The sequence below is a fragment of the Lygodium microphyllum genome, chromosome 15 (assembly GCF_053477565.2).
Source record: "Lygodium microphyllum isolate KBCC chromosome 15, Lygodium_microphyllum_v1.1.10, whole genome shotgun sequence".
In the NCBI taxonomy this organism is placed as follows: domain Eukaryota; kingdom Viridiplantae; phylum Streptophyta; class Polypodiopsida; order Schizaeales; family Lygodiaceae; genus Lygodium; species Lygodium microphyllum.
Window position 1 is genome coordinate 137,147,685 of NC_141149.1, and position 72,089 is coordinate 137,219,773.

The window sequence follows — 72,089 nt, forward strand, 5'->3', positions numbered from 1 at the left end:
AAGCTTTTATTATCTCTCCTATATACAAATCATGTTGCATGGTATCTATTGGTTGATATAGGATTGGCAATGCTGAATCTCATCTAAATGCTTTGAAACCTTTTTGCAAGCTTGCTTTAATGCTACTTAGCTTAATCTTACTTGACTTGCATCCCCAACTACCAAGGATAACTCAAGTGATATCATGGATGTGTGCTTTCTTTTCGTTAAACAAGTTCCGCCTTGCATACATGTAGTGTTCTTGTAAGATATCACAATCGTGTTTCTGCTATATTGAAGGATATGACAATGCTCTTGCCCTGCGATTCCATGATCGACTTGCTAGAGATCAGTTTGTAATGATAGTTGTATTGAGGCAGTATTGATATTGTGTGATTGATTAGCAATTCTAGGACTACGACTAAATTGATAAAATGCATTACTAGTTCTTGTAATAGTTAGTGGTCAATAGGGAGATGGTCTTATCATAGTACAATACACTTCTACCTCAGTCTACTTCAATACTTTCAACTTCTTTCTAACTCTATCCATATACAAACTTACTTACCTTACTAATTATTGGGGGTAAAGGCATATGTACCAACATTTCCCTATATTTACTTAATATACAGTGACTGCACACTTGTATACTGCAGTGGTAGATGCCCATCATTGTAATTTTATTCTTTATTGTTCCAGTGACTATTGAATAAATGAAGGCCGGTCACATATTGTGACTGTTGGAGTTCCAATATATATATATATATATATATACATATATATATATATATATATACATATATATATATATATATACATATATATATATATATATATATACATCTTTCATAGCTTGCATCTCTCTTACTTTTGCTCACTCGTGCTTCTACTCAAGCTTCTCCCTTAAATTGGTATCAAAGCTTGGATTAGGGAGCTTCCCCAGCTTTGTTTAGCCCAGTTTCTTGAAAGCTTGAGCACTTCATCTATGGCGGCCATGGCTTCAGCTTGACAAGGTATGCTTTATATTTTCATTACTTCCCGATATTCTCAAGCTTGTTCCAAGGATTAAAAAGGCACCATTGCACCTTGGTTGAGGCCTATTGTGGCCTATTCAGCTTTAGCAATCCTTGTTGGCACAATCTATGTGGCTTTTTTACTGTGCTATTCTAGATTGACAAGTCACTTCTACTACCTTATGTGGCCTTTGGTACTTGAAAAACAACCTTGTGGCAATCATCTTGAAGCATCTCGACACTTAGATCTTGTGGTTGGGTACCTAATGGAGTGGCAAAAACTATGTCATTTGTTGTATATTGTAGTAGACTTACTATAACATAGGTTTATGAAGGGTTTTCATCAAAGTTTGAAGCTTGTCCATGCTTCTCTTCGTGCCTATTGGAGGTCATATCATTGGTAAATTCTTGAGAAATGTCTTGAGATGATTTGTGGCTTATATTGAGCTCATTTAGTTCAGATTTTAGAGGTTATTTCATTGTTGTAATAAATAGGGCAACAAGCATTTGTCTGGGAAAAGATTATGCTTAATGCTCTTTGATGCTAAACAGGTATACCACTTGGATGCATTGATACTTAGTGGTAATCATGTATGCACTTGGCTATACTCATGAAATGCTTTGAGAATTGATTTGAGCTTGATTACATGTATTGGAGCTTTGGCTACATGCTTTGGTTGCTTTAGTGTTTGTCAATTATACGGGCTTGATGAATTATTATTAGGATTAATATGCTCTTTGACATACTCTTGATGTATCTTGGATTCTAGATGGTCAAGTACTTGATGCATTGAGCTTGCACCATTCATTTAGGATTCAGATTTTCTTTAATGGAAGTTACTTTGAGCTACTTGCTACATGCATTTGAGCTTTGGGTTTTATGGAGTTGAGCTTGATCTCTTGAGACTGTGGGACCTGTGATGTATGTCATGTTTATGTTATACTAGCTGGATGTAGTTACCCTCCTAGTGGTGGAAAAATTTGATTGCATTGCTTGGACACCAGAAATTATCTCTGTCAATATGATGTTAGTGATGTATACATGCTTCTTGGCTATGTATTGAGCTAAATTATATTTTTCTCAATTGGTTGTGCATTTGGCAGTTCTCTTCTGTTACCCCCTTGAGACCTACTACATGCATGAAGTATATGTCTATTGGATATATGGCTAATACATTGTGGTTGTGATACATCTTGGTACCAGTTGTATGCATATTCATTGTTGGCTTCTTTTACATATTTTGGTTGTCCTCGAATATTCTTGGCAATGGGAGCTTGGCTTTCCTTGATCAATTGCCCATAGTTTATTGTTACCATATTGTTGCATTTATAACTGCAGTATTGTAATTATAATTTTCAATAGTATTTATGAGAGTAGATACTTGGATTTGAATATTTGTTACTTGTAGTTAGTGGACAACTTTCTATTTTGATTATTCCTCCTATTTTGCCTTGGCTTTGGCTGAGTTTTGGGGATGTTTCATAATCATTTATAGTAGCTTATACTCTTGATTTTTGCATTAGCATATTGTCATTATGAATGGTTCTTTGAATGATAGTGCTAATTTCAATATTGAAAAGCTTGATGGCACTGATTTCACCTATTAGAAAACACATATATGGTATGTATTGGTTCAAAAGAAGCAGGTTCGGCCTTTAAAAACCAAGAGTGTAAAGTTCAAAGGCATTGATTAGGATACCTAGGATGACTTGGATGAGCTATATAAATTCACTTTTATATTGTCACTGTAAAAACATGTCTATTTCAATGTTGTGGCACTTGAGGATAATGCTTGTTAGTTATGGGAAAAGATGTGTAATCTTTTTGACAAGCAAAGTCCTCTTCATAGATGTATTGGTTGAAACAACTCATGCATCTTCGCGTGAAGGAATGTACTAGTGTATCTACACGTTTGAATGAATTTCATTTGATTTTGAACCAATTGACTTTGCAAGGCATTGAGTTTAAGGATAATCTTCCTCTCCTGTTCTTGCTTGTAATACTTCTTGAGTCATGAGATACTTTTCATGTACAGTGGTTTGTGCCAATATACCTAAGGTTAGATTGAAACTTAAAAATATTAAGGGTGCCTTACTCATAGAGAGGAGATAAACCAAAAGAATGACCTCTCTAAGAATGACAATAATTACTATGGCAGAGACTCATAGAGGTCTCAATCTCATTTGGTAATCTTGCAATAAGTCCCATGGTCTCTTACTTATCATTATTGTGGGAAGCACGGTCATATCAAATACAATGCCATATGATGCGCAATGATAATTGCAAAGAGAAAGGCAAGGGCACAGTGCAGGAATCCCTACTAAGTCTAGTGTAAAGATTGAAGAGATAAATGTAGTGTAGCTTGAGTTGAATGATGAGTACATCTTGGCAGCTTCTTCTCTTGATGTTACTTAGTAGGCTGATGCCATGTCCACTTTTTTTAGTGTTGGCTACTTGATTCAGGGGCTTCTTTCCATGTTACCCCACATGGGGATTGGTTTCACTCTGATTGTAGCATACCATGTTTTGTTAGATTGAAAAATGGCAACAGTAGATATCAAGATACCATAGGCATTTGGAATGTATGGTGACAATTTGCTTCAACTAGTACTTTTGTTTTGCATGATGTAAACCATGTTCCAGCTTTGATCAAAATCCTCTTCTCTACTAGAAAATTGGATGATACATGCTATTCTTTTGGTGATTCTATATGAAAGATTTCTTGTGGGAATCTTGGATTTTCTCAAGGTGCTAAGGTTATTAGCCTCTATTACTTGCTTGTATCTGGGCCTATAGACCATATTTTGGCTATAGCTAACATACGAAATGTATCTTTTTGACATGTACAACCTTGGGCACATGTTATTAAAGGAAATGAAAATGCTTACTCATTTGCAGTATCTTCCACCTCTTGATTACAAATGTTTTGATTCTTATGACCATTGTCTTTATGGTAGGCAGATACGTTGTTCTCATAAGAAGTCTAACATTATGTGCATGGTGAGCCTTTCGCTCTTATTCATTCTAGTATATGTGGTTCCATGCCCTATCAATCCCTAAGTAGCGTGAAGTATTTTGCGATTTTTATTGATGATTACTCACATAAAGTGTGGGATATCCTATTAAGTAAAAATCGAAAGTCTTATCTACCTTTCAACATTGGCTTGCTCTTGTTTTGAGAACCACTCTTGATATAGGTTGACGTGCCTACAATTTGATCATGGGAGTGAATATGTTTATAAGGTATATAAGCAATTTTATGATGAGAGGGATATTAAGCATGAGTTTATTACTCCCTATACCCCACACAAGAATGGTATTGCAGAGTACATGAATAGGACAATTCAGGAGAGAGTCTATAGTATGCTTAGCCAAATAGGCCTATTGCAACATTTTTAGACTAAGGCCGTTACTCTACTATTGTACACTTAATAAATAGATTCCTATGCACTTCTATTCATTGTCTGGTTGTTGTAGGGGAGGTATGGTCTAGAAAACCTTCATCACATACTCATTTGTGTATCTTTGGATGTAAGGGTTTTTGCCATGTTCCCAAAGGACAAACACAATAAGTTGAATCTTAACTTAGTAAAATGTATCTTTTTTTATTATTGCGATGTAGATGAGATAGACTATCGTCTAATATGGGATCTATAGGCTTGGAAGGTCATCTACATCCATGATGTTATCTTTCATGAGGAGAAGATGTATAAGCAACTTGAGCATGTAGTTGACGTTTTTAGGGCGATCTTTCAAGAGAAGCCTTCTATTATTGTACAGCCAGTTAGACACCCTATAGTTGATGCTTTAATGGCCCATGACCATGATGTTAGATAGGATATATAGCCTTCGTAGCCTATTTTGCAATGCTCTACTAGAGATTGGTCAGTTTGTGCTTTCCATGGACTATATTATTATGACAAATTCCATTGAGTCTCTTACTTATGATGAGGCTATGCACAGAGGTGATAGTCACTCTTGGAAGACGGACATGTAGTTAGAGTTTGATCTCTTACTTATGATGAGGCTATGCACAGAGGTGATAGTCACTCTTGGAAGAGGGCCATGTAGTTAGAGTTTGATTCACTGTAGAAAAGCTATATATGGGATTTGGTTCCTTTTTCGAGTGGAAAATATGCACTACCATGAAAGTGGGTGTACAAGTTAAATAGTACCCCTAGATGCCCCAAGCTAGCATATAAGACCATATTAGTTGCTAAGGATTTTAAGTAAGGGCATGGTATTGACTTTGATAAAAGCCTATCTTCTATAATCAAGGTGATTACTCCACAATTGGTTTTGGCCTTGGTTGTGCAATTAGATCTGGACCTTTATCAAATGGATGATGCAAAAATGGCTTTCTACCACTACAAGATATAGGCCTTATACTGATGTTAAAAGCGACGAAAATGTAACTAACAAAATTTGCCCCCGTCGTCGCAAAAAGTGTCGCTATTGGCGACGCCATAGAACAGTCAGTATTAGCGTCGGTATAAATATCATTATTGGCATCGGTATCACCAATAACGACTCTGATACCGACGCCAATAACGACGCGAGCAGTAAATTTGCGATGCTAATAGCGACCATAACAGGGAAAAATAAATTTTTGTGGTAGGGCAGCAAGCTGCCTTGCCACATATAGCACTGTGTGCTTTACTTGGGCCATACAAAATAGTTTCTGCACTGTGTACAATGCTTGTGTAAACAAAAACAAAGTATATTGAAATCATAACACTAATACATGAAATAAATACATGATCGCATAATGAAAGAAACTGGTACAATCATGACAAGATATCACTACTACATAGAAAATGTCTACATAGATCAGGCGGCCAAAAAAGAAAGGTGTGTAAGCTCCAGGGATCCAAGGGCGAGCTACATATCCTCGCCATCCGAAAGCTCGTCCCGCCGCAAAGGAGCATGGAATGGACTCTGCAAAAAAAGAAACAACAACACATCAGTTCACCATACAATAATGTATTCTAATTAAACATGGTAACTACGGACAAGAAAGATGAGTGACTTACAGGGCCGCCACGTCTATACAATCGGTCGATCAATGCAATGAGATTGTGCATCTCTGCATATCGAGTCTCAAGGCCGGTCGGATCGCGATTTATAATGGAGTGCTGCAAAGAAAACAAAATACTAACTGTTAGAAACATGATTGTCAGTACAAAGGATATTGCAAAAAAATAAACAAGCAAAACAAAAGAAAAACTTACAAAGTCTTCTAGATATGTCCTGTGGCCGCCAATCCCCAGATGATGGACCACTCCGGCCTCTAGTCGTGCCCTTGCCGCCTCGCACTGTTGACTCCAACGTCTTGGAGAATCTGTAGCCTCCTCCCTTAGTCAGCACCAGTCATCTGCGTCTAGCCACTCGGGCTTTGCAGCCCCACTCAGGCTTTGCAGCCCCACTCTTGAGTGCCTTGCATGCGTCCGATCGTCTGTGTGACATATATGTACGCATGCAGTCCATCATTCAGCCCATAGAAAATCTATCTATTGAGGCTGGAACCAAAAACTCCTCATGCAAGGATATTACTATGTAGTCCTTGCTCCCCTCCAGTATGTTCTTCCAATGATCTAAGACGTTGTGCTAAAAAACTTGTTGGCACAACTCTCTCATGCAAGCCATCACCCTCCTCCCCTGATCATTTATGATGATGGCTCCTGGCCTATCATCGACTAGATAGGCATATCCCCCTGGGGTATGCCTAAGATGGGTCCTCTCCCATCTGCATCCACTCTCCTGGGCATATCCAGGAGACCCCTGTGCATCCGGTGTACCAATCGGGGTAATATTTGACCGAGTGGTACCCATAGGGGTGCCACTTGCAGATGGCTAAGCAAAAGCTAGAGTAACTGGAGTACACGTCCCCATAGGTGTGACAAATCCTGGAGGTGACGCAACTCCAGCAGAACGACGAGACGGAGATACCGCGTTCGTGCCTCCACATCATCCACCTGAGCTTGAGCCACACTCTCTAGAACCGCCACAAGAGCAAGGAGTCGCACCTGTATCCCGTGCCGACCGCGGGCTCACTGCCTCTGTATCTCTGCAGTATCCCCCCGACCCTAGAGCACTCCGTCCCTTTGGCCCAAGTCTGGAGCGTCGATCTTGTCTACTTGAAGCTGAAGCATCCGATCGCGCCAAAGTAGATCTAGCAGAGCGGCTTGACGATGTCCGAGATAGCTCCTGGTTTGCCATGTCTCTGAATCTCGCAATCTGATTTGGAAACATACTTGAAGATATCCTGCAACTCCTCATCGCTCATTCCTCGACTCATCCTGAAAATGTCACCTGCACAGACAAAAAATGATGTTAGCATAGTCAATTTAAATCATACAAAGCACGGTAATATAAATCCTTAAAAAATAATCTCGCTTAAAATGCATATCTTATGTACCCTTATAAGCGATTAGTCAACAAATTGCGTAAGTGGATGCTCCAAGTATGAAGTATCCTATGGTTCCATGTCAATCTCCTGACACAACTCCGCATACACTGGAAGGTCGATAGACATGTCACCACAAAAGGATGAGTCCACCTCAATTCTCAAAGAATTCTTGGACTCCTGTATTTCCATCATTATTAGCCGATGTTGGCTCCAAGCTTTCGTGGCCTCCACCCCTTGCAATATCGACCCCTCTATTTCCATATTGTCCTCATCTATGCTCGGAACATTGCTTTGATAATATACTCTTGCACTTTGGGGAGCTGAAGGTATAACATACCACCATCGAGGTTTTCAGGGGTTTGGATAGAAGATTACCTATTCACAAACACGTACAAGAGAGTTTAAACTATTGTGACATATACCATGTCGTAATACAATTAACAAACAAATGAGTTCATGCACTTGTTCACAATGGGCCGACAACATAAAGGTGTCGCGCAAATCCGTCCTTTTTAAAAAAAAATCTATTTCGAGAAATCCAGATGCACCTCGTCGAACTATTGCTCCAGCTCCTTCAAGTACCACTTTGAACCACTGCACATCAAATAGTATCATGGAGAAGCTACGGTAATCCACCGTAACAATACTTTGCAAGTTTCCAAAATACTCCATCTTATCTATAACCATGTTTGGATCTGTTGCTCATCGCCGACTCTCCTGCTCGAACCTTGTCATGATACCATAGTCCATTGTGGAGTGCATTTTGTCAATACGCTCCACGCGAAAATGGCGTTCGCATGACCACGCTGCACTATATATTTTGTACTATACATTGAAACACTCAAATTAGTTGTCACATATAAAATATAGATACGAAAAATCCTAAACACATCATCACCTTTGGACTACATCCCCTCAAGAATTCCCACTCCTCCATTGAGATCTCTGCCCCTTCGCGAGACGCTGCGGTCAAAGCTCCATGCAACCATCACATCGATATGAACCACGGCATCTCCTCCATGTCCTCGGGATATCGAATCGGTCGATGACGCGTACTACGTCGAAATTTAGATTACACTTCATCTCGATCTTGCCTAGCGATCTGGTACTTGGTGAGCCACGTCTCCATAGAGGCATGGTGCAACATACAAAAGCAATTCACCTTCTCCTCCATTGCAACATCCATTCTTTTTTCTACCCCATTTCCAACCACTACATCTCCAGTCAGTCTATCATCATCCTTCAGCAACCATAGCATTTTGTTGTCTGGATCCACCGTTGGTAGCCATTGTGAAATATGCACTAGCGCCTCAGACACCAACCAACCTTCAGCCATGCTACCTTCTGGCCGCGCTCCAAGAAGAACATCCATCGCATATGGACATGTCCAGCAATCTCCACTTCATCTACAAGATGCACAAGAAGGTGGATTTGTATCGTGAGCATGCTGATAGGCAGGTATTTATCAAAGAGACAGACCGTCTCCACTGTTCCCTGCCTCGCGGATTCAATAGAGGACATATTAATCTCCTTCTGTGAGATCCATTGCACCAAAGTCGACAACCTGTAAATGGCCCCGTGTATTTCTGGAGTAAGGCATCCTGCGATCGCACAATGGATATGCATGATAACCTGAGGTAACCAAACCTGTTCCAACACCACGACCCAGTGAATACAAGCTTGAACAAAATTAAATATAGATATTACCAATGAGAATGGAAGCCTATTTACATGAGCACTCTTCGAATCCCGGAAAGTCATGCATCATCCACATGAGAATGGCTCAAATATTGGTAGACCGTCGACCACCATCGCGCTTGCTCATATCTTGCACGGTGACCCCCTCCTCCCACAAAATCTTAAGCTCATCGACTAATGGATGAAGATACATGTCCATATTTTTGACTTTGTAGCGGTCGGGGACGAGTAAGCTAAGGATGAGATGTCCTTTCTTCGTAGAAAGCCATGGAGGGATATTGTAGTTGACAAGGACTATAGGCCACACACTGTAAGAAGTTGAGCGCAGAACGAATGGGTTCGCGCCATCCATTACAAGACCGAGCCGAAGATTCCTTGGCTGTCGAGCAAAGCCTGGGAATGTAGAGTCAATGTGGCTCCATGCGTGTGAATCCACTGATATTCGTTGAACTCCATCCATGGACCTATTCTATGCATGCCACGTTGTCAAGCTCGCCATGCCGGATGTAGAAAACATGCAGTTTATGCGGGGGATAAGCGAAAAGTGTCTGAGAACTTTTTGAGGGATGGTTTGCCCTTGCAAGTCCTGTCAATAGCTGTGAGCACCACACTTTGGACATGTCTCCATAGTCTCATATTCTCCTCAAAACAGTATGCAATCGTTGATACATGCATGGATGTTGTTGTAGTCCATGCCAAGCTTTCATAAAACATGTCGTGCATCATCACGAGACTTAGGCATGGTATTTGCACGTGGTAATATATGATATTTCAATAACCTGAAAAAAATCCTAAAACACCTTGGAAAAGCACAAATGTTTTTAATAATAGTGCCGAAAAGAAATCAACGAAGCGTATGTACAAGGTACATAAACAACTCAGTCACACTCGCATCGTTCCACCGTTATTTTGCTTGCACACTTAAGAGTACAAGCAGTGTCTTCAGGCGAGATACTCAGCACCCATCATATAATGGTATGGATGCTTCCTCTCTAAGCGGATCAGAAGTCTCGACATCCATGGGAATCAATGCATCGATCATTGCTTCCATCTCAGGCTCCAAGATTGTAGGTAGGTCTGGAAGACTGCATGTCTCCTCTAGCATTGACGGTATAGATTGGCCTTGTAAGTGGTGGATTGGCTTATGCACTCCATCCATCGCACGCCCACGAACTCTTCTAATTGGACGCAAAGGGTGCACTCCTCCTTGGGACGAGACGTCACCTCCCTGGATAGAAAATTTGCTAGCCAAACCCAATCTTATTGTATATGGTATTCAATTAGCTTGCGAGTACAATGCATGATTGATATTAACTTTTCTTACCATTTGTTGAAAATATGCAATCGTTTGATCAATGATCTTAGATTTAAACTCGCCAAATCATCGTACGTGTTCTATAGACAATCGACGTTTTTCTAATTGCCAACTTGCATTGAGAGCAAGGACATGGGACACACTGATTAAGATACGCCTCGCAATCTTGAACAACAGGACCTTCATCGTTTTCCATTTTGTCTACGTTATGACAAACAATTTGTTTTTGTTATCATTCTTTTTTTATTTCTTAAATTGTTCTCCTCTCCTTTCATCTCTCTCTTTTATTTTCTTTCTTAAATTGTTATCCTCTCCTTCCATCTCTCTCTCTTTTTCTACGTTATGACTACAACTACAACCATGACCACGACTACGACTACGACCACGATCACGACCACGACCATGACCACGACTACGACCACGACCACGATCACGACCACAACTACAACCACGACTACGACCACGACCACCACGACCATGATGACCACGACTACGACTACGACCACGACCATGACCACGATACGACCACTACGACGACTACGACTACGACTACGACTATGACTATGACTACAACTACGACTACGACTACGACCATAACCACGACCACAACCACGACTATGACCACGACTACGATGACCACAACCATGACCCACGACCACGACCACGACTACGATGACCACGACCACGACTATGACCATGACCACAACCACGACCACGACCACGACCATGACCATGACCACAACCACGACCACGACCACCACGACCATGACTATGACTACGACCATGACCATGACTACGACTACAACTATGACCACAATCACTACCATGACTACAACTACAACTACGACGACCATGACCATGACCATGACCACGACCACGACCACGACCACGACCACGACCACGACCACGACCACGACCACGACTACGACCATGACCACGACCACGACCATGACCACCACGACCATGACCACGACCACCATGACCACCACGACTGCGACCACGACTATGACTACAACCACGACTATGACTACGACCATGACTACGACTACGACTACGACTACTTATATAGAGATGAAGAGAGAGACAAGAGTTAGGGAGAGAGTAAAGTTAGAGAAGAAGAGGAGAGAAGTGAGAGAGGTAGAAATAGAAAGAGAGATAGAGAGAGAAGAGATAGGGGGAGATAGAAGGATTTAGGGAGAGTATAGGAAGAGAGAAAGAGGGAAGATTGAGGGAGAGAGAAGGGTTGAGAGAAGAGAGAGGAGAAAGAGACAGAGATCCGACTAGAGCATTTAACACCCATAGTCAACACACCGTGGAAAACACAAGCATAAATTGACATTGAATTATAGCATCAAAATCCACCATAAAACAATAGTTATAATACTTGAGGTAGGATTTCAAAGTCTTATTGATTTCAATCAGTCATGGATGCCATACCATGGGTAGGTTGCACTCACTAAGAATAGAATTGGCGATTCACCTCATCTTTTCTCCATCATTAATAGAATTCTCCTTTACCATTTACAACTCACCCATCTTCTCTCCACACTATTGCACACTACAATCTCTATGAGGGCATGAGATTGGGATCTCCACAGATACCAAAGCATGATCTCTAGCTTGATGGTTGCATATATACTACTACTACTCATGGAATAAACCTTAAAATAGTTATTATGCTCAAATGTATGCTTGTTAGAGCAGAAATTTATTCCTAAGACTATTCTAAGAAAGAAAGAGGATTAATGATAAAAGAGTGTCCTTCCTTGCAAGTGATTTTATATTATATTTTTTAATTAAAATTGATAGTTGAAGATGAGTTTCCTAAGAGATCTTGTGGTGATGCTGTTTTAGTTTTGCGAAGCATATGAATGATGCTGTTTTAGTTTTTTGTATTGTCTTTTTAAGAAGAGATTGATTTTTATGGAATATCCAAAGTTATTTTTGGATTTATGTTATGAAAAATGAATGTTTTTCTAATTGATAGGCTAATTGCCTTTGTTGTATACTTGCGTGGTGGAGGCTAAGACAAGCCCCATGTATGAGAGGTCTCTTTGCAGGAAGAACATTATGCTAGGAGGCACAAGTGTGCTAGGGTTCTCTAGCCATATATCCCTTCGGTTTGTTGAGGATCGGCCTAACCCCTATGAGCCTAGGATGAGCTTATTGTAAGGTCTTATTTTGTAATAGTCCTGTGTTTTCTCCCCCATAGGAACACCCCCCTTTTTAATTTCAAAAAAAATTATTACCAATAGTTCAAAAATTTTTAACCCCCTCTCTCTCCCCGCCGACAGCATGTCCGGGAGAGAGAGAGAGAGGGAGTGGTGGTGATGGGGGGTATGCAGCCCCCAGGTGGGAGGGGTGGCCATGCCACCCATCTCCTCGCCCTCCTATAAGAGGCAGCCTCCCCCTCCCTCATCAAGACAAATGGAGACTGCGCCCCCCTTCCTTGCATTGTCACCTCCTTCCTCCGGCAGTTGCAGCAGCCCCTGCGGCTCCGTCAGTCGACTCTTCCTCCCTCCTCGCTCGTGTGGAGCTGCGCCTTCCCCCTGGTCCTTCTATTTGAGTCTTCACCCCCCCTCCGACCTGCTATGACAGAGCCCTGGGGCCTACGACTAAAGCCAACCCCCCCGGTGACAACAGGCGGCGACACCCTCCTTTGCGTGTGAACTGCGCCACCACCCCAAGCTTGCGACTCAGTCCACTCCCCCCCCTCCCCGTGACAGCAGGTGGCGACACCCTCCTCTACCCGTGAATTGCGCCTTGGACGTGTGAAGGAGAAAAAGAAGGTGAGAAAGTGGGAAGAGAAAGAAGGAGGGAGAGAGAGAAGAGGAGGGAGAGGGAGAGAAGTAGAAGGAGAGAATGAGAAAGAAGGAGGAAGAGAGAGAGGAGGAGGAAGAGGGAGAGAGAAGTGGATCCCCAAGAGGAACACCAAGGAAAAGGGAATTCTCTTGCAAGGAAATCTATCTTGTAACATCAACAAGCTTTTATTTCATTCTTTTGATCATCAAAACAAAGAAAACAGCAATTCTTTACGCAACATCATAGTAGATATCTCCCACAGATTTGATAGAATCAATCATAATCTTTAACATCTTCATAAAATCCTTCAATAGAACAAAGAACACAAAACAATACACCATCTTTGAATGGAAATTAATCACATAATATTCATCTTCAATGTCTTCATAGTTCTCTCTCTCAATCTCTCATATACAGTTACACTATTTTGATAAAATTGACTATCTCTGGCTCTCTCTCTCTATCAATAGTACATCATCTCTCACTACAATACTATCATAATAACTCTCAATAATACTTCTTAGGTCGTGGATGCACCTCCCAAGAGGTATGTCTGATATGAAGAGTCACCAGAGCCACTACAGTGTCTTTTCACAGCTCACTATTATCACTGTCACTCAGTCTTCTCTTCAGTCTTTAGCAACTACTTCTTCCACTTATTTTAGCTCTTTTGAACTTAGATTCATCCTTTCCAAAGGTTAGAAAACTTTTCCAAAGTCACACATACATTCTACAGAACACTTATAGAAGGTCTACAAAACAGCTACAGTATAGCATCGGAGCAGCTACAGTACAATTACAGTACAGAGACAAAGCAGAGACAGAGGCTCTACAGAAGGTCTACAGAGGGTTACAGAAGGTCATCAGAACCTCATAAATCATACTCAAACCATTCCATACTATCAAAAACTATTCAATAAGCTTTCAAAATATCTCAATCTTCATCAATCATCAATCCATGCTTCATACAGAAGAAAACAAGAACAAAACAGAAGCTATACAGAAGGTATACAGAACCTATAAGAACATGATAGAGCTTCATATCTCCACTGAGAATCATCATAATCTTCCAAAACATAATCAATATCATTCAAAACACTCTCAAATACTTCCATTAACAACCATACATCACTCTAAATCCATCAAAAATCTATCATTCAGTCCTAAATAATAACAAAAATCAATCAAAAATTCAGTCTTTTTCCACTCTCAACATATCCCCACACTTAGAAAGGAAGCGTCCTCGCGACCTAAGGAAAAGAAGAATATAAGTTCATTAAAGAGCTCAATTTTATCTTCCGTAGGATCTTCAATAGTCTTTCCAAACCACGACCCCAACTTATTACCTGTATCTGATAGAAAAAACTACTAAAGGAAAACTTCATTATTCATTAACACATCTGATTAATCATTTAAAAAGTCATAACAAATTTGTAAAGGATATAAGAGGTTTTTCTTCATCTTTCCACAATAGGCTGTCCATCCACCATCAATCGTTTAAAAAGAGCTCTCGAACAAGTTATTCCCAATCAACACGAACTCATCACATACAATGATTACAACACACACACAAACACTAACACAACCATCTGAATGACACCTCCAAAAAGAGAGATATATATCATTAAGAATTATCCAAAATACATTGCAAAGGCATCAATGAAGATGATCCCTTTTGAAGGCTTGGTGGTTTCAAAAATGATCCATGGAGAAGGATTCATCTACAAATGTCTTTGGAGGATTTTGAAAGAACTGCATGTAGCACATCCTTTCTAGCAAAACAAGGTATCTGCTAGGTAGACATAGGGCATGAAAATACAGGACATCCAACTGGTGGGAGTCAATGTTCACATTGACATGCATACAAAGCTTTGGAATGGCCTTTTGATCATTATGGGAATGCCTATGCATGTATGCTAGATACCAAGCAAAATGAGCTATCAATCTCACTGAAGGATCTAGAGATTGTGAATATTGGTGAGCAAAATGAAGGTAGTTCTAGTATACTTGACTGGTAGTTGTCCAATCTCCTGGAATTATTGGCCAATTTATCTGAGGTCCCGTAAGAGAATTAGTCGAGTTCCATCCTCTTCTTCTTGGAATCTGCTGATCAAACCCTTCATATTCACTAACCAACTCAGGGGGTTGAGAAATAGAAGTGGCAGGAGATGGAAGTGGAATAAGTAATAGAGGATGAAGAGATGGGTAGGAAAAATCATAAAAGGAGGAATAAGTTAAAGGAGTGGCTGAAAATTTAAGGGAATCAGTTAGGAAAGGTGTTAATTGATAAACAGGAAAAGTAGAAGGTATATGGATAGATGGAGAAGGGAACGCTAATCTGAGGTGACAGCCCTGTCCTACACCTTCCATATGCCATTTTTTCTTTTTATCTCCAATCATTCCGAAGTACGGTTTGTCTGTTATTAATTTTTGCGAGTTTTCATGTCTTTTTGTGAATATTTTTGTTTTTTTTCCATGTGAATCTACCCTATTCTCCTCGCAATTCAATTCTGATGGATAGGCTTGGCCATCCCCCTTCCTACCCATTTCTCCTTTTTCCACTACCCTATTTCGACCTCCGAATTTTTCATTATTAATTTTTATAGGTATTTTTTAGCTTTGTTTTATTGTTTTTCCCATGTGAACGCCTCCTCACCCCATCGGAACTGAGTTCTAATGTGCCAGCCCTAAAGATCGTTTGGGTGTCATGACAATTCTCCTTTTGACTGCCCTCCATTCTGATGGACTAATCACTAACTATTAATTTCTGAATCCCTTTTCGAGTAAGATTGTTGGGTTTTTCCCATGAGAACTCATCTTATCCTGATCGAAATTGTGTTCTGATGTGATAAGATTGTCGGGCACGTTCTTCAGCACATTTCTCATTCTTCCTACACTTCGTTTCGATGCAGGGATTCTTTGATATTAATTCTTGTATGCATTTTTTAGCTCGATTTTCGTTCTTTTTTCCATGTGACCTACCCTGCATTCTCCCTGGACCCCCTGTTGAAATTTTCCACTGTCTTCCTCATGCCTTTTGAATTTTTTTTCGTGTTTTTACGTGTGTACATGCGTCCCTCGTTGCGTGTGAACATTTGCATTTTTCAATTTACACGTCTTCTGATGCATCCGTCGCACCATTCGCCCTTGTGATGGTGTCTTGGCCGTCTACGGGTCCTGCCACTGCAAATTTTTTTACCCCCGCCCCGCACCTGTGCGCGGGATGAGGGGGGGGCCATCTTTGATTTTTCTTTTTCTTTTTTACCCACACCTCACATACATTTTTTTAAAAAAAATTAAAAAACATAATAATCCCTCCCCCCGGCTGACGGTTCCCTCCCCCCTCATTTCCTCCTCTCTCTCCTCCCTCTTCTTCTTTCTTCTCTCCCTCCCTCTCTCTCTCTCTCTCTCTCTCTCTCTCTCTCTCTCCTACATCCCACCTCCCGCTCCCTCCTTTCTACTTCTCTCTCAATTCTCCTCCTTCACCCTTCTCTCCATTCTCCTCCTCCTTCTCCCCCTTCCCGCCTGGCGTTGCGGCCGCCTCCCAGCCAGTGCCTCTCGGACAATGGGCCTCTTCCTCCTACCCCCACTCGTTGTTGCCCCCACCCACTGCATCCCTACGTCGCCCGCTATGGCCCTCGCCACCCCTGTTGCCCCGCCACTTCGCTTCACCCGCCTCGCCTCCACCTTCACTTGCCTTGTTGCCACCACCACCCACTATGCCGGGCCGTCGCCTCCTCCTCTACCTGCACCTCCCCACCCATCCCCCAATCGCACCCAACCGCCACATCCCACACCTCACCCACCCCGTCACCACACCCACCACCCCTTCCTTAGCCCCCTTCACCCCTCCTACCATACCCTCCTCCCCTTTAGTTCCCCCTTTACCCCTCCTACCCTACCCTCCCCCCCTCTTAGCCCTTGTTCTCCTGCGAACCCCTCTATTCCTGTCGACACCCTTGTCGTCGACAACACCTAAATTTATGCACCTCAACGCATCACCCACCACCACCTCGTCCCACCACACCAATTGCGGGTGTTTGTGTGTGTGTGTGTGTGTGTCATTATGCTGTGTTCGAACATTGTTCGTGAGTGTTTCTGCGCAAGGATGTGCATCCGGTCTTGTTCATGCGGTGGTGCAGACGTTAGCAGCCGTTCACGCGTCGTCGCAGTTCCTATGCAGTTCTACACAGTTCATATGTGCTAAGAACTATTCACATGCAACTTTCAAACCCAGACCCATTTTTAAAAATCCATTAAAAACACCAAAAACCATAAAATAATAAAAAATGAAAGCATAAAAAATCTATAAAAATGTAAAAAATCACAAAAAATAGCATAATTTTTTTTTAATCAATTGCTAATTTTTGGAATTATTTTTCTTTACTAAACACATATGAATAAATGACAAAAATTATTATTAAAAAATCAAAATCCTTTCACAATTCATAAATATTCACAAAAAATAAGTAAAAATATGAAAAAAAATCCTTAAAAATCCAAGTTAAAATTCCACACACTTTCACCTATTTTTCAATATTTCATGACCTTACATTGACTATATAAATGCCAAACTCATTTAAAAAACAAATAAACAAACAAACCAACAAAACACCACACAAACAAACAAAAACAAAAACAAAAACCCCAAATCCAATACCTAATTCATTCACACTCATTTTGAAATTTCACACATCACTTGAAAAACAAAATGATCTAAACACAAATCCTTTAATGCCTCCACATATAAACTTTACTTTTTAAAAAATAAACAAACAAACAACAAGCACAAACACACAACCTAAAAACCAATCTTATCTACATGTTTTACCCTTCCACCACCCATCTCCACAATTTAAAAAAAACAAAACATACACACCAAACTAAAACAAAACCAAACACACAACTTTAATGTTAAACAAAACACCCCATCCAAAAGCCTACTAAATGGTTGATAAATCTTAAAATAGACCCATAAATTTTTTCCAATCTCCCTTCCCTAATGATGTGATCATCCACATTGCACACGTCCCCCATCTTTTCTTTCGTGCATCATGGTATTCTTCTTTTGGTTTGTATTTAACAAGAGATAGACTATTCCCTAGTTGCCTTGTTGTTACCACTTGTGGATTTTTTTGGTCTTTTGTGTGGATTGTTTGTCTTTTTGAGTGCTTGATTACGAGGATCAGGGTGCTAGATTGTCATGCATATCACGAAGCTTTCGGTCACACGTGTGCATAGGTCATGTCCAATTTTTTCCATAGGCTGTGGTTTGTTTGGGGAAGTTTGGTCTAGTCCTATTTTTCTTTCTGTTGGGACTTTTCCGTGATATCCTTCTTAACTGTGGTTTTTTTTGGGTTTTGCAAGAATTTTTTGGTTGTGTGTGTGTGTGTGGACATTCTGTATAGTCTAAATGGCATCATCTTCCTCTATTCCTCCACTTGTGATCCAGCATATGCCATTGTCAGTACATGATTATTCTCTCATTCTGGAGGTAGATTGTATTCGCTCCGATAGTCTTCGTCCTTTTGTGGCCCTGAAGTTTGTGCCAATGTATAACAAGCTTTGCTACTCCTTCCTGGTGTCATATAAGAACTAGTTTGACTTGGTTTATAACCATCGCTTCTGCTTATCCATAGCCAACATCAGTGATGTGTTGTGTTTGCTTCTTTCAAATTCTTTTGTCCCTAGTGGAAACCAATTATTGACAGCTAAAGAGATCCTTTCTCTTCTTCAGAAGGAGACGTTTACCCCTTTCGTGTCCAACAAGGTTATTACCAGCTCAGGGATTTCTATTGCTCCTATCGCCTCCCCGATATGGAAGCAACTTTGCCAGTTTCTACAAGATAGATTTATGTCGAGCAAGCCTACGTCTAAATGTCTCTCCAATGAGCTTTTCACTATTTCTGTTCGGATCCTAGAAGGGGCTAAATTCAATTGGTCAGCCTTCATGTTAGCCAAGATGGATCAACATTTCCAAAGAGTCAGAAAAGGTCAGGGTAGTAATGTGTCTTATGGTGCTTTCCTTCAGAAGATTATCACTCTTGCCCCTCCTCCTGGTGGTGTGCCAGTGGGGCTGATCCTGCTCCTCTTCCAAAGCAGCCACCATGTCGTATTCCATCCCCGCCCCCATTAAAAGAAAACTCAGATTCAGAGGATGAGCCCCCTCCAAGATTTTCCCGAATTAAGTGGCGATGTACTAAAGGGACACCTAGTCCCTCTGCAGTATCAACTACATATCCTCTAGTCAAGGATACTACTCCTCATGTTTCTAACAGTTCCCTTCCTGCGTTCCTCTCATGTTCTAACCTATTTGCAGCTCAAAGTGATGGACAGCTAGATCAGCAGATTCATGCTTCCTTACAAACATTGATATAACTGGATTGTTGCTCTCTCAGATAGTTTCTGGTGTCCAGTCTACGTTGGAGACCTCCTTTATATCCTATCTTCGGTCTATTTGTGAGTGTATACTTTCTTGCAAGACAAGGTGGATTCATTGACTAGCCAGTTGAGTAAAGCCTTGGAGGATTTGGCATCAGAAAAAGCTACCATGAGTGACATTGATAAGCAGATGACTGAGGTGATTGTTTTGATGGATAACCAGAAAGCCAAAATTTAGGAGCTGGAAGCTAAAGTAGCTACATTAGAAGCTGAGAATCTATCCTTAATGAATGAAAAAAATGTAGCTCTTGAGATGTTAGAGACATCTTGTAAATTGGGAACTTGTGAAGATCAACTACAGCATTCCCAAGAAATTATTGAGGCCCAAAAGAAGCTTATTGAGGAGCTCAATCAGAAAGTTGCCACTTTTTTTATTCCTCCTCCAGCCTCTGTAGTTTCTTCAGCCGTATCTTCTAGGGAGGATGAGCTTGATCAATTGCAGCATAAAGCTACGCTGTGTGATGGATTTGCTACTAAATTAGAATGCCTCCAATAGTGCATGAATTGTGTGCAGTAAGATTTTATTCGCTACACTGACTTGGTGTCACCACCTCTTTCCTTTTGGGTTAAATATCATCAACACAGATTTGCCTTATACATATCATTAAGCAATGTGGATTTGGAGCCTCCAAAGGATGGATGGGGTCAAATCTCTGGTTTGCAGATTTGTTGAGAGTTGTTTTTTATAGATTCATGGATGAGCTGGTTTCCCATGAAGTTCATTTATTATCTTTTATGTATCTTATAGCCCATTTTCAAATCCCTGATGAGGAAGATCTAAATGTTTATGTGGGGGACGTGATCTTGCAAGCTATTATGTATGTGCATTCAATGGAGCTTTTGCTAGTAGAGAGTCTGAAGACTTATCATGAGCATACATCTTGTTGTAAAGGACATGCTTGGCATCCACCTTTGGAGGATGATGCTTTGGAACCTCACTGTTTACAAAGTTTCTTTTATAAATATGATATCTAGCCTTTACAATCTTAATTATTGAGCTATCTTGTTGATCATCCATTATTTACTTATTCTTTTTTTGGGGATCTTCATTTTTGTTGTTGTTTCTATCCATTGGATCCTGTAGATCTTTTGTCTTATTCCCTTATATCTTATTATTTTCCTTTATATGTTTCTCTTAGTGTATGCCATTCAGACTACCTAGTTTTTTTTCAAGTGTATGTGTATGTGTATGTATTATTTTTCTCTCAAGTGGAGTTGAAGATGAAGATGGACTTGATCATGAAGCTAATTGATGGATGGATGGATAGAAGAAACTTCTTATATCCTTTACCAGTTTGTTTTTTCTACTGATTTTAAGAAGTGTTAATAGATAAAGGGTTTTCATTTCATTGTATTATTTATCAAAGATAAAGGTTATAAGTTGGGGTTGGGGTTGGATGGAGTTTTCGTGAAGATTAATATTGAAGATCAATGATATGAGCTCTTGAATGAACTTGTATTCCTTTTTCTTAAGTCACGGGGATGCTTCCCTTTTTAAGTATGGAGATATGTTGAATGTTGAAATGACTTGATTTTTTGGTTGATTTTTGTTGTTTTTGAAGACTGAATGGTTGATTTTTTATGGATTTTGAGTGATGATTTGTTGTTTTGAAAGTGTTTGAAAGTGTTTTGGATGATATCGATTATGTTTGGGAAGCTCATGATGATTCTCAGTAGAAATATGAGGCTTTGTGATGTTCTGCTAGGTTCTATTGAGATTCTGATTGGTTCTGAAAGCTCATTGAATGGTTTTTGATAGTTTGGAATGGTTTTAGTATGAGTTATGTGGTTCTGTTGACCTTCTATGAAATCTTCTGTTCATCTTCTGTGAGCTTCTATAAACCTTCTATAGAACTTCTGTAAGTGTTCTGTGGAATGTATGTGTGATTTTGGGAAAGTTTTCTAGCCTTCGAAAGAGGTGAATATAAGTCCAAAAGAGCTTGAAGAAGTCAAAGAATTAGCTGCTGAAGACTCAAGAGAAGACTGGAGTGAAGTGACAGTGATGAGCTATGAAGAGTCACTGTAGTGGCTCTGGTGATCTTTCATATCAAACACACCTTTTGGAAGGGACATCCACGACCAAAGAAGGATTATTATGAGTGATTATAGATTATTGTAGTGAGGATATGATGTACTATTGATTAAGAGAGAAAGAGAGAGTCAGAGATAGCCAATTCTATGTAAAACAATGTATCTATCTATGAGAGATTGAGAGAGAAAACTAAGAAGACAATGAAGATGAATACAATGTGATTATTTCAATTCAAAGTGGTGTTTCTCTTGTGTTCTCTTTGTCTATCAATGAAAAATATGAAGAATATGAAGAGAATGATGAATTTTGCTGAAGATAAAACTATGGGAGAATTGTTTTTATGATGCTGCATGATCAGTGCAAGCAGCCACAATAACTAAAGACCTTTATCCTTAGGCCATTTGGCTATGATAAATCTTGACTAATATATTGATGGTGTCTTCAAAACCTCCTAGTGCATTTTCACTTAGCACCAAATATTTTTTCCACTTGTCGTACCCTCTTGTTTCATCAATAGTACTGCTACGAGGAACCAAAATAACTATTGTCTAACTAAGTAATACCTAATGATGCACTCACATTCACATAATATTTGCACCAAAACCTATGCACAATTTGGGTCCTCAAGTGTGGGATAGCATTCTAGGCTTTCTTGGAGTTCAGCCTGTCTCCCAAACCACCAATATAAGTCTTGCGGACACAAAGAAGATTAGCTCTTCCCCCTAGGGAGAGATTCCACATGAGTTTTTTCTTTTTCAATTGTATGTATGAAAGATTCCAAGGATCCATGCACCCTCAAATCTTCTTCAATGCTCCTTCAACCTTCACCCCACCATTAAAACTCACCATGAGCATTCTTAGAATCCCCTAAACTTCAACAACCATGTCACCTACCACCATTACAACAACAACTTACCTTGTACCAAAGCTTTTGTCATCAACAATCTAAAAGACTCCTCTAAGAACAACATAACCAACCCTATTATCCACATCTTTGGTGCAAGTTGGAGCATGCCACATATAACAGTGAGTGCCATGGGACTATCACTTGTCTAGGAGAGGGATAATGTTAACCACAAAAAGCAATGCACAAAGGAGTGTACTATGTTGGCACAAATGGAATGCATTTTTTAGATTGTACCATAATAGTTTAGGGATCATTTTTTGCAATGTGTAAAAAGTAGTTACATTAGTTGTATTAATTTTCCATGTAAATCTGAAGCTGAGCTCAATCCTATGCAATTTGTAATGATAGGCTAGGGCAAAACAAAGAGGTCCTATTTCACCCTAGGAAAAGCATGCAATAGATTACTAGTCATGGGTTCCAAAAAGGGGGTTGGATCCCTAAGGGGGATGGGGAAACCCTAACCCTAAATTTTATATATTAATGGGATGAAAGTGAACAGGACAATGTATTCATGTGTATGCAAACTTTTTATACTTGCTTTCTTGCTCCCCATTGTGAGAGAGTGTGTGTGTGTGAGAGGGAGAGAGTGAGAGATTGAGAAAGTGCATTTGTGAGAATGAGGAACTATTAACAAAGAAGAATCTAAAAAAATATGGCTTGCTTGATCTTCATCTAACCAATAAGAAAGGGAGAAGTGAGAATGAGGTAGTCCTCTACAAGTCATTACATGAAATAGCAAGAACCTATCAAAGATAAGGCCACATAAGCTTTAAGGCTCATTTTGAAAATCATGCCCCCTTCTAAATTTGGGGGTGTAGATAAGATTATCTTCATAGATGGATATCCACGACTTTGTGATGGAAAATATAACATTTCCCTTCACCATGTCAAGAGCTTGTATGTAGCAAGCATCATCTAGAAAAATGGATGATATGAGCTATAGCTTGCATAAGTCCATGCATTTTCCCATGGAAAGTCATTGCAAAGGCAAGAGGGATCTTGTATAGCTTGATAGATGAGGGCAAGAATCAAGATCAATGTATTGCTAATAAACACAAATGACCTATGTGCATGATTTCCATGGTATAAAAATCTCTCTACTTCATCGAGAAAATGAAAAAAGAGAATAGTTTCTCCTTCCAATGCCTTTTCACTTTTTTTTGTCACTAAGTATGATGGCAGTGAAGTGAAATTGGGAAAGAAAAATGCAAGTAACTCAAGGTAATAGGTCTATAGGCTCGCTAGGTATGTCTCACCCTTTATGTACCCTAAGCAAGTGTGAGGGAATGTATTGAGTGAAAGACTAGGGAATTAGGGACAAAACCAACCAATTGAGGCCATCTAACTTTTTTTTCTCTCTCTTTTCTTATTATCTTTTTTTCCCTCTTTTAATGTAAAAATATCATACAATGAAGCTTTCAGGCCTTAGAAGAGGGATTAAATTTTTTTTGGGTTTGGAAGGATAAGAAGATAATATTCTGTAAAAGTGTCAATCCAAAAGCCTCGGTATTAAAGAACCTGTTGTTGATAAAGAACTATAGTTTGAGACATGATTGCAAATTTGGGACAATTATTGTACTTCTTATTAGGATACTAGAGAGCTTGAGGTGATTGTTGAAGTGAGTTTTTCTCAACAAATTTATCTCTTTGATGTTGAATGTCTTTTTACATGCCCTTGAGGTGGATTAAGGATTCATGCATCCTTGTCTTGAGTATTCTAGTTCTTCAAATAGATGTTGACTTATTGTCTCAATAGTGTTGCATTGAGCATACCACTCATCACCTACTTTGCCGACCTTCACTTGATAAAAATTGAGAACACATGTAGTTGAGTTCAAGACAATTTAAATTTTGAAAAATCAAAATTGATCTCAGCTTTTCACAACTTATGGGCTCATAAGTGTAGCATTCAATTATTTCTCCCTTCCTGCACAAAAAATGTTGTAATGCTTTTGAGCATTGTAGAGATACTGATATTGTGGTGTGCATGGATTTTTTTAATAGCTAATTTCTATTATGTACAACAATTGTAATAAAGTAATTATTATGTACAAGTTAGTGAATTATGGTACAATTGTACTCTTCCGAAGGGTGAGCCATTGATAGGAGTCAAGATTATATTGACATGAAGCATAGGTGTCAAGAAGTTGTGGTAACTTTGCTAGTAGGGTTAAGTATCATGCAACATCAAGTACCACACGGTCTACTCAAGACATGGAGCTCATTTTTTGTGAGGATTTTGTAAAGAAATGGGAGGTCTAAGAGTAGTCCAACAAGTTTTGCTCCATATGTAGTAGCAAGTACTCATAAGCAAGTTAGAGTTGCATGTGTTGGGTCAATTTGGGACTTCCATGTGGCTTGTCTTTGCTCTGAAATAGTCAAGACTTCCAATTTTAGTTGTTGTTGCATACTATACCAAACTTTCTCAAATGGGCTATATTCATTATTCAATTTTCATTTTGAGTTGTTTATACTACCATTTCCTTTAAATTTCTAAGCTTCAAGTTAGGTTTCAATTGAGCTCGAGGCTTTGGTCAAGTTGAGCATGACATGAAAGCTGCTAAGTTACTTGGGCTCATTGTTGTAGCACTAGTATCTCACATGAAAGCCACTAAGGTACTTGGGCTCATTGTTGTAGCACTAATATCTCACTTTAATGAAACATTAGGGGCATGCTCCTTGGTGGAGTTGGCGTATTTACTCACAATTGGGAAGTATGACTATTGTGTTTCCACATCTAGATGGGAAGTAGTAACTATCAAGTTAGTGGATTTAATCGTGGTAGCAGTTGTGGAAAAGTACTGGATTGGATCCTAGGTTTGTTTGGAAGTATTCTTGAGCTTTGAAGATTAGTGCATGTTTTGGTTAGTGTCTTTGGTCTCTTGTAGCCGTATATTCAAATGTTTTTTTCCCTTGCTTTTAGAGTCCATTCCACCATGTTTGTTGCTGAGAGATCTTGATTCATGTCCTAAATGCTCGAGCCTATCACTCTTCTCCTCTACATTCTTGTTAGGGGAGGTTTTGCCTTGCATCTTTAGATGATGATTAGGTTTTGTGTCACTCACCTGTGTATTTCCCCTGTGGATTAAACCACTTGAAAAAGTCAGGATTGTACTAAATCAAAGCATAGCTATCAAGAATTTTTGGGGGTAAGGCAAAAACCATAGGCACTAACATCAACTAGTACCATGGTTTCTTATCCTAACTTGCTATATCTCTTCCTCACAAGGATTTTACTGTATATAAGGGATGTTGTTGGGCAAGTGTAGAAAGCTCAACAACGTGGATAGTTGTGATGGCACTCTTAGGGAGGTAGGGGACACATACATGGGATCATGCATTGAAGTATAGAGAGCCTTTCATTGCTTTACAATAGCCATTAGTTAGCTACCAATTTTACTACTCCTAAACTTCAGGTACAATACCATTTTTGCTCAAATATCATTTCTACTTGAACACACTTTGTTCTTTTCCTTTTTGTTCTAGTGCTTCTAGTTTGACCTTGTTTGTCTCACAAAGGTTAGTGTAGAATGAGGGAATTAAGCATATCTCTCTAGATGTAGCTTTTGGCATATCCTTCACGACTTTCTCAACTATGGCTATGTAATTAGAGTAGATATGTTGCTTCTAGTTTTTCCTTGCTTGTCTCACAAAGTTTAGTGTAGAATGAGGTAATTAAGCATATCCTCTAAGTGTAGCTTTGGCATACCCTTCATGAATTTCTCAACTATGGTTGTGTAATGAGAGCATATATGTTGCTACTCATCCCATGTCACTAGCTTTTTCAAGAGCTTTGTATATACTTCAGTCAGGTTTCCCATGTCAATATGTATGCATGCACATATGAGTGATGTCAACTTGTTATCTAACTTTACAAGACACTTCATTTCTCATTCATTAGTTTTATATTCTTGTGCCATATCCATGATAGATTTCTTATTGTGCCTAGGCTTCAAGTTCTCTGGAGGTTGTGGATGTGACAATGACTTTTTGTGAAGCATTGAGCTTATTGTGCTATTAGTTGCATACCTAATATTCACTTCTAGTAGTGAACTAATAAGTGCTTGTTGTTTACCGCAGCACAAAGGAGCGGGAAATGGAAAAAAGGAAATAGCAAAAGGCCAGGACAAAAGGAAGAAAAAGGCACCTTAACCGGTAACCAGACCCTGAAAAAATTAAAAGCACGGGCACGACCCTTAGGAAGTCTTAGAGTCGCCCAAGGAAAGTAAAAGAGTAAAAAGCGCACCATTAAGTGTGAAAGCGCTCCCGAATCCTTGTAAAAGAGCGCTAGGCTCACTCCTGTGCAAATTGTATGCATTAGTTGGGAATATGATAGATTAGAATGGTGGGAAATGAGAAATGGGCCTAGGCTAATGGCCGGCCATGTAAAAAAAGGGGATGACCGCCCATGAAAAGTAGGGCATGTATATAAAGTTCAAAAAGTGAATGAGAAGATCATTCTTGTGTGTGGCCAAAAGTAGCTCTCCTCTTCTTCTTCTTCTTCTTCTTCTTGCTTGCTTGAGCTTATGCTTGAGAGAGGGAGTGTGAGAGTGTGAGGGAGTGAGTGTGTGAGGGTGAGGGGCCGTGGAGGAGAAGCTCTCCATCTTCTCCTCTCTTCTTCTCTTCTCTTCTTTTCTCTTGTCTTGCTCACGGCAATGGAGCTTGGAGCGTGGAGCTTGGGGATGGAGCTTGCTTGAAGCTTGCACTTGGATCGTGGAGCTACCGAAGTGCGCGAGAGAGGAGGTAACTCAATCGGCATGGAGGTAAGCTCACTATACCCGTAGATATGGATGGCGCGTCGGCTATGTGAGAGGTAGCCATTAGTGCTCGGCTTGGAACGCTTGAACAATAAGCGGTCTGTGGATCTTGGAGGTTGAGCGAAAGCTCCCACATTTTGGTTCCATTGCTGGGACCGATGGAATCGAGCTTTGAGCATCGCGTGCATCAAATCGAGCATAGAAGTAGGGTTTGCAGCCTGAACCGGTGCTCGAGATAGCTAGGAGATTTAGGAGGTTTTAATCCGTGAAACAAGTAAGTATTTTGGTTTGTTGGAAGCATTCATGTAGGACTATCATTCTGCATCTCTGTTTTGCATTTTGGATGCACTAGATTAAGGTTAGATTAGGTTAAGAAAAGAGAAAACAGAGGTTTTGGTTGCTGCTGGAAATAGGAAAACAGGAGACCAGATTCAAATTTCTGGGTAAAACAGGGAAAAGGGAACTGGCTTTAAGGTTTTGCAATGCTAGGAAAGGACCTTAAGAGGCTTAGGAGGCCAGGACAAACCTCATTTCATTGGTTAGCCTTGTGTGAGAGAGAGAGAGAGAGAGAGAGAGAGAGCTTCTGGTTACCAGGAAGAGGGAGCGCAATCACGATTTTGGGTGCCATCGATTTGTGCTGCTCCAGATGAGTCTGGTGCTTCTTGGTAGTACCCTAATCAGACCTAGAAAGTCTCTAGTGATTGTGTGTAGCAGGCGTCAAGTGGGATCGAAACGCGTCGGAATCGCGCCTACTGCCAGACGCAGTCGGACCAGGTCTCAGTGGTCTGATTCCCAGAATTGAACCACCCGAGTCCTGGAGTCGGCGCACCATCCGATTCCAAGAATCAGACCATCCGACTACTAGAGTCGGACCAGCCCTGTCCGATTCCCAGAATCGGAGAGTCCCATCGGACGTGCCACGTGGCACTCGGACCGCCCATCATAGTCGGACCCACATCCAACATTCGGATCGGACAACCCTGTCCGACTGCAAGACTCACCTGACTACTAGAGTTGGTTTAGCCCTGTCCGATTCTTAGAATCGGACAGTCCAATTCTAGGAATGGGACCATCCTGCCAGAAGGAAAAATAAGGATCTTTAGTTGACCCTGCCACAGACCTGACCCCCATGACACAACCTTGAACACCCCCAAGACCCAGTTTGACCATTAGAACCTCAGAGACCAATCAAACTTAGAGTAGAATAGAAAAATGCAACACAGACCTTCAGAAAGACCATAGAATAGGCGGGAACCGAGCTTAGAACTCAAATCAGGCTAAGAATGTGGAGAGAAATAGAGTGGAGTTTGCATTAAACGCTTTCTGCATCGGCACTTCACTCTTGTGTTCCTCTAAGTTTGCACTGCAAGAAAAGAGAAAAGCTTGTTTTCGCACCAAGCACCACGAAAGCACTAAGCATAACGTGTGAATAAGGATTGTAGCTGCTTTCAAATAACAAGGAACACATCAAGATATCTAATAACATTAAGGAACCCGCTAGTAGGAGAAGACCCCAAGACTTAGACAGGTGCATGAGTACCCTACTAGTAGGACTTGGAGAAGACACGAAGACACAGAAAGCAACAATATAGAGGATTGGACGCTGCCGGAGCTACTTGGATTTATTGACAACCTCGTGGAGCTGGAAGTAGAAACAATGTCGAGATCAAGAGGTGAACGAGGAGAGGACCAATTAGACTTAGGAGAATTTCCAACCTCAGTCCAGGAACTGGTCCACAACTACGATCTACTCACTAGGACCGTGATCTAGGACAGACCTGTAGAGGAAGTGGTAGCAAACCTGGAAGAAGAGAGAAGAGCAATCAAGAGAGCGCTAGAAGGCATAATTGCCTACAACCATGAGCAAAGGGCTAGAAGGCTACAGCAAGACGTAGATATGTACGAGGCTAGACCTAGCTGGAGCGGCCAAATCTGGGCGTAGATATGTACGAGGCTAGATGTAGATATGTACGAGTGCTAGACCTAGCTGGAGCGGCCAAATCTAGACCAAATGTAGAGAGGGAACGGGCAGCAGAGGCTAACATGACATTGAGTGAACTGGTAGCAAAGTGACTCTTGGACAATACGTTCGTTGAACAGAGCGCTACTTCCCTAGCCACCGCGCTACTATCGGGATTGGGAGTCATGCAAGGGGCTAAAGGGTAGGCTAGAATCCCCATCGTAGCAAAACAACTAGCTAGATACGAACCTAGCAGTGACCTGTACAGCTTCATGGAGCAGTTCGAGCAAGTATGTGAGGCAAACGGTCTTACTGACCCTACACAATGAGCTTAAGCTTTTGGCATGTGCTTAGGTGATAAGGGGAGGACCTGGTATTCTAGTCTAGATGACGCAAAACATACAAACTTTGTTCGCCTTAAGGGCCTCTTCATCAAGAGGTTTTCAGAGGCAGGGTATTCGGATAACCTCATCGTTAGGTTGATGAATATCAGTCAAAGGGAGAAGGAAGACGTTAGGGATTACATCACTCAGGTGCGTAGCCTCTACAAGAGAATCCCTGCCAATGAGCGACCTACTGAGAGGGCAATGTCTACAGTGTTCAAGAACGGGATTCGGAGTGAGGAGCTCTACAAGGCTTTGGCCAGTAACTCCACCTTGCAACGAGACGTGCTAGCTAGAGTTTTCAAGGAGGCAATACGCGTAGATGATCAACTCAGGGAACGCAGCATGAGGACCACCAACCAAGAGAGTTCAAGCCAGAGGGACCCTAAGAGATCAACTACTTCGGGGGAAAAAGCAACTGCTAGTGTGCAGGATAAGGGAAAGAGTGTAGACCACGACCAGGGGATGGCAGAAATGAGAATGGAGATTTCACGATTGCAAGAGCTGGTGAGGAAGCCTATGAGATCGCATGTACAATGTATATACTGCGGCGGCAATCACCTCCCAGTTGAGTGCCAAGATCCTAGATCTCAGCCGTGCTCAAATTGCGGTAGATTCGGGCATGATGCAGTGCATTGCAGAATGCCGAGGAGATTCCCATATGCACAGTAGTACAACCCTCCATACTTAGGTAATAGGCCACCCAATTTCTTTGGGAGGGGAGCCCAGTTAGCTCTCCCAGCACACACCGACTGACTCAAGACCTGCCGTACCTAGGCTGGAGATGAACCCAACTGGTATACCCAGACCACCAGGGCCTTTTGTAACCCACCCATCTAGCGATGCTTTTGTTCACTTTGTGGAGGAGCCTAATGAGGAAGAAACATATGTTAACCCATACATATCCTATGATGAGGAGGGAAACCCAGTCCTGATGGACTATCGGCCGATGCCGGTGATGGCTTTAGGAAGAGCAAGAGGCAGAGGCTTTGGAGGGCCAAGCCAAGATCCAGTCACATGCTGGGACTTGCGGCCACCCAGGCCACATTTCATCACGCTGCCCAGAACGAGAACAAGCTAACAAGGACAAAGCGGATCTCCGATGCACAGAGTGTGGAATCACACATCTGTTTCCTGACTGTCCTAGACGGAAGCCATCAATCAGCTTTGCCAACATGCCATCGGTGCCTTTGGGGCTTTTTGGAGTGGAAACCTTTGGCAGTGAGGATACACCCATCCCACTACATGTTATGATGCGAGCTCAAACAAAACAGGCAGGCATCTCTTTGTGAGGGCCAAGTAACCTTGACGCAACCTCAATAGGAAAGAAAAGCCGAAGGAGACGGAAAAAGAGAACCGATGCAAAGGTAACTCTTAAAATCGAGGAAGCGACGATGTTAGTAACGGGAAAGAGGGTCACAGATGCAGAGGCGGAGACCTCAGCTCCTAAGACAGTCGAGCTAGGGAGTGCCAAGGTAGGGGAATATCCCCATCCCAAACGGCAGCTCGAGGCTATAGCTAAGGTCAAGGAGTGGGTCAAGGACGCCCAAAAGCACCTCAAGGATGTTGAACCCATATTAGAAGATCCTATTGACGATTTCTCCAACGTGAGCACACCAGTCTCACCTTCAAAACCACAAGCTACGAGCATACCTGCACCACTGGGGGCAACTCAACAGCAGCAAGGCCAAGGGGAAACTTGCCAGGGCAGACAAAACGCATGGCCTAGAAATGCTAGCCTCAGGGGAAGACAAGAGCCCAGTAGCCTCCTCACAACCTTGTTGTCTACTCCAGTAACTTTAAGCTTGGAAGACCTGCTTAGGTAGAATCATTCCTTATGGCAGGAGTTAAAAGACTTGATGGAGGGACACACAGGACTTGCGGGTGCTGATCCGCAAGATCATGAGGCGATTACACAGATTCCAAGTCTAACTCTACACTCAATTCCTAAGTCTTTGCACATCAATGCTTTTTGGGAAGGCACTGAAATGCATGCAGTTTTACCCGTCCTAGCCTTAGGAGATATGATGCGAAAAGGAATTGTAGACACTGGTGCAGGTGTTATGTACTAAGCCATGCAGTCTTAGAGGCATGGGGAAACCCTCCTGTAGAGATTGCTAGGTTTAATGTCACGTTAGCAAATGGAATGAAGGTAAGACCATTCGGGGTCTTAAAGAATTGGCCAGTAAAGATTGCCGATGTGCAGTTTTCCGTAAACTTCATTGACATGAAGGGAGTGGATTACGACATACTATTAGGCTGACCTTGGATGAGGAATGCGCGTGTCATTGAGGACTGGGGCAATGGTTTGATTTTCCTAGGGAACAGAACTAGTGCAGTAAGGGTGGAGATGGACACTTGGAAGACGACCCCTGTTGACCTAGATGCCATCTCAGCCATGCTGAAAGGCGATACTCAAACAACCAAACCCTATGGGTCACTCACTAAATATATTCATTTCCCTGAGGATGAGAGGGATTAGATGCACGTTTTGGCAACCATTGACCTACCATTCTCGGATGAGGAAGAACTATATCAGCAGGCTGCTAAAGCCACAACCATGCCAATTGAGGAGCCAATTGTGCCACTCTGCATGATGGCAGGAAGCTCACTCAACCCAGGGAAACTAGCCTCATTCCATATCCCCAACAACAAACTAGAGCTTCAGGAAATTGTAGAATATCTTACCAATAAACTGGAAGGCAACTTGGCTACTAACTTAAAACCTCTACGTGATCTATTAGCTAAGCCAGGATGGAAATGGACCAAGGTCCACGACCTGAATTTGTTATATAACTGGGCTTTGGTTACTGATGACAAGGAGACAGGAGAGGAAAGCTTAGGTGATGATGAGCAGTCAAAAAGACAGGACTCTGATGACGAGGAGTATGAGGACTGTGGCTCTACGGGAGAGGAGAGTGAAGAAGAGATAGATACAATAGAGTATGACACGGAAGGAAAAGTGATAGAACAAATCAGGGCAGACTCGAGGCCTAGGAGAGGAAGGACCAGTCAGAACGAAAAAGGAGTCATGCGAGTGGAGTGTGACAGATCCTAGCTAGAACACATAGGAGCCGTGGATTACGAGCAAGAAGGAGTGGCACGACCATGGGTAATCCCAGTGCTCAAGACGGATGCACCTACTGAACTACGACCCCTTGGGGAAACACCTTCCTCAAGTGAGGGATGTGAGTTTAACTCAGAGTCGAAAGTTAGCATTGAGAGTGATCCGGAGATACCACAACCTTCTAAAGTCAAACGCACCAAGGGAGACTTGCGAGTCCACCTAAGGCGTAGGAGGCTAAAGGAGGAGGCCAGGAAGCACGCAAAGGACTCAGAAGCAGAAAGGAAAAAGAAACCGCAGGATCTACCCAAACGGTTTACAAAATTTAAAAAAGGTGACAGAGTGGTGATTCTGCTAGGTGCGAAAAGACAAGGCCAAACTAGTGAACAGATCAAGGGACCCGCCAAAGTCAAGGAAGTTAACTTGACTGGGGAAGGTGAAAAGCCAAGGCCTATATTCATTACAAATGACTTGACGGAGGATGAGGAGACCAAACTTGTTGCACTCTTGCAAGAGTACATTGACATATTTACCTAGACATTGGATGAACTTAAGGGAGTCGACCCTAGGGTTGTGACTCACAATATCCCAATGGTGCCTGATGCAGTGCCAATGAAACAACGACCTTACCCCATGAATCCCAAACACGCCCATGGAGTAAAAGAGGAGATTGATCAACTCATGAGGGCAGGATTCATATATGAGATCGAACACAAGGACTGGGTATCACCTATCGTGATTGTCATGAAGAAAAATGGAAAAATTCAAGTGTGCGTGAACTACAAGAAAGTGAATGCTGCTACAAAGAGGGATAACTATCCTTTACCTTACACCAAGCACATGCTTGAGAGGGTAGCAGGTAAAGAAGCCTACAGTTTTCTGGATGGTTTCTCGGGCTATAATCAAGTGCAAGTGCACCCCGACGACAGGCATAAGACTGCCTTTGCCACGGAATGGGGTGTATTCGCCTACATTGTCATGCCTTTTGGGCTGATGAACGCACCTGTGACTTTTCAACGCCTAATGTGCACTATCTTTAAGGGCATGCTTAGGCGCGAACTGGAAGTGTTTGTAGATGACTTATGCGTATACTCTAGTTGGGCCGAACACTTAGAGAAATTGAGAGCTATATTTGAAAGGTGTAGGTTGTACCACCTCTCGTTGAACCCCTTAAAGTGCCAATTCTGGGTGAAACACGGATGCATCTTAGGGCACGTAGTGTCAAGGAACGGCATTGCCACTGACTTTTCTAAAGTCAGAGTCATTGTTGACTTACCGCTACCCGATAACTACAAGGGAGTTTAGTGCTTCTTAGGACACACTGGATATTATCGACGCTTTGTACTAAATTACGCACTAATTGCTAGACCATTGTACAAGCTGTTGATAGTGTTCGAGTGGACTGAGGAATGCCAACGCGCATATGAGGAGTTGAAAAAGGCTCTTACTACTGCACCAATCTTACGAGCCCCAGACTGGAACATAACGTTTCATGTACACATAGACGCCTCTAAGTTCGCTATTGGAGTTGTGCTATGCCAGCCTGGTGAACATAACTTAGATTACTTGGTGAGTTTTGCTAGCAGGTAGCTCACAGAGACCGAGATGAACTATTCCACGATAGAAAGGGAGGGGTTGGGCATGGTATTCGCGGTAAAGAAATTTAGGCATTACCTGTTGGCCACTCCCTTTGTCTTCTTTGTTGACCATCAAGCCTTGCTATATCTTGTGAACAAGCCTTGCGCTACGGGACGCATAGCTAGATGGTTACTCCTTCTACTGGAGTTTGACTTCTCTGTGGTTGTACGCAAAGAAAAGCAACATTACATGGCTGACCACATGTCCCGCATACCCACAGGAGAAGCCGCTGGACAAGGTATACCTGACGATTTATCGGATGCTCATCTCTTTAACCTGTCTAGTGAGAGAGAATTGTTTAAAGCTAATCTAATGCCGTACTGGGCCGATGACATAGTGCAAGTGCTAGAGAGCGGACTACCTGAGAGACCCATTGAGAAGGCCAAGCTAAGAAGACTTATCCTGAAAATTCAGTGATACCAACTGATAGGTAGTCGGCCAACTCTATAGGTTGGGACAAGACGGTTTATTGCGCAGATGCGTATGTGAGCACGAGATGCACGATGCATTGAAAGAAGCACATGGCGGAATCGCTGGAGGACACTTTAGCGGGGACACAATAGCCCGAAAGGTGCTACAATCCCAACTATGGTGGCCCACCCTTTTCCGCGATGCAGCTAAATTTGTAAAGCATTGTGATGAGTGCCAAAGGACCAAAGTGCCTGTGCGGAAAGACAAGATGGAGTTGACCCCTGTCATAGCCCGACAACCCTTTGAAAAATGGGGCATCGATTTTATTGGACCTATCAGTCCTGTAGCACAATATTCCTAAGCTCGCTACATCATAGTGACAATCGATTATCTAACGAAGTGGGCAAAGGCACGAGCCACGAGGAAGAATGATGCTAGAACCACTGCAAAGTTCTTGTGGGAGCAGGTCATTTCACGGTTTGGCTATCCAATCAAACTTGTAAGCGACCAAGGCACTCACTTCATTAATGAGGTGATTTCCCACCTGCTCTCTACCTTCCTAATAATTCATTGGAAGTCCTCTCCCTATTATCCTCAGGCTAATGGCCAAGCCGAATCCACGAATAAAATCTTAGTCAACGTGCTTACAAAGGTAGTGTCTACTTCAAGAAGTGACTGGGACAACAAGCTAATGGCGGCCTTGTGGGCCTATTGCACAGCTTATAAAACGGCTACAGGACAGATGCCTTTTAGCCGGACGTACGGAACTGAAGTAATTTTACCCTTAGAATTCTTCATCCCTAGCTTAAGGATAGCAGTCCAGGAGCGTTGGGAGGGAAGAGAGGCTTGGACCAATCGCTTAGTGGAGTTAGAGCGCCTAACAGAGACCCAACTCCTCGCCACTCACTCTCTGATTTGTGAGAAGGCTCGACGAAAGATGTGGTTTGACAAGCATGTCAAACAGTGAAACTTTGAACAAGGGGACCTTGTTCTGCTATACTCTGTAAAAGGACATAAACAGAAGATGAAGTTTCGGGGGCTAGGGCCTTTCAGAGTACGCATGATTGGTAGAACAGGGAATGTTGAGTTAGAGACACTTGAAGGCGAAGGAATAGGCTTTTTTAATGGCAGCCGCATAAAGAAGTACTATCCTCCTTCCCATCCATTACATGAGCCACCCATGCTAGAACCCCCAATGAACGTTTGCATGGCTACTATAACCAACCTTACAGATCAGGACGAAGAAGTAGTGGCACCGGCGTATCTACAAATCACAGTCACAGCAGGAGCGACGTATTCTTTCGATGCCTTGATTGATGAAGGTGCCGACTACAACATCTTGATGCATGACCATTGGACACGCATTGGTCAACCGAAACTACAGCCCACTAATGCCAAACTCACCCCATTTGGGGGTAATGCTTATTCACTCCTAGGGAAGTGCAAGGTAGTTGTTTCTATCGAGTCTGAAAGTTTACCAGCTTTCTTCCATGTGTTGCATGACACTAAAGGAGCCGGTAATATGTCACTATTAGGTCGTACTTTCAAGAAGAAAACGAACTGTAATGTGGATTACAACCTAAACCGCATTCATCTTGCTATAGGCAATGCGCGCATAGTGACGACTTTCAGCAAGGGCTGTCCTGACTCCTCCACCATTACGAAGCCACTGGTAGAAACCCCTACGACCATGTTTCAGCCCAAGTCTAAATAGAAGAAAACTAAGGCCTCATGCCAGGTTCTCGACCCTAGGTCCAAACCCACCAAGAGTGCTCACAAGGCCAAGGAGTCCAAGCTTATATGGGTGCCAAAATGGCAAAGACCACATCCAGGTAGATCACCCAAACATGATTCTAAACTCCAAAATGATCAACCACCATCATGGCCTAAGAGGCAGTCTAGATGCTATCGACGTAGATACACAACCACACTGCGATGGATCCCCAAAGATCTCTTGCGAGCACAAGGATACTACAAGGGCAACCCCTAGATTTGGGTGCCTAAAAATGGCAAGTTTAAAAACTCATCTACAAGCAAACTCACCCCAGTGAGGGAGGCTTGCACACATGGTACCCAGGGCATAGTCAGCAAACCATTGCCCACTGTGGCTAGTAAGCCCCAGCTCATCTATCGACCAAAGCAAATGCCACAAGCCTTAGACTTACCTAATCCAGAGAACTTAAATACCCCCATGACTGCTCACTCAGAACCCATCACAACTCCCATGCCCCCAGAGCTTCCTACAGCACCTCAAAATGCTTCGGTGTGCAAAATCACACCTGTGATACCAATGATGGAGTCACCACTATCCAGTCCATTTGCACCATTCCCACCAGCAGGTCTTAAACCTTCCTACACGGTACAACCTTTCCTTTCCTTGGCTAAAGACCTCGCCGTGACTTCTGGGGATGACTTAGTAACCTGCATCAAGATGTTGGACAAAACTTTCACTACATTTGCTAGAAGTTATGAGAGGCTAGACCTAGGTCTTCTTGACAAAACACTTGCTTCAGATGTTCGTGCATTACCATGCACTTGGGAAGAATACAAACTTATGACTTGTAAATTCCCCAAAATTGCTGCTGAACTGATAGCAAACGACGAAATCTCAAAGGAGCAAGCTGCCCTCAAAAGACTAATCACTTCATATCGTAAGCCTCCTCGTTCTGTTCTTGAGCACGAGTTGCAAGAGCTCACGCATATGGCAAGCTCGCCTTCCATGTTCTTGCAGCAGTGGTTTGCTCTGAGAATCCAATGGGAGAAAAAAGGTTGCCAGATAATGACCAATGTTGAGAAACGCAGGGCAATTAAAACCATTGAATATGACCCTACTTGTGTGGCACCTATCTTGTTTAGGGTTTTGGCCATCACCCGCAATCAGCATTTAGATGACCATGTATTCGCTCACCCTTACATTGACCAATTCCTTACGGAAGAAGAATTACATGTTGCAAGCCGCCTTAATACTGGAGATCTCTTTTACGATATCTTGACCTACATCTCCCAAGTCTCCATCCAACCATCTGCTCTTGATTGTCATGCTGATCTCGAATACAATCCAAGCTTCTATGATTGGTTATTGGCTAAGTAAGTCAATCCATGAAAAACAACATTTGCCTCGTACTTCCTGTGCTAATCCTAGGAAGGATTCCTTGAAAGATCCAAGACGGGGGGAGCAATGGGAGTAAGAGCAGAGCAAAATGAGATTCATGCTATCTAGCAGAATGTTATGATTAATTGAGTTTCAATGGAAGATACTGCAAAGGGAAAACAATAGCAATTGTTGTTGTGAGCCTGTCTCTAAAATTCAAGCCTCTAAGCAAGTATACCAATTCTTGACACATACATTTTTCTCTCAAAATTGAGTTTTGTTAGAAATAAGCCAATTTTTAAGCATTAATGTTGGCATGGTGTGTTGACAAGTAACCACCATGGCAGGACAAGACAAAGGGGGAAAACTCCCATTTTCTGAAGAAGAGATGACCAAGTTTGGCATCAGTGTCAAGACTCGAGGATTCAGTCAATTCACCTTCAAGCACACGTTGAACCTGGATGAGGCCATCTTGGAGGAACCTGCAGTCAAAGAATTGGTGGACAGATGCCACCTCCACAAGTATGTGGAAAAGGTGGGGCAGGCCATGGATTACGGCATGTGTGCTGAATTTTTGAGGAACTTTGACAAGGGCAAGAACTATGACACTGTCACAGTGAGGACAGGGGAGCAGGAAAGAAGAGTTGAAGTGCCCCTCAATGTGGCAATCGTAGAGAAGGCCTTGGGGCTCATACCCAAGAAAGAGAGGCGTCCGAGAAGGGATCTTTACGCCATGCTGGGGATAAAGAAAGAAGAGGTGCACACCGTGGATGGAATCAGCTTGGCTAACATCCCGGATCCAGCAGTGAAGTTGCAAGCGAAGATGATCCACACACTCTTCTCGGGCCAAAGGTACAATGCATTGATGAACAGGATCGGGGTCCCGTTGTTAGAAAGCATCGCAGTAGGAGTCCCTGAGGAGGTAGACTGGAATGGGTCCGTGCAGAAAACCATTCAAAGCTTGGCTACCCTTCTCACTCCAGTGGAAGTACTAGCAGGAGGAGAATCCCCTGCCTCAACAGCACACTCCACAAGGAAGAAACCTGCCTCAAAGGCGGCCACAATTAGATATGGTGGTGTTTTGACAGCCATCATATATGAAGCAATGAAGGGTGCTGGAGTCAGGGAAGAGCAAGCTGCACATCAAAGCCCACCGCATCAAAGCCCACCTCACCATGAAGGAGAAGAATCAAGTGAAAGAACGATAAGTGACAAGGGAGAACAAGAGGTGCTGCCTACACAAGCAAGAAAACCAGAAGGACAAAAGAAAGGGAACAGGAGATAGAAGGAAAGGAAAGAGGAATTAAGCAAAGAAGAACGAGCTGAAATCAAGAGGGCTCAAAGAGAGTCTAGGAGGGCTGAGGAAGAAAGAAGGAGGAAAGAGGAGGAAGAGCTTGCAAAGATAAGAGAAGAGTCAAAGAAGGCAGAAGAGGACAGGAAAAGAAGGGCGGAAGAAGAAGCTGAAGAGCAGAGACTGAAGGAGCTGGCCGAGTTGGCAGAGGCTACACGAAGATCTGTGGAAGAGACCCACGGGGGTGGAGAGCTCGAACCCGTGAGCCCCCGTCATAAAGCCAAAGCTAGTGCAAGTGTGGAAGCAGCTCCAGTGGCTATAGGCAAGGGCAAGTCCCTACTACATCCACTTCCTTCCTCTTTTGTGCCTCCAACGACTGAAACCACGACTGCAACCACCACACAACCCACACCTCCCCTCGACGCGGCATAGCTAATGAACATGGTGCAAATGCTAGTGAGCAAAGTGGCAAAGATCGTGCCAGAAACCAGATTGAAAAGGCCCGTTGCCGCAGATGCAAAGTCATGGCAAGACCCTAAAAGACAAAGGCTGGAGGCATCAACCACCACACCCCATACTCCCATGCCTGCCGACACTAACTATGATGCATATGTGGCTGAGCTACTGGCACAACTAGATAAGGAGAAGGAAGAGAAGAAAGTGGCCTTGATGGAGCTAGAAAAAGAAAAAGAAACGTCAGCTGCTCTTAGGCTAGAAGTCTCAAGGCAGGGAGCTGACCGACGAAGAGAAATGAAGGCCCTGCATGACCAACTAGTAGCAAAAACAAGGGAAGCCCAGGACAACGAAAGCCACCTTAGACAAAGGCTAGAAGACGAAGAGCAGAACTTGGTGGTAGAGCAAAGGAGTCTAAAGCTACTAGTGCAGCAATACAATGATCTACAGCAAAAGGTCGCTCAAGTGGAAATGCTAAAACAGGAGGTTCAGGAAGGCGAAGCCAGTATACCACAAGAACATACCATGGAGCTCCGGTTGTGGCAGGAGAGAGCTAGAAGAACAAAACAGATTAATAAGTGAAATCGAGTTTCTGAAGAGTGAAGGGCCAGGAGTCTCAGCAGCAGCAGAAGCAAAACGGCTACAAGATGAAGTGCAAAGATTACAAGATACGTTGGAGACCTCCCAGGAAGATGTAGAGGCCCTCACGGCCATGGCTTTCAATCAAAAAAGGCTATTCCTTGCTGAGATCCAAAGCCAAGAGCAGCTGGTGCAGGAAAAATCAGAAGTACTAGCCGAGGTGCACCAAAGGCTCAGCATTGTAGAACAAGCCAAAGGGATTGCTGAAGAGCAGCTGGCTCAGAAGTTAAGAGAAAGGAACCAGTTGTGGTTTTTAACAAATGAGCAGCAACAACAGGTAGTGACCACCCTGGCAAGCCAACTGGAGGAAGAGAGAAAAAGGATGGAGGAAAGAGCTATGGATTGGGAAAGGAACAATTTTGACAGGGTGAGGGACTTGATCGAACGCTGGCAGTGGTAGAATGCGAAAGAATGCTTGCAGAAGCCAGGGTTGAAGCTGCCGAAATAACTACTAAAACACATCGGCAGGCCTTCCTCAACACGGTACTCCATGTTACACAAGCTGAGGGCGATGATCCAGTGGAAAAGGTGAAAAGAAAGTTGGAGCTAACCACTCGAGCTCTAAGATATGGTCTTCAAGAGCGGGAGCTCCCAACGAGTACAGGGATCCCTAAGGAGCAACAACTCCGCTACTTACACTGTATGGGCCTTTCCACTGCTAAGCTCAAAGAGCTAGGTTTTGAGGAGCATGAACAGCCACCACCACCATCGCCAGTCATCCCATCTATGGTTGAGCGACATGTCGAAGAGGGTCCGGATTTTGAGCAAGGTGATGAAGAAGAGCAACAAAGAATGCCGAGCCCGATCTCCCACAGGAAGAACCGGCAGATCGGGTTTAGGTTAGAAAATATATAATGTAAATGCTAGGAGCCCTGAGGAATGCTTAGTGTTTAGGTTAGAAGATATACTTCCTTCTATAAATCGTTTCCTTGTAGACTTCTCTTCCTGCCCAGATCCAGCTTTTTTGACCACTTGTAATTACCTTGGACTTATCAAATTCCTACTACTCCAAAAACCCACAGCAGAGGAAGCCCATCTCCCCCCCTCCTCTTTGATATAAACCTAGGAATAGACAGTAGAGCTATGACTAGGTTAATGATGCGGGCTACTCTTCTTCCTTCCTTCTATCTAGAACTCGTAGAAAATATGAGTAACACCCACTTCACAAGGTGTAATCACCCTTTCTTGTCAACCACTCCTCTGAGAGCTAAGGCCGATATTAAAGAATACCTACAAAGTCACTCATTCTTATCTCAATGCCTGCGACAGCCCCGTGATTAAATGGGTGTGATATGCCTTGCCAATTGTACTCCCTCTCTCATTCTTTTTTTTTTTTAAGAGAGAGAGAGAAAAAGCCACAAGGAAACAAAGACAAGGTGACTGGAGAGAAAGAAAAGAGCAAAAAATAGCAAAGCTGAAAGATGAATCTACTACTAAGCATGTTAACAAGGAGAACACTTCACATGTGCTTGCAGTCTCCCTTCATTGTTATTATGCACCACACTCACTGCATCTAGGGTTCTCCCTAGCCCTTCCCCACTTCACACTTAGGGCACATCAAGGGCAAGACTTTCAAACCTATCACCCTAAGTTTTGCACCGCACCTCCAACGATGCAAGAACTGGGTACTCAAGTGTGGGACATTACCAAGGGCTTGCCCAAGGTTAGCCCCATCTCCCAGTTCCACTGGCACGGGCACCATGCACTACACAATGAGACAGACACACCCCCTAGGAAGTGCACAACTTTTCTTGCAGGTTATGTTCGTGTTTCAAGAACTGGCTGCTTGGTTGAAGAATATCATCCACTACATCCTCCAATGACAAGGAATTTTTCCATAAGTCAGACATGACTCCATTACTGCAACTTCAGGAGCTTCGCTGCGACGGTTTAAATGGCTCAACAGATTTCATGTTGCCAATCATCTGCCTACTGATGGCTCCCATGACCGAACCAAATCAAGCAGAAGGAAAACCTAGTGATGGATCTGCCATTGGCATAGATCTTGGAACCTCATCGTCCAATGATCCATGCCCAACGCCTCAAGATCTACGGATTGCTTATTGATTCCACAAGCCTGAAGACCTTCAACTCAAAGCAAGGATCTTCAACCATGGCCACGGATTTTCAAGGCAAACAGCATTTGGGGGGTTTCTCCAGAATAAATCCCTCCAATACCATCCTCTTAAGGGATTGCTTATTGCTTCAAGTGTTTCAAATACTCAAAAGACGACCGGCTACATAAGGGGAGCCACAACTGTGTGTGAAATCTTGAGCATTTTCATAAAGTCTAAAGCACGCCAGAATCTCTCCTGGTCATCGTCATCAAACTCCATCACCTCTCATTCACAAGCATCAGCGTCATCTACCCCCCAGTTCCACCTAGCAACAACATCATCTATCCCACTACTTCCCACCACAGTGCCATGGGACTGGCACTTGGCTAGGAGGGGGGTAATGTTTACCGCAGCACAAAGGAGCGGGAAATGGAAAAAAGGAAATAGCAAAAGGCGCAAGAAAAAAGGAAGAAAAAGGCACCTTAACCAGTAACCAGACCCTGAAAAAATTAAAAGCACGGGCACGACCCTTAGGAAGTCTTAGAGTCACCCAAGGAAAGTAAAAGAGTAAAAAGCGCACCATTAAGTGTGAAAGCGCTCCCGAATCCTTGTAAAAGAGCACTAGGCTCACTCCTATGCAAATTGTATGCATTAGTTGAGAATATGATAGATTAGAACGGTGGGAAATGAGAAATGGGCCTAGGCTAATGGCCGGCCATGTAAAAAAAGGGGATGACCGCCCATGAAAAGTAGGGCATGTATATAAAGTTCAAAAAGTGAATGAGAAGATCATTCTTGTGTGTGGCCAAAAGTAGCTCTCCTCTTCTTCTTCTTCTTCTTCTTCTTCTTCTTCTTGCTTGCTTGAGCTTGTGCTTGAGAGAGGGAGTGTGAGAGTGTAAGGGAGTGAGTGTGTGAGGGTGAGGGACCGTGGAGGAGAAGCTCTCCATCTTCTCCTCTCTTCTTCTCTTCTCTTCTCTTCTCTTGCTCGTGGCAATGGAGCTTGGAGCGTGGAGCTTGGAGCGTGGAGCTTGGGGATGGAGCTTTCTTGAAGCTTGCACTTGGATCGTGGAGCTATCGGAGTGTGCGAGAGAGGAGGTAACTCAATCGGCACGGAGGTAAGCTCACTACACCTGTAGATATGGATGGCGCGTCGGCTATGTGAGAGGTAGCCATTAGTGCTCGGCTTGGAACGCTTGAACAATAAGCGGTCCGTGGGTCTTGGCGGTTGAGCGAAAGCTCTCACACTTGTTCCTTTGTTGATACAACAACTTTTGTCTCACGAACAAATGCTATGACTATTAGGTAGTAATAGTTAAGTTAATGGATTGTGTACTTGTGGCACTCAAGGATGACTACTTAGTTGAGTCCATAGATTGATGGGGAGTGGATGTATTGTTGGCTATATTTTGGGGATTTAGTTGCTAAGTTTGAGCAACTATTCTAGGTTGATGTTGTTGGATTTTCCATTTATGCTTGGGTGAAAAAGATTTAGAAGACTCTAGACTTCTAAGCAGGCTACTAACTACCTCAAGTGGTTGTCTTTCTTTCCTAGATGGCTCTATTTTCTCCTCCTTTGAGCATTCATTCTCAACTTGACCAACACCATGTGGATGGCACTTTGCCCCCTTCTTTGAAGTTGATAGTTCATCACTTGCAATTAATATCTCATTGGATTTGAAAACTACATTAAGTGGTTGTGACTCAATCACATTGAGTTCAATTTCTCTTTTTTAGTATGAAAGCCTGTTGAGAGCTCACGCTCAACCGCCAAGACCCATGGACCGCTTAATTTCTCTTTTTTAGTATGAAAGCCTGTTGAGAGCTCATGCTCAACCGCCAAGACCCATGGACCACTCAATTTCTCTTTTTTAGTATGAAAGCCTGTTGAGAGCTCACGCTCAACCGCCAAGACCCATGGACCGCTTTTACTGTTCAAGTGTTTCAAGTGAGCACTAATGGCCACCTCTCACGTAGCCAATGTGTTATCCCTCTCTACGAGTGTAGTAAGCTTACCTTGATGCCCAATTGAGTTGCTTCCTCTCTCAAGCACTTCGATAGCTCCATGATTCGTGATGCAAGCTCAAGTATCCTCAAGCCTCTTCCTCCAAGCTCCATCCTCCATAGCCACGCGTGAGATGAGAGAAGAGAAGAGAAGAAGAAGAGAGGGGATGGTGGGGAGCTTCACCTCCAAGATCCCTCACCCTCACATACTCACACTCCCTCCCTCAAGCACTCACAAGCAAGCAAGCAAGAGAAGAGAAGAAAAAGAGCCCACTTTGACACACACCAAAGAATGAGCTCTCATTCACTTTTTGAACTTTATATACATGCCCTAAAATCCCATGGGCACCCATCCCCTTTTTTACATGACCGGCCATTGTAGCAAGGTTTTTTTTCCCATTCCCTTCTACTTGGCCTATTTCTTTAGTTTATGTCCGTCTACCCTTTTACAATTTGCACAAGAGGGAGCCTGGTGCTATTTTTTAAACATTTTGGGGCACCTTTCACTTAAAAATGTGCTTTTTCCTTTAGCTTGATTTTAGAGGCCTTCCTTGCACCTTTGCTTGTTCTCCATCCTACTTCTTCCATTGCCTCTGCATTTTACTTCTTTTTCTTCCATCTCGGGCTAGGGTTCACATTACCCCCCTCCTAGTATAGTGCTAATCCTATGGCACTGATGTGGAGTGGTAGGAAGGAGAAATGGGTATAGCCGTGGTGCCTATTTTGAGTGTGTATACAAGCCCTTGCAGGGTTGGTGTTGGATGGACTGCTAGCTCGTGAAAGTAGAGATGAAGTTGGGGTGGGTCTCTCTTTGTTGCTGGCTATGAGGGAATTTGTCCTTTGAAATTGAATATGATGTTGGATGATCTCTGTGTGGAGAGAGGCTAGTGGGTGGATCCATCTTTGAAATTTAAGATAGTGTTAGAAGGATCCCTACTTGGAGAGATCCATCTTTGAAATTTAAGATGGTGTTAGAAGGATCTGTCTTTTGGCCTTCTTTGGCTGCCTTCCCCTGCGTTGTTCCACATGAGCTTCTTTATTCACTTTTTGGCTAGGGCTTCCTCGGTGTGCCCCTACTTGTTTTGCCTATATGGTGATAGTGTTGCATAAGATGGGGAGTGCATTACATGGGTGATGGGGCTTCCGTAGCTGGTGGTTGGAGCCTTTGTTTGTACTTGAAAAGAAAAGAAGGTGCACTACCTAAGGGTGTGCTCAATTTTCCATGTGGTGCATTTTACTCGTGCTAGTGGGATTGGGAGCTAGGTTGAAGCCTGAGTGTTGCGCCTCACTTGAGGACCTAGTTTGTGCATAAGGAGGGCGTGCGGTGCGTGTAGCTTAGGGTGACAGGTCTAACCATAGGCGAGTGCTACCTCCCTTGGTATGTCCTACCCTTGATATGCCCTAAGCATGTGTAGTGGGGAATCAAAAAGGGCTAGGGCTGACCAAGGCCACTAGACGCGCCTAACTCGAGAACCCCTAATTCCAATGATTGTGATCTATGTATAACTCACTATGACTTTGGGTTATTTATCTTCTCCTTTGCATTCTCTTTTTGTTTATTTGTTTTTTTTTTGGTGTGTCATATAGTCATGAAAAAAGTTAGTCTTTGTCATCGGAGTGAGGCGGAGAAGGGGGCTTAATAGATTTGTTAAGGAATTGGAATCTTTGGAGATACCCCTTGAGGTTTATGTGGACTTCAAGAGTGGTGGTGGAGAGGAATGGATGATTGCAATGGGTGAAGCGGCTATCATTCATATCCTCTAGAAGATCTAAGCAAAACAAAGGTAGTAGAGCAACTCACATCATTAGTCGAGCCATCACGGAACTATCTATAGCATTAGGATCAAAATGGAGGATTGGTAGGCCGTGCTCTTGCAAAGTGGGTCTTGCCTAAGGAGCATCCTAAGAAATCTAAGGTAATTACAAGTGGTAATAAAGGCGGGGTCATGGCATGAAGAGAATTCGTTGGTGAAGTGGATTAGGGTATCATACAAATTTTTTGATGTGAAGACCAGGCATCTTCATATGTAGTGCAATGTGGATTATAAATTATTGAAAAATCATGGCGACCGTGGACATTGGAGTCAAAATCCACTCCCACGCTTTAAGGGTAGGGCATAAAAGCTGGGTTATTCCGCTCAAAGGATTGAGTGTTGCAAAATGCCATCCAAGTGTCCATGTTGGCATTGCATACCCTTCTTCTCCATGTAGGTTGGCATTTGTAGCTAGGCACACACCTTGGCACTTCAAAAACTTTATTTTGCCAAAATTCTACCTCTTTAGTAACCCATAGTGTGGGTTTTTGCTCTCTCTCCTTCAACCACTTCTGTCCGAGCCCACCTCTGATGTTAATCACCTCCTCCACCACTTTGATGGAAAAAACTCTATGCAAGGTGGTGGGGAATTGGAAATCAAAGTTGAAGAGGCTCCTGGCCATTTCTTGCCTCTCCCAGATTACAAGGTTGGCATGGAAGCTTGCTAGGGAATCATCCTCACATGGTGGGACATGTGCTTGGAGTGCCCTCACTCCTTTGGCATTCCATTTTCTTCTTGTTTCCTCCACCATTTATTTTCTTCTTTCCCTCAGTGCTGCCTTTCTTTCTACGAAGGTATCTATGTGTTGTTGCTTGTCAGGTTGTGGGGAGGAGGTGGTGGGACAAGCTCTTCCTCATGCGGCCCCATTTCAAAGTTCATGTCCACCTCCTCCTCCTGCCTTGGCTCCTGTTGTTCTTCTTCGGTGAATCCAAGTGTGTCCACTCCTTGTGGGGTTAGGCCTACCAATAGGAGATAGTGATGTTGCTCTTCAAGGCTTGGGCCAACTCCCCCAGGTTGTGGTGCCATCTGCAGGCCTGCTCTCAGGGCTCTACATGCCATTCCCAGCTTCTTCTTGATGGCTCCTATGGACTCTCCCTCCTCTGCTTGGGTGATGTCCACTAGGATATTCAAGAAGGCATGTTGCTACATTTGGAAGCTCACCTGGGCAGCCTTCGCTTTGCTTTCAACAACTATTTTGTCTGTCTCTACTTGAGCTAGATGGCACGCTAGGGTTCTCACCCTCCCTTCATTGTAGGTTGCCCACTCTTCGTCTCTCTTCATCATCTCCTCGGAGCTCTCCCCTTTCATGTGTGTTAGTGTTGTTATGATCGACTCTTGTTCTTTCCCCTTGTGGGTGAGCCCCTCCTCTTTTTTCAAGTGTTCGATTTCTCTCACCATCCTCTCCTGCTCATCTATTTCCAGGAACACCCTGACTATGAGGTCTTCGACCTCTAGTGATGCTCCTCTTTTTTCTACTTCCTTTTTGCTTCTCTTTCAGCAAGTTCTTCCATGCCTAATTGGACTCTTTGCAGTTGAGCTTCTAGGCCTTGGTGTTGTAGTATCAAGATTTTGTATTCACGATGTATAGCGCAACTAGCTCCTGGTTCTCGTCTTCGAGCTACTGCCTCCACGTTTTCTCCTTTTCTTCCTTGGCGTTAAGCTTGGCCTTTAGCTTGTTAATTTCTTTTTGGTACATGGCCACCTACCAAGTTTTTTCTAGTTGGAAGGCCACCACCAACTCTTTCTCGGCTTCCAACTCAACCACCGCTATTCTCTTTTCCTCCTTGGCCTTCTTCAGTTGAGAAAGTAGCTCCGTGATGTAATCATCGTAGTTAACGCGTGGCGTCACAATTGTGGGGATGGGAGTCATGGAGGCTCCCACCTTTTGCCGCTTAGGGTCCTGCCTTGACTCAGCATCTGTTGCTGCCACCAGTCTTTTTTGCCCCATTGTCAGGGTTTCCATGCTCTTTGCCTGAGCCAATTCCTTGTTGACAAAATATTGCACCTACTCCATGAGATTAATGGCATCGACCATGGCCGGGGCGCTCTGGGTGGATGTTTCCATTGCGGGGGTAGGCACCATGAGGGGTGGAATGAGATGGATGGGGGCTTTTCCCTTGCCCTCTTGCAATGTGGTTGGTGCACCTTCATGTACCTAAGTGCTTGAACCCGAGCGCTCCTCTCTTCTTGGGCTCAAGGTGTCCATCTCACCTTGTTTGCCTTGCTATTGCATTGACCTGCATTTGGCCAGCTCAATGTCTTCCTCTTCCTTCTTCCTCAACTCCTCCTCCTGTTCAACGGCCTTTCTCCTCCTCTCTTCCTCGGCTCTTTTTGACTCCATCTTGGCTTTCTGCAGGTCCGCTTCCTCCTTTTTCTTCATTTCTTCCTCCTGCTTTTTATGCATCATCTTCTTCTTAGGCGTCCTTGCTTTCCTTCTGTTGGATTGAGATTCTTGCCCTCCCTCCTCTTGATGGAGCCTAACTATGTGCAAAATATAAGGCACGAAAGAAAATTCTACCTCAAAAATTTCTCAAGATGTATATTCTCTATGTGGGTTGAGTGCCAAATCAATTACAATATAAAATGTAACAATGTACGAGAGCCAAGAGATATGCATATAGCTTGCCATGAGAACAAAGCTTTAAGATTTCAAGGTTAAATGGTCAAATGTAATCAATATTTTTTAAATAAATATTATTAAAATGGGAGATTTGTGTGAAGGGTTGGATGAGGGAGTTGCAACTGTTTTCTCTCTCTTTATCTCCTCTCTCGCACATAGCTTTCTCTCTCTCTTTGGGCAAAAATCTCTCTTGTCTCTTTGTGATTCTTGGTTTTATCTATGGAAGAGGGAGATAGTGAGGATGATGATAGTGGATATCTATTGTGTGCCTTGTTTGTGAAAGAGAAGAGAAAGATGCTTGAGATTGAAAGCCAAGCTTTCCACATAGATTTTGTGGGAGTGTTCTCTGGTCTTCTTGATGTTCTTGGTGTCTATGGGAGGGCCAATCAAGTCGTGCACAGTCGAGGAAACCTCCAATCTCAAGTCAGGAAGGAGAGAAGCTTGATGGCAGTCGACTGCACTTCCAGGTTTGGCTTATGGCACCTGTCTATCCTCCCTACGCTTGTCTTTAGCGCAACAATTTTTGTGCAAGTTTGTGACAAAATGAATATCTCAGCATCAGGCTCGATGCAAGTTCGTGAGCCAACATTGATTCAAGTCTATCTTCCTAGTTTCAGTGTGCCAATTTGTTGCACAGATTTAGGTGCTCATCTCTCTTCTTCACATAGATTATGTTCTCGATGCAGATTCGATGGCCTCTCCTCTGTGCATAATCTATGGAGGTAGCATGTTCATTTGACGGCCTATTTTGCAACATTCTCTTTTCCCTCCACAAACCCTTATTATCTTTTCTTTTTTAACCTGCATAAAGCTTTCTTTATTAAACCATATGAGTAAACATTTAAAAAGCCCTATAGAGAAGCCTTGTTCTCATGTCATGTGGAGCACATAATAATAAAGTGGCATGCTATCATGTTCTCATGCAAATTGGTGGGCATCTTCATGGATCACTGTGAAAGACTATTCTTCTTGAAGGCTATGTGAAGTTCTTAGTATGGGAGTTTGCACGGGTCCCTTCCCTATAAGCTTCATAGTAATTCCCCCTTTTGGTTTTCCTTTTTCAACATATTCCTTAGAGTTTATTCTTCTTCATTGGTTCATGAGGACACTTCACTTCTTAGTGTGGGAGTATGATGGAGCCTAACTATGTGCAAAAATATAAGGCACGAAAGCGAATTCTACCTCAAAAACTTCTCAAGATGTACCTTCTCTATGTGGGTTTTGTGCCAAATCAATTACAATAAACAATCAAACAATGTATGAAAGCCAAGAGATATGCATATAGCTTGCCATGAGAACAAAGCTTTAAGCTTTCAAGGTTAAATGGTCAAATGTAATCAATATTTTTGAAATAAAGATTATTTCAAAAATAAGGAGTGAGACATACATATGCTTGATTCCTTCTATGCTTCCCATGGATATTGTCCCACACTCATTGTCGAGATTATATGTCCTCAGGAATTCCACACACTTAGTGTGTTTTTTTATGTACTTGGCAGTGAGGTCTATGATCCTCCTAACGACCTCCTCGTTGGTCACTATTGAGATGGCAAGCTCAACAAGTGCGGACATTGATGATGGACCGCTTGGCTAGATGAGTTCGCATGTCTACACTTAGCACATTGGTGGTCACTATGATATTACATGGCCACTGACTTATCACTTATTATATTTAGTTTGTTAAACCTACCTACATCTAGCAAAGATATAATGCTAGTCGATTAGTGTAGTCGGTTATGCACTGTTTGACTTAGAAGGTCATTTTCCTTTATGTTGTAACTTATCTATACTTTGTGTACATTGTATAGTGTGTGAAAGAAGAAGAAGAAATTAGCAAGAAAATGTTTTGGCCTCCATCTCTCTTCTTGTGTTCTTGAGTGAGCTTCCTCTTGTGTATACAGTGTGTGTTTAGTGTAGCACCTCAAGCAAGTTCCCCCACCACGTGATTCTTGACATGGTATCGGAGCCATGCCACTGAGAGAGGCTGATTTCGAAGGCTAAAGTGAAGGAGAAGAAGCAAGATTTGAGAAAGCAAGCAATGGGTAAGAAGCTCTCCCATTGTTCCACTCTCTCACTTGGATAGTGCCAGTGAAGGCACTGAAAGCAGGGTCGAGCAAAAATCTCAGATTGCTGTGAGATTTGGTGTGCAAGCAGATTAGTGTATATTCTACAGATAAGCCCTTTAGGACTTTCTCGTAGTTATTTTGGGCGTTTGAGACCGTTTCAAGCCCCGTTTTAGAGCCATAAGGTTGCGGACATCAGTTTCAGGGTACACTGTCATTTCGATTATATTGACCGAAAGTGGGTGCACAGGTTACAGATTGCAAATCTGTAATTTTTGAGGTGTTTGTAGGAAGCAAACATAAGGTTTATCTATAAACAGGTTGCTTTTACATGTACTATTAAGCAATCAGTGAAAAAGATTGCTTGGTGTATTGCTGTGCATGTGTTGTGAAAGATTGTAGAGGACTAGCTTGCTGTGTTGTATCCTTGTTTGTGATAATGGTAGAGAACAGTGGAAATCCCATTATTGAGAAGCTTGACAAGAACAACTACCCTTCATGGAAGTTCCATGTGATAAACTTCCTCATTGGAAAGGGCCTTTATGAGTTTGTCTCAGGTCAAGAAAAGGAGCCAGATCTGGGTATCCCTTCGACTGCAGATGAGTTAAAAGCATGGAAAGAGTGGAATGCAAAAGATAAAAAGGTGATGCACTGGCTATCTACAGTCATTGATAATACTATGCTGGGACATATCAGGAATGCAGAAACTTCACATGCAGCTTGGACAATTTTTGAGAACATGTTTTCAGTAAATACAAAGGCACGAAAGATTCAACTCAAAAATGCCTTGAAGAAAGGAAAAATGTCTATCAATGAGTATGTGTTGAAGGTGAGGAGCATTACAGATGCTTTAGCAGTGATTGATGCAATGCCGAATGATGATGCTTTGGTTTCATCTACTTTGAATGGCCTTAACAATGAGAAGGCATGGAAATCATTTGTTACTTCAGTATATGTACGAAAGCCATTTCCAAATTTTGATGAGCTGATCTCTCTCATGATTACTGAAGAGATCAATATGGAGGGTGATTCGTCTGAAAGAAATGGTGAATAGGTCCAAGAATTTTATTCGAGTTCAGGAAGGGGACGTGGTAGATCCTCTTGGAGAGGCCGTGGTATGGGACGTGCTGGCAATAACCAGCAAAACATGTTCAATCAACAATTTGGTGAAATGTAGGTTTTTGGAGGCAGAGGAAACTTTAGAGGCAGGGAGAGCTCTAGAGGAAGAGGTGGATGGCAAAATAGAGGTGCTATTGTTTGCCATTATTGTGGCAAAACATGCCATATTACAGCCCATTGCTATGCAAAGAAGGATGATATTTGCAGTGGTAAATTGTAGCAAGGAAACTATGCATCGTCTTCACGACAGAATGAAGAAAAAAATGAGTGTCTGTTTGTTATGCAGCATATGATGAATGCAGTTACAGGAAAGGGGACACATGATGATGCATGGTATGTCGATTTAGGTCCATCTAATCATATGACTAGTCATGTTGAATGGTTTGGAGAGATGCATGACTTAGAAAACCCAAGTTATGTGCAGACGGGTGATGATTCATGCCACCCAATTTCACGCATTGAAAAGGTTCCCTTGTCCTTGTATGATGGACAGACAAAGATTCTAACAAATGTATTACATGTGCCATCAATTATAAAAAATCTAGTATCTGTTGGCCAAATAGTAGAGCAGGGATTGCAGGTCCGATTCAATGCAAAAGGTTGTTTTGTAGAAGACTTTAATGATAAGTGTAGGTTTGTCGCAAAAGGAAGTAGAGTGGCCGAATGTTCACTTTATATGCTGGAATTCTTGCAATGGATATTGCTATGTATGCTAAAGGAAAAAGAGTAGTTGCAGACATTGAAATATGGCATAAACGTATTGGACATGCAAATGTGCAAAGGCTGAAACTAATGTAGTCCAAAGGATTGATTACAGGGTTGCCTTCATTTAGAGTTGCAGAATTGCATAAAGTCTGTGAAGCATGCCAGTTTGGTAAGCAGGCAAGACAACCCTTCTCGCATGATAGAGAAGTGAGCAGAAATATACTTGATGTAGTACATATAGATGTTTGGGGGCCTACACAGAATGTATCTCTTGGTGGCAGTAAATACTTTGTCACATTTATTGATGAATGTTCAAGGAAGCTATGGGTATACTTCATGAAGGAAAAGAGTGATGTGTTTGAGCACTTCAAATCTTTTAGGGCAGCTATTGAAGCAGAAATAGGCTTAAAATTGAAGTGCTTGAGATTAGATGGAGGGGGACAGTACCTCTCTAATGAGTTCAGTGGCTTCTTGAGGACTCATGGGATAAAGAGGCAATTTACTTGCAAGTATACCCCATAGCAAAATGGTGTTGCAGAAAGAAAAAACAGGTATATTGCAGAAGTTGCACGGGCATTAATGGCTGAAAAGAATATGCCCAAATATTTTTGGTATGAGGCTGTCTATACTGATGTCTACATTATGAACAGAACTCCCATAGTTGCAGTTCATGGGATGACTCCTGAAGAATGCTTTACTAGCAAGAAGCCCGATGTGTCAACTGTTAGATGTGTGATTGCCTTGAGAGGTAGCCAAAGGTTGGAGTTTGCAGCAAATGGATGTTAAGAATGCCTTCTTGCATGGTGAATTGAAAGAAGAAGTGTATATGGAGCAGCCATCAGGTTATGAGGATTTAGAGCATCCCACATATGTGTGCAGGTTAAAGAAGGCGCTTTATGGGCTGAAGCAAGCACCTAGAGCATGGTCTGACAAGATTGGAGAGTATCTTGTTAATATTGGATTTTGTATTTCTGATGCTGATCACTCACTTTATGTAAGAAAGGGAGATGCAGGTTTGGTCATCATAGTCATCTATGTGGATGACTTGATTATTACAGGTGACAGTGACAATGGGATTACTGAAGTTAAGGACTTCTTGAAGAAGAAGTTTGAGATAAAGGATTTGGGTGAGCTGAGATACTTTCTTGGTATTAAGGTGATCAAATGTGATGAGGGTATATGGCTATCCCAAAGGCAGTATGGCTTGGATATGTTATCCAAGTATGGTATGACAACATGTAAGCCTCTTTCAGTACCACTAGAGCAATATGTAAAGTTGAGTGCTGACATTGGGGATGAGATAGAAGACCCTACTATATTCAGGAGGATAGTAGGGAGTTTGATTTACATGACTATCAGAAGGCTAGACTTGAGCTATGCTGTTGGCCTTGTCAATCAGTTTATGCAGATGCCTAGAAAGCCTTATTTGGATGCAGTTAGACGTATATTGAGGTATGTGAATTCCACTTTACATTATGGACTTTTTTATGAGGTAGGTAAGGACGTACAGGTCTTTGGATACACAAATGCAGATTGGGCTGGTAGCATGTCAGACAGAAGATCTATAAGTGGATTCATGTTTTCCCTTGATAGTGCAACAGTTACATGGACCAGCAAAAAGCAACCTACAGTTGCTTTATCGAGTACAGAGGCTGAGTATAGAGGTGCTACTATGGCAACATGTGAGGTGGTATGGCTGCAAAAGTTATTAGGTGATTTGGACATGCAGGGAGATGGTCCCCAGTTGTCATTCATTGTGACAACATGAGTAGCATACAACTAGCTAGGAATCCAGTGTTCCATGCTAGGACAAAACACATTGAGGTGCACTACCACTTTTTGAGAGAGAAGGTACTTGCAGGAGAGATTGACTTGGTATATGTCAGCACACAGGATCAAATAGCTGACATTTTCACAAAGGCATTGGGTGTGCAAAGAAGCTTCGAAAGTTTTGAAGCTTACTTGGAGTTGTAGAGATAGAATTGAGCTTGAGGGGGAGTGATGAGATGGCAAGCTCAACACGTGTGGACATTGATGATGGACCGCCTGGCTAGATGCATCCGCACGTCTACACTTAGCACGTTGGTGGTCATTATGATACATACATGGCCACTGACTTATCACTTAATATATTTAGTTTGTTACACCTACCTACAACTGGCAAAGATATAACGCTAGTTGATTATGCACTTTTGACTTAGAAGGCCACTTTCCTTTATGTTGAATCTTATCTATACATTGTGTACATTGTATAGTGTGTGAAAGAAGAAGAAGAAATCAACAAGAAAACGTTTTGTCCTCCATCTCTCTTCTTCTGTTCTTAAGTGAGCTTCCTCTTGTGTATACAGTGTGTGTTTGGCACATCACCTCAAGCAAGTCCCCCCACCACGCGATTCTTGACAGTCACAACCTCTTCAATGTTGTCAATGCTCCTAAATCTGAGCTAGTTGTATGTTTTCAAGGGAGAGGCCATACTTTGCTCTTTCCTCTTCCGCGAAGGGAAGGCAATAGGCTAGGTCTTGCTGTGACATCTTCAACTTTTGTCATAAGCCATGATTTTCATTAGTGCTTTTCAAAACAATCACTTACTGGAAGAAAAAGCTTCATGCTTGGTGAATTAAAATCTTTTTAGTACAGAATTATACTTTTTCCTCCAAATAGCTTATTGATTTCAAATTTTATTGACATTTTCCTCAATCACACGTTGTTTCATTCTACCATTGAGGTCCCCCATGTGTGCTTTTCCTTTATTATTTTCCTTATGTGTTTGGTTTGATTCACCTTCCCCCCTCCCCCTTTTGAAATGAGAAGAATCCTTCCTAGGGTTAAAGGTTTAGAGGATGAAGGGCCTTCATCACGTAATCTTAGCATTTTACTGTCGCATGAGTGAGACATGAAACTGCTTGATTCCTTCTATGCTGCCCATGGATACTATCCCACACTCCTTGTCGAGGTTATATGTCCTTAGGAATTCCACGCATATAGTGTGGTTTTTGATGTACTTGATGAGGTTACACTAGTCTAGGATCCTCGTAACGGCCTCCTCACTAGTCACCACCTCTTCAATGTTGTGAATACTCCTAAATCTAAGCTGGCTATATGTTTTCAAGGGAGAGGCCATACTTTGCTCTTTCCTCTTCTATGAAGGGAAGGTGATGGGCTTGGTCTTGCTGTGACATCTTCAACTTTTGTCATAAGCCATGGTTTTTATTAGTGCTTTTCAAAACAGTCACTTACTGGAAGAAAAAGCTTCATGCTTGGTGAATTAAAATCTTTTTAGTACAGAATTATACTTTTTCCTCCAAATAGCTTATTGATTTCAAATTTTATTGACATTTTCCTCAATCACACATTGTTTCATTCTACCATTGAGGTCCCCCATGTGTGCTTTTCCTTTATTGTTTTCCTTATGTGTTTGGTTTGATTCACCTTCCCCCCTCCCCCTTTTGAAATGAGAAGAATCCTTCCTAGGGTCAAAGGTTTAGAGGATGAAGGGCCTTCATCACGTAATCTTAGCATTTTACTATCGCATGAGTGAGACATGAAACTGCTTGATTCCTTCTATGCTGCCCATGGATACTATCCCACACTCCTTGTCGAGGTTATATGTCCTTAGGAATTCCACGCACTTAGTGTGGTTTTTGATGTACTTGATGAGGTTACACTAGTCTACGATCCTCATAACGGCCTCCTCAATAGTCACCACCTCTTCAATGTTGTGAATGCTCCTAAATCTGAGCTGGCTATATGTTTTCAAGGGAGAGGCCATACTTTGCTCTTTCCTTTTCTGTGAAGGGAAGGCAATGGGCTTGGTCTTGCTGTGACATCTTCAACTTTTGTCATAAGCCATGGTTTTTATTAGTGCTTTTCAAAACAGTCACTTACTGGAAGAAAAAGCTTCATGCTTGGTGAATTAAAATCTTTTTAGTACAAAATTATACTTTTTCCTCCAAATAGCTTATTGATTTCAAATTTTATTGACATTTTCCTCAATCACACATTGTTTCATTCTACCATTGAGGTCCCCCATGTGTGCTTTTCCTTTATTGTTTTCCTTATGTGTTTGGTTTGATTCACCTTCCCCCCTCCCCCTTTTGAAATGAGAAGAATCCTTCCTAGGGTCAAAGGTTTAGAGGATGAAGGGCCTTCATCACGTAATCTTAGCATTTTACTGTCGCATGAGTGAGACATGAAACTGCTTGATTCCTTCTATGCTGCCCATGGATACTATCCCACACTCCTTGTCGAGGTTATATGTCCTTAGGAATTCCACGCACTTAGTGTGGTTTTTGATGTACTTGATGAGGTTACACTAGTCTACGATCCTCATAACGGCCTCCTCAATAGTCACCACCTCTTCAATGTTGTGAATGCTCCTAAATCTGAGCTGGCTATATGTTTTCAAGGGAGAGGCCATACTTTGCTCTTTCCTTTTCTGTGAAGGGAAGGCAATGGGCTTGGTCTTGCTGTGACATCTTCAACTTTTGTCATAAGCCATGGTTTTTATTAGTGCTTTTCAAAACAGTCACTTACTAGAAGAAAAAGCTTCATGCTTGGTGAATTAAAATCTTTTTAGTACAGAATTATACTTTTTCCTCCAAATAGCTTATTGATTTCAAATTTTATTGACATTTTCCTCAATCACACGTTGTTTCATTCTACCATTGAGGTCCCCCATGTGTGATTTTCCTTTATTGTTTTCCTTATGTGTTTGGTTTGATTCACCTTCCCCCCTCCCCCTTTTGAAATGAGAAGAATCCTTCCTAGGGTTAAACGTTTAGAGGATGAAGGGCCTTCATCACGTAATCTTAGCATTTTACTATCGCATGAGTGAGACATGAAACTGCTTGATTCCTTCTATGCTGCCCATGGATACTATCCCACACTCCTTGTCGAGGTTATATGTCCTTAGGAATTCCACGCACTTAGTGTGGTTTTTGATGTACTTGATGAGGTTACACTAGTCTACGATCCTCGTAACGGCCTCCTCACTAGTCACCACCTCTTCAATGTTGTGAATGCTCCTAAATCTGAGCTGCCTATATGTTTTCAAGGGAGAGGCCATACTTTGCTCTTTCCTTTTCTGTGAAGGGAAGGCGATGGGCTTGGTCTTGCTGTGACATCTTCAACTTTTGTCATAAGCCATGGTTTTTATTAGTGCTTTTCAAAACAGTCACTTACTAGAAGAAAAAGCTTCATGCTTGGTGAATTAAAATCTTTTTAGTACAGAATTATACTTTTTCCTCCAAATAGCTTATTGATTTCAAATTTTATTGACATTTTCCTCAATCACACGTTGTTTCATTCTACCATTGAGGTCCCCCATGTGTGCTTTTCCTTTATTGTTTTCCTTATGTGTTTGGTTTGATTCACCTTCCCCCCTCCCCCTTTTGAAATGAGAAGAATCCTTCCTAGGGTTAAACGTTTAGAGGATGAAGGGCCTTCATCACGTAATCTTAGCATTTTACTATCGCATGAGTGAGACATGAAACTGCTTGATTCCTTCTATGCTGCCCATGGATACTATCCCACACTCCTTGTCGAGGTTATATGTTCTTAGGAATTCCACGCACTTAGTGTGGTTTTTGATGTACTTGATGAGATTACACTAGTCTACGATCCTCGTAATGGCCTCCTCACTAGTCACCGCCTCTTCAATGTTGTGAATGCTCCTAAATCAGAGCTGGCTATATGTTTTCAAGGGAGAGGCCATACTTTGCTCTTGCCTCTTCTATGAAGGGAAGGCGATGGGCTTGGTCTTGCTGTGACATCTTCAACTTTTGTCATAAGCCATGGTTTTTATTAGTGTTTTTCAAAACAGTCACTTACTGGAATAAAAAACTTCATGCTTGGGGAATTAAGTACAGAATTATACTTTTTCCTCCAAATAGCTTATTGATTTCAAATCTTATTGAAAATTTCATCAATCGCACATTGTTTTATTCTACCATTGAGGTCTCCCATGTGTGCTTTTCCTTTATTGTTTTCCTTATGTGTTTGGTTTGATTCACCTTACCCCCTCCGCCTTTTGAAATGAGAAGAATCCTTCCTAGTGTTAAAGATTTAGAGGATGAAGGACCTTGATCATATAATCTTAGCGTTTTACTATCGCATGAGCCAAACATAGAAACTCGGGTTACATTCTAAAGTAGCATAGCTGTCCATGTCCACTGTCCATGTCCAAAGGGCAGATGCATACATGCGTAATGTAAGTGAGGACATCAAGCAAGAAGTCACCGAAGTCCACTCGGCTAGCAACATTCATCTCCTCCTCAGTGAGGATGCGATCTAAATAAGGATGTCCCTTAATGTGTTCTTCGAGGGGTCGATTATGGAGGGTAGTCAATACCCTATATGAAGTGGGAGCTGCATAGATTGGGTCATATTTCGATGCCTTGATTGCACATTGTTGCTCAGTGTTTATCATTATTTGGCATCCCTCTAGCTCCCATTTCAATTAAATAATGTATCATTTTTGCAAGAAAGAGGAGTTGTTGTCAATAAGTTGTTTCAACTTCTCGATTTCTTGGTATGTGGCCATGATTGTGTTCTTGTTATACAACGTAATGAGATGTTGTTTGATTGCCTATTCCCTAGATATCTTAGTTGCCACTAACTCCTCAGCTACTTTAGAAGCCTTAATGAATACAAATTCTGACTCCGCCCAAGAGCAAGGGAGTGTTTGCACTTCTGTTGGTATAGGTTCCTCCAAGAGGCCTAAGTCTAGTCAACGATCATAGTTTTTACCCAGTGTCATGAAAGTCATGTCCAAGCATCTAAGGCAAGCAACCAAGTCATCCCTCATATTTTTAGCTAAGCCTATGACCAAGGTTAGAATTGATTACCACTCATAAGAGGGTCTAAGTCCAGTAGTAGGTGGTTGAGGTTTGATAGAACTAGAGAGTTCAATAGCTAATGGTTGCTGCTTGGTTTGCTCTTGAGATTGTAGCTTGGCCTCATGTTCGATGGGTTTGGTTGTAGTTGTGATTGTCACATTACTAGATGCTTCTGAGGTCTGAGGGGCACTGTCGATGCTAGATTTGGGAAATTTGTTAGTAGCAGGCTGCAGTTTTTGGTGATAGATTGGTTTAGGCCCTATGGATCTAGGCTTTGGACATTCAACAATCAATTTAATGCAAAAGCATTTAGGACATTATTTGATCAATCAACAACACAATGGTATTCTTTTCCAAACATTACAGGAATAGTTGCGATAACCTTTCCCTCGTGTAATTGCTCTCCCCCTTGGAATTAGGAGTTGTTCCATGTAAAATTTACTTAATACGTCCTTCTTTCAACTAAGGCATATGTTAAGATTTCAAACACTATACAAGACATAAGTTCTATTCATCACTTACATTGATCGATAGCTAGTCCTTCTTCCCAACAAGTATAAAATCATCGGACTTTCCTTCGGACTTAGGGTTTTCTAATCCTTGAGCTCTTCGCTTGCCCTAGACTTGTGGTTGCATCTAGCCCAACCCCGAATAGGATTGATAAACATAGTTATTATCTGACGGATTTCAAAACATCTTAGTTTTTAATACTTATGATCGTTGTTTGTATTAACTACGCACTAGAGTTTCGAGATTGAATTTCCTCTAGGATAGATTACTTACCATGTGATCTATCAAGCGTGCAAGCTCAACATAATTTTAGTGTGGTAAAATACTTATCTATTGTTTTCTAGAAAAGGAGGGTCAACAATACCTTGGAGTCTTATATGCTATTTATGCTATGTACAAATTTGTCGCATAGCAACTAGATACAATTAACTTCTCTTGATACAAGCACTTCGCAAACTCCACCTTTCGATGTTTGTGATGAAATTATAATTTTCAATAAACCATTCTCACATGGGTCTAATGTATCTTATGCGAGAATCAAATTAAACATTCATCAATCTAGAAATACGTTACTTATGACTAGTACCGTAGTTGGATTGGCAGTGATGTCCTTGCCTGAGGCTTCATTGCTCGTTGAGGGATTGCCATTTGTGTGCGACAATTTCTGCTTGGGTGCCATCCCCGATCCTTTTCTCTTTTAGATGCGCTTCGCACAAGGTTTCTATGCCTTGTACTTGATTAGCGGGGCCCAATTAGGGAGCGAAATGAGCTTGCAATTGAGGATAATCTCGTAGAAATGGGGTATGGGTTCACGAGCAACGAGAGAAGAAAGGACGCATGTGGACACCCTCTAAGGAGGGGAAGAGAAGGAGATCCTTCCCAGGGTGTCTCTCCCCCTCTCCCTATCTCTCCCACTCCATCTCTCTTCTTCTTCTTCTTTGTCTCCCTCTCTTTTCACCTCTTCCTTCTCTCCCTCTTCTTCCTTGTCACCTCTTCCTCTCTCTCTCTCTCTCTCTCTCTCTCTCTCTCTCTCTCTCTCTCTCTCTCTCTCTCTCTCTCTCTCTCTCTCTCTCTCTCTCTCTCTCTCTCTCTCTCTCTCTCTTTCTTTCTGGCAGCAAGATGCCCTACCTCTTCTTCTTCTTCTTCTTCTTCTTATTCTTCTTCTTCTTCTTCTTCTTCTTCTTCTTCTTCTCACCTCTCCCTTTCTCTCCCTCTCTCTTCCTCTCTCTCTCTCTCTCTCTCTCTCTCTCTCTCTCTCTCTCTCTCTCTCTCTTTCTCTCTCACTCTCACCCTCACCCTCTCTCTCTTTCTCCCTTTCTAGCAACAAGGACTCTCTCTCTCTCTCTCTCTCTCTCTCTCTCTCTCTTTCACATCAGGAAAAAGGGGGGAAGGAAAAAAGAGGTGGTGGGGGGGGGTTTTATAATAGGAGGGGGGAGTGAGGTGGCACACGTGAGTCCCTCCCTCTTTCGATCTCATCGTCAATTGATCATTGTCCTCTTCTGCCATCTCACCGTCATCTTGCACTTCAACTCCTTCATTGCCATCATCATCATCTCCTCCACGTCGTCAGTGTTTGCACCATTGTTTCCCTCTCTCTCCGCCACATCGTCAGCTTCCTCCCCCTTGTCCTTTCCCTTCCCCCCTTCTCACCACCTGTCATTGGCAACTACTAGGGGGGGGGGGGGGGGGGGGGATTTCGATTAATTTTAAGGGGAGGGTGGTTCCCATGTGGGGATATTACATGGATAGATGCTCCCATCAACCCACAAGTCCATGTGCTTTAATTCCATCTATCTATAACTTTGTAGAACTTGAGGTTGCCACTCATATGTTGTGTCCTTTTAAATAATATGATATATTTGGCCTCTACTAGAATATGCAACTCCTTCTTTCCTAAATGCATTTTACTTATTGCTTGTGCCCTAGCTGTAGGTATATGAATTGATTACACAAAGATGCTAATGACAATATATTGTTTAGTGTTTAGAGAGTTGAATTGGAGATAAGCCAAATAGCACCCCTACATGTTAATAAAAATAGGGCTGTTGAGTTGACACATAAAGATGTTAATGGAAATAGTTGGTTTGGTGCCTATATGGAGATAGCTTGGAGGGAATGCATAGATATATTAATAGAAATGGAGATTATGGCTTGGTAGTCTTAGGAGTAGAGTAGAGATGCACAAAGAGGCACACAAAGGTATCAAGGGGAAGGAGGCAGCCTAGTGTAGTGAGGGAGGATAGATAGACGAACATAGATAGATTGCATAGAAAAGTTATGGATAAGTGATTATAAGCAAGAGAGGTGACATAGTTCTCTCTAATGGAAGTTACATAATCACAAAGAAGAAGTCATATTTTAGAGCCATGAGAGAGTAAAGAAATGGGGGAAAATGGCTCTGAGAGTAGAGGTATTCAAGAGTTATTGTATTTAAAAAATGCAAATTTACCTCCAAAAAATATCTCACAAAAGAAAAAAAATTGACCAACTGGTTGACCAAAAGCTATGATATAAAAAGTCCCCAAAGTATCTTAAAAGAAACTTTCAAATTTTCATTTTTAAATTTTTGATTAAAATATCAATTATTTTGTATCTACTAATCATTTTGCATTGAAAACCAAGCATCACACTCCTAAACTAACTCCTTTTTTAGTATAAAATTTGGTTGAAAAAGGGTTCTTGAATGAGGAGAGAGAAGGAATTTGAGCAAATCCTTAGTGGACAATATTAAAAAGGCAAAATTAGATTGTAAAAGTGGAGAGAAAATAGGATTATTTTACTATTCTTTTCACCTTTTTTTCTTGTTTTAAGGAGGAGGGGGGGGACTAAAAGGACAATTTTTTAGTTCATTTTTTTCTTAATGAGTCACACTAGGGTTATTACTAATTGTTGTAAGCCACTTTAGAGACTGCAACCCTTATTCTTAACATTGGGTACCTTTTTTAATTATTTTGAATTCATAATTATTCTCAATTGAAGGGAAAGCCACAAAATGTCTCATGATAGCACTAAGGTCCCATAAGTAAGACAATCAAATTTCCTCTAATCAAATCCTTATGAGGCTCTTTTTAGGTTCATATTTTCCCTAATGGATTATGTATCAGAGCCAAGTATTTTTGTTATTTTCAAGCAATCCATTACTTGGATTTATCATGATAGGGTAGGCTTGGTAAGATCAAGTATAGATAATCTCCTTTATGTTATGGAAGCTCAAATGTAGGGAAATTTATTTACATGTAGGTAAGCTTTAGTATAGGTAAGCCCAAATGGATAAGTCTAGCTGTATTCTCCTAGATAGATGGAAATGCAATAGAGTCTTTGTTACACTTGACATCATGTGCAAAGTCACTGTCATTGGCTCATAGCATACAAAGTTATTGGTAGATGCACTCATCCTCATCACCCCCTCCCTAAGGTTATTGTAGGTGCAATGGCTACAACCCTTGTAGAGGTGACAATGCTATCTTGCCATATGTGATAGTAGCCCTAAGCTCAATGAAGCCCCTTCCCTTATCAACACAAGTTGGAGGGCCACTAGTATCATGTTCGGTCCCTTCGTCCACTAGACGACTAGGCCATCACAACCTCTTTCTATGATGATCTCTCACACATCTTCACTTGCTCTCATACTAGGGAGAGTGACACTAGACTTGTCTCTAGGTTTTGCTACCTATTATCCTAGATCAAGATCTTACTCCCCTATCCAAATCCGCATTCCTGTTGACACAATCCATATTTAAAAAGATAGTAGAGATAGATAACAAGGAGCTACTCTTGCAAGGAACTGGATCCTACAAAGTTTATTTTCCTTTGTAACCATCAATATATACATTTGTACTAATCCTTGTATCAATTGGAAAAAGCATCAATATAAGTGTCACTATATAAGGTTGATCCTTCCGATTAGTTATTCTAATGTTTTTATCGATGAACGCATACCAAAGCATTTATCGTCATGTGTTTCAAAGTTAAGGCAGCTTAAAATTTCAAAACATTTTCACATGTATTTTTTCTTAAATTTCATTGATCGCCATCTGTTGTAGTGAAATCATTTTATCTCAACAAAAATTATTACGAAAAAGAAAATTTCAAGGAAATATGAGCAACCCAAGATAGTAGTTGAAAAAAATAGTAGTTAAAACAAGCTAGTAAAGGGAATATTTGTATACCTATCTTTGAGACCATTTCCATAGAAAATAAGAAATCTTTGGTGACCGTAACAAAAAATATATCAATTTCAAAAAAAAAAAGAGTAAGACTTTCATAAAAAGTACTCCATTATATATGTCATGAATTTCCATTAAGAGAAATACAACTAAATTAAAGTTATCAACTTTTAAATAGCTCTAAATAGCATTGTTAAGTATTGTTTTGATCAATTTTCATGCACTTTTAAAAATACAATTTTTGTAGATAATAAGTTTTCATGTGAAACTTTTTCCAAGTCTTTTATTTTACAGTATATTAGTAATGTCACATCCAATCTTGGTATCATATGCACATGTTCTCTTAAATATAGTCAAATAGGACTTGAGCTACTTAAGTGCTTGTAGCCACTTTTGTGGCAAATAAAAGGACTAATATTAACAAGTCAAATATGTATTAGGTGTTTAATTTTTTGAAATACACTCTTGCATTGATATAAGCTTTGTTCAGGAGAGTGTCTTCAACAAATGCTGATAATGATTGTGGGAGCTTTCGCTCAACCACCAAGACCCACGGACCGCTTATTGTTTCAAGCGTTTCAAGCAAGCTCTAATGGCTATCTCTCTCCTAGCCGACGTGTGGTCGATCCTACAAGTGTAGTGAGCTTACCTTGATGCCGATATGAGTTGCCTCCTCTCTCGCACACACCGGTAGCTCCACGATCCTAGATGCTAGCTCAAACATCCTCAAGCCTCCTCCATCTCCAAGCTCCATCCACCATAGCCGCACGTGCAAGAGAAGAGAAGAGAAGAGAAGAGAAGAGAAGAGAAGAGAAGAGAAGAGAAGAGGAGATGGTGAAGAGCTTCACCCTCTTGATCCCTCACTCCCACACACTCACTCTCTCACACTGTCACACTCCCTCTCTCAAGAGCACACAAAAGCAAGGAGAAGGGAAGAAGAGAAGAAGAAGAGAACTCTTGTTAGCCACACACCAAAGAATGAGCTTCCATTCACTTTTGGAACTTTATATACAATCCCTAAAATCCCATGGGGACCCTTCCCTTGTTTACATGATCGGCCATTGTGGCAAGATCCTTTCTCTATTTCCTCTTCTAGGCTTATGCCTCTAGTCTACACCCGTCTAATATTTTACAATTGGCACAAGAGGGAGCCTAGCGCTCTTTTACATGAGTTTTTGGAGTTTTTTGAGGCGCCTTTCATTTAAAATTACACTTTTGGCCCCAGCTTAGCTTTAGAGGCCGCCTACGTGTCTTTGCTCTTTTTCCATCCTTTTTTCGCTTTTTCATTCATTTTTTCACCTTCTTGACTTGGGGTTAACATTACCCCCTCCGAGACGGGTGCCAACCCCATGGCACTTTTGGCTGTTGTTGGGGTTTAATAGGCAGTTGGCAAAGTAGTCGTGTGAGGGTAGGGCCACATGTAAACTCAGGTGCTTGTGGAAGCTTGGTAATAATGTTTGTTGGAGAAGCCAAATGAATAGCAAGTTGATGATGGGGGCTTCCAAAGTCGGTGGTTTGTCGCCTTTGTGATGCTTGAAAGGAAGAGGTGCAGTGCTCTACCTAAGGGGGGTGTCTACCTTATTGTGTAGTGCATTGTGCTCGTGCTAGTGGAAGGGGAGTTGGGTCTAACCACAGACTAGCCTGGGTGATGTCCCACACTTGAGGACCTCATTCGTGCAAAGGGAGGTGCGGTGCAAGTAGCTTAGGGTGACAGGTCTAACCATAGGCGAGTGTTATCTCCCTAGGTATGTCCTGCCCTTGATGGGCCCTAAGCGTGAAGTGGGGGAGCAAAAAGGGCTAGGGGGTTAGGAGCGGAGCCAGTCGACCAAAGCCACTAGGCATGCCTAACTTGAGGACTCCTAGGTGCAATGATCGTGCTTTATGTGGTGCTAAGTGCTTCTACAAGTGAGTTGTTTTATCCATTCCATGTGCATTTTCTTCTTGCTTTTCCTTTCATGCTTTTCTTTTTCTTTCTCTTTTTTTTAAAAATAATAATAGTATTACACTAGTAGAATGATAGCCAGTGCCTAATTCTCATCGTCTGAATTAGGCAAAGAAGGGGGTCGGATGGATTTGCTCAAAAATTGATAGCTTTGCATGTATCCTTTCATATTCATGCGGACGTGGAGGGAGGTGGTGGAGAGGAAAGGTGCATCTAGTGAACTGGCTGTCATTCGTTTCTTCTAGGAGAGCTAGGCAAAAAGAGGGGAGGAGGTTAGCCCTCATCATCAAACGCGCCATGGCACAACTGTCGATGGCGTTAGGGTCAAAGAAGAGGAGAGACATGCCATGTTCTTGTGGAGTCAGGTTCTGTTTAAGTAATAACTTAAGTAACCTAAGATAATTACATGTAGTTACAAAAGCTGGATTGGGGCATGAAGAGAAATCTGCAAGGAAACGCATCATGGAGTCATCCAAGCTTTCCGAGTTGAAGAGGAGGGCATGTTTGAAGGAGACATCATTAGAGTTAAAGATGATAGGAAAATCATAACGCCCATGGAGGGTGGGAACAAAATCCACACCTACCCTACGAGGGTATGCCATGAATGTGGGGTTGTTCCTCTCGTAGAGCAGGGTATTGCAAAAAGCCATCCAGGCGAGCATGCTGATGTTGCACACCTGCCTTCTCCATAGGGGTTGGCAGTTATATCCATGTATGATATATGGTACTTCAAACACTTTTTTTTGCCAAAACTCAGCTTCTTCATTTCCCCAAAGAGTGGGGCTCTTCTCCCTTTCCTCCAGCCATTTCTATCCTAGTTGGCTACCAATCGTGATCACCTCCTCCATCACCTTGTGTGGTAAGACCCTCCGTAGGCTATTGAGCATGAAGAAGCTGAAGGTGAATGGCTCTTTTTCTCTTTCCTGCTACTCCCAAATTACCAGCTCTACATGGAATCTAATGGGAATGTCATTAGGGCACGGTGGGAGGGGTGCGGATAGTATCGGAGGGGTTTTTGTCGAAAGGTCAAATCCACTGGCTTCAGAAGTAGAAGGAAGTAGAGATAGGAGATGGAAGAGAAGATAGAGAATACCCAAGTGGTAAACACGACAAAAACAAATCACAATGAATTGAAACAATATATATTGAAAGAGCCTGGAATCTTTGCTCTACTCAGAAGCAATCTCTGGGCATTGCTCCTTCGTAGACCAAAAACGTGGATCAAAAAAATCAGCTCTTTCTCTACTGCCCGGAACCCAAATCTGATGGCTCCATTAGCTCCAAAAGGGGGGTAAAACTTCAGGACACCTGCTCACAGATCTCCCAGATCACTCCTTTTTTTTGTAGTTCAATCTGCAGTTTTCAGCCTGTTTACAGCGATCGCGACATGCATGATTTCGTCAATCTGTCTTCTTTATGAAAAATCTTCTAATTGGCTGAAAAAGCAACTAGCTTTTTGCATGCCATCCTAATCTAGAAGCTTTTTCTAACTTTTTCAAAATTTTACAATAAATAATATAAAAAATAGACTAAAATTATCCAAAAATCTAGTATTTTTGGATAATCCATGCAACTCATACTAGTACTAATGGCTAGATCAATAGAGAAGTCGGATGATGATGCATTCCATACTTTTTCACACTGTGTCCTCATAACATCATGACATCCACCCCTCTGAACCTGCACATCCTCCGGTATATGCCAAAATCCTAGTTGTCACCGGATTCTGAGTCCTCATCCTCTGCAACCATATCCTTTACTTCTTCATTTTCCATATCTTCCTGCCTAGCCCCTGTATCATGGCTACTATTTTCTTCCAATTCTGGCAACTCATAAGCAGTAGATTCCCGCCTTTTGAATAATTTGATTCTTTTCCCTGCTATCGAAAGTTGTATGGATGTCCCATCCAGCTCATTTAATGCATAAGTAGCATTATCAAACACATGTCTTACCACATAGGGTCCAAACCATCTCTTGGAAACTTTACGCATGGCACTATGCTGGTTATCTAAACTGCTATCATAAACCAATACCTAATCCCCATCTTGTATGGTTCTTGGTCTCAGTCTATGTCTTTTTTCAAACCGTTTCTTGTTCTGTATCCTTGCTGCCCTTAACTTTGTAGTTGCTGCCTCTATGTCTTCTGACTTTCTTTCCAACTATCTAATGCATAAGGCCAAAAACTCCTCTCGATTCAACTCCTCCTCCCAAGGTAACACACTCCATGTGACAGTCATCTCTTCTATTGGCATGATAGGTTTTTGACCATACATCAATTCTGCAGGCATATATCCTGTAACAGCACTATGAGTTGTTCTGTCAGCCCACAAAGCATAAGGGAGCAATTGTGGACACTCTTTTATCTTCTCTCCACATGCTTTTGCCAATGCCTTCACAATAGGTGGATGACCTCTTTCACTTTTGCCATTTCCTTTAGGGTTATAGGCTGAAGTTAAAGCAAGCTTTATCCCCAACCGTGCAAAGAAATCATGAGCTTCATCTGCATCCAACTCACCCCTATCTGCTGTAATTTTTTCCACATAGCCATATCGACAAAACATCTCTTCTAAGCAAAAAGTACATACAGCATTTGTCGTCTCAGTACGTAGAGCTCTCCCTTCCACTTGATTGGTTAAGTCTTCACGAGCAAGCACAAGATACCTCATTTGCCAAAGACCTGTAGGCATTGTGACCAAATAATCCACCATCCACTTAAAATGAAGAGACAATGGATATGTGGGTTGCAATCCATCCCGATGTCTCACAGTTGAATACATTTGACATGTCGTACATGTTTCCACAAAGTGAGCAACATCCTTATACATACCTTGCCACCAATATCTTTCTTTGATTTTTGTAAAAGTACCCCAAACACCTCTATGACCAGCCCACAAGCTTTCATGAAATTCTTGCATTACTTTTACTTGTGAAGCTCTGTCACCCAAAACTCGCAATGGCATACCCTGTTTCTTTTTAGCATGTTTCCATAAGTATCCATCTTTTAAGAAAAATCCATAGGCTTTCCTCTTGATCTTCTTAAACTCCTCATCTAACCATTCATCTCTCTTTGTTAATGTACTGAGATATTGACCAATTCTCAGCCACTCTCCTGCATATTTGTCTTCCAAAAACACTTCTACACAAGATGCAAACAAAGTGTCTTCTCTTTGTTGTCCAAGCTTTTGTTAATGCTATAGCAACACCTTGCATTACTAAATTCACTCTTGCAACATCATTTTCAACCATAAGAAAGTCATCTTCTTCCTCCTCATCCATCATCCCATCTTCATTCTCATAGCGTGCTCGAGATAACATGTCTGCCACTGGGTTATCTCTTCCTGCAATATGCTGAAACTCAGGGTTCAAAGATTTAATGTATGCAATCCACCAGAGCATAGCAATGTCCGGGGTAGCACAACTAGTAATCATACCCAATACCGGCAAACAATCAGTCTCAATGACTACATGAGCACCCATAAAATACTCCTTATCACATTTAAGGGCTTTCACAATTTCCCATATTTCTCTTTTAACCTGTGGATATCTTCTATGTCGTTCAATCAATACTTTAGCACCAAAGCGAATTGTATATCTTTGTCCTTCCTCATCATCTTTTTCAATTGCCCATCCAATCCCGATTGGGCTTGTATCAACAGTAATAATGATAGTCTTTCCATGTGAATAGTCAGCCTTTCTCAACGTAGGAGCAGATTTTAAGAGTTGCTTCAATTTCTTCATTGCTTTCTGATGCTTCCTTTCCCAATGAAATTTTTGACCTTTCCTTAGAAGCTGATAAAGAAATTCATTGCTTTCTGATGCTTCCTTTCCCAATGAAATTTCTTCATTGCTTTCTGATGCTTCCTTTGCCAATGAAATTTTTGACCTTTCCTTAAAAACTGATAAAGAACATCGGCTACATGTGCAAAGTGAGGAATCCATAACAAATAGAATACACATGCACCCAAGAATCTACGCACCTCTGATACATTCATGCATACATCTCACATTCTATCAATCCCATCTATTTTTACTGGTGATGGCCTTCGCCCATAAGGCCCACACATATTCCCAACAATCAAAACCTCCTCAACTCCAAAGATAGACTTTTGTCCAGAAAGAGTTAAATGCACCTCTTCTAAACTTGTCAAAATCCTCTCACAATCCACAATATGATCTGCAACAAATTGTCTACATCCATGAGCATCCATCTCTTCATTCTTTTCATCCATTGCACACCCTTTGATTGGAACATCATCCAAGAAGGGCATAGTCAATTGTGGTATAAAATCCCTAAGTACCCTATTCATAGCATTTGTCATGTGTGCCACTGAGTTTGTTGCACCCTATGGGAGAGTACACATCCGTACTAACCCCAAAGGAGTCTTCATGGTTGTGATATCCCTGCTTTCAATTGCAAGCTGAAACTGATCATAACCCGAGTAAAGATCACCCAAAGAATAGATCGCTCTGCCTACAAAAGCCTCTGTAAATTCATCAACCACAAGACCTGCACCCACATTTCTTATGGTCGCTTTATTGATTACTTGCATGTCTTGAATAAATCTCAAAGCCCCATTCTTTTTGGGCACAGTAAACCAACGATTTGAGTACGGGGCTGAAGAAGGCTCCAAGATCTTCATGCGAATCTTTTTATTTAGCAAATCCATCAGCTTTGGCAAGTAAGCTTTAGGCACTGGAATAGGCCTTAAGTTCCATGTTACATGTGGCACAGTAAATATGACCATAGAAGAGACAACATTTGGGTCCACACAACCTATTTCACTTGGCTGAAATGCAAATGCCTTCCCATGTCTTGCCAACATTTGCATAAAACAGTTTCTCTCAGGCAAAAGAAACCCTTCTGCACCAACTTTCAATTCCTGTAATGTTTCAGATGTAAACCGATGACCTATATCTTTAGGATCTCGTAAGCTTGGTTGTCTTGACACTTTTTCATACATACCCTCACTCTCTGGTGGAAGTGGCAAAGTAATTAGTTTCACCTTTTTGTCAACTGTCTTATACTTTGTCTCCACAAGTGCTTCAGCCCATTGTAATCCTTCCTGCTGAGCAAACAATGCTATAACAGCATACATATCCAAAGAACATACTGACAACACTCTGTTTTCAGCCTCATTTTCTACATGTATAGTTGCTAAAATTTCAGCCATAGTGTCAGTAATATTCAGCCCATAAAAGATGCCTGAAATGCCATCATTTTCAGCTAACAACCCCAATGATCTCAGTTTCTTAATAGCCCGTTTCATAGATATGCGTTCAGCCCTACACATAGCTTCCATAGGCTTAAGCCAACATGAACTATTTGTTGTAAACTGAGAATTACCAATAGTAAATACATGATTCATTTCATCAAGAGGTGAGTACACCCTCTGAACAGCACTATTGTAGCCATGCATTATAGCAGTGCTTAATGAAAATCCAGGTCTTTGAATTCCCTTGCATTTGGAACCAAAGGAGACTCTCAAAGCGTATCACGATTTCTAGGATGATTAACACAAACAGTAAGAAATTGGATTGCTTTTCTCCCATCCTTGCTTCTGACTCTTGCATAAGCAGAATCATCATCAAGCATCTTTGTTTCCATACGCACACCTGTAATATAGGGTTGTCCCAAAATCACTGCATATGAGGAATTATCTTGCACAAAGAAGTGTTGCTCTTCCTGTACATCACCAATTGTCACTTTTACATTAGGACATGCAGCATAGAGCTCCCCTGAAGAATTATTTGCAGCCCTCATACGCCAACCATGATCAGTATCCACAAGCCATGCACCATTTTCATACAATGCCCGCTCAATGACATTTATCTCAGACCCATGGTCAAGTAAAGCAACACAAGGAATTTCACGCTCCCCTATTTTCACTACCATTTTAGTAGTAGCTCTAGCCCAATGATTTCTTGTGCATTGACTTCGAGGAATAAATCCTAGAGTCTCTTCTCCATATTG